The sequence below is a fragment of the Amyelois transitella genome, chromosome W (assembly GCF_032362555.1).
Source record: "Amyelois transitella isolate CPQ chromosome W, ilAmyTran1.1, whole genome shotgun sequence".
Classification (NCBI taxonomy): Eukaryota; Metazoa; Arthropoda; class Insecta; order Lepidoptera; family Pyralidae; genus Amyelois; species Amyelois transitella.
Genome location: NC_083536.1, coordinates 6,269,669 through 6,341,757, shown reverse-complemented (window position 1 = coordinate 6,341,757; position 72,089 = coordinate 6,269,669). Strand labels below are relative to the sequence as shown.

Here is a 72,089-nt window from a genome sequence, read left to right as displayed (position 1 = left end):
ACCGTCGCCGATGCGGGGCGCGTCAAACCCTACCTACATAAAAAAAAATTCTTCTCAAAGATGTGGTGAAACAGTAAGTGCTGGCGAAACTAAATCAATGAATAAAAGAAGTTTTAATTATATAATTAATTAAAAATTTTGCCAGCGGCTACAATTGTGTTATTTCTTAAATTCTCATGAGGCGCCATCTCGTATCGGGTGGGCAAAAAAAAAATATCTAAACCACGGGAACTAAATAAATAAACAAAGCATAATTAATTTAATCAATAAAATGCTATTTTTTCAATCATAATAAATATGATAATTAATTATTTATAGATTTTTATATCGATTCAAAAATGACGAAGTTCCAAACAAACTTGCACCCCCTATTTCATCCCCTTGGTATAGAATTTCAGGATAAAAAGTAGCCTATATTCTAATCCAGGTTACTAACTATATCTGTGCCGAATTTCGTTCAGATCCGTTCGGTAGATTTTGCGTGATGCGCGTACAAACATACAGACAGACAGACGGACAGACAGACAGACAGACAGACAGACAGACAGACAAAAATTAAAAAAAAAAAATGTTTTGGCTTCTATTGACCCTAAAAAGACCCCTTACAATATTTTTTCTTAAATATCTTCAATGTACAGACAATGTTCAGTTACAGTTTTATTATATGTATGGATATGATAATTAATTATTTATAGATTTTTATATCGATTCAAAAATGACGAAGTTCCAAACAAACTTGCACCCCCTATTTCATCCCCTTGGTATAGAATTTCAGGATAAAAAGTAGCCTATATTCTAATCCAGGTTACTAACTAGGTATATCTGTGCCGAATTTCGTTCAGATCCATTCGGTAGATTTTGCGTGATGCGCGTACAAACATACAGACAGACAGACGGACAGACAGACAGACAGACAGACAGACAGACAAAAATTAAAAAAAAAATGTTTTGGCTTCTATTGACCCTAAAAAGACCCCTTACAATATTTTTTCTTAAATATCTTCAATGTACAGACAATGTTCAGTTACAGTTTTATTATATGTATGGATATGATAATTAATTATTTATAGATTTTTATATCGATTCAAAAATGACGAAGTTCCAAACAAACTTGCACCCCCTATTTCATCCCCTTGGTATAGAATTTCAGGATAAAAAGTAGCCTATATTCTAATCCAGGTTACTAACTATATCTGTGCCGAATTTCGTTCAGATCCGTTCGGTAGATTTTGCGTGATGCGCGTACAAACATACAGACAGACAGACGGACAGACAGACAGACAGACAGACAGACAGACAAAAATTAAAAAAAAAAATGTTTTGGCTTCTATTGACCCTAAAAAGACCCCTTACAATATTTTTTCTTAAATATCTTCAATGTACAGACAATGTTCAGTTACAGTTTTATTATATGTATCTCGAATATGACAATGGTCGAACTCTGCCATCGACATTGTTGCATTACTTTTACGGTTTGTTTTTAAAGCAATAATAACAAATCTTGGTTTCTCCAACTGTGATGAAGTTTTAATGGACCAAGTATGTTTCCTGGTTTTGGGTAACAATGGGTACTCATACAAATCCCAGTTACGAAACGCTAAGGTTATCGCTCGATCTTTTTCTAAATGTTTAAGTAAATTGATTCTTTCACGGTCCGACACTCGAACATGAGGAACTCGCCAAATTATTATATTTATAATTATATCTTCGACAATTTCTCCAGAACTTAGTAATAAGGAATTGAGATTTGTATTACTTCTCAATAGTACTAATTCATGTTTACAGTTCATTATGATTTTTTCATAATCTTCTGCAAAACCTTATATTTTATTTAACGGTATATACACAGAAAATCCTCCATCAGAGGTAATGCCTGAAGGAGACCAACCCCAAACTTTTGCGCTTTTGGATTGATTTTCGTTCAATGATAGATAAGATTTAATTGTTGTGATAATACCTGCATTTTTAATCTTATCTATTTCTATCTCATTTAGTTCATATCTTATATCTTGAAATAGAAATAGTACAGGGTTGTTTACGAAATGCACACTCGGCACTTTTTCTTTGCCAGCGTTATTTTGTTTATACACATTTATACACTCTGCCCTCAATATACAAACAGCTGAGTGCAGGCAACACATACAAGTCTTGTTAATTAATCGGTATCCGTATTTCATCATTTTTGTTAAAACTTGATACATAAGGCTTATACGAATGATATTCATATATTTAAAATGTTCATATTAACAAACCTAGTAGCCTTAAAAAGTCTTTATTTTTTTTTTGTTAGTTTTTTTTTAATTCGCAGCGATGTTTCTTTGTGAGGTGATCCTTTAGGACTGAGTCTTTTAATAGGAGTGAAGGTGTTTTTATGAAAATTTAACATTTTGGTTTAAAGTGCAAATACAACTGTACTTCTTCACAGCGTAAGTTAATTTGCTTGTTTTCTGCGTCTAACAACCTTATATTGAGTGAATTTATTGAGCTCTGATTGACAGGAAAGTAAATTAAATTCTTAGGTATTTCAATAATTCTGTAACCAGGGGGTACGTTAGGCACAAATTCATAAATAATATGGCTTGCTTTTCCGTTTACAAATGATCCGCTGATAACATCACATTCGATGCATACGATAGTTGTTGCTAAAATGCTGACAGGATGCTGAGATTCAGTACTTATATTAGCTTTGATTGATTCTCTATTAAATCCTAATATTTTTCCGATTAAATTATTTTTATTAAAGTGTACATCTTTGAAACAAAAAATTCTTGTTGAATGCGCGGTATAAAAACAATTTCACCCGCTGCACAACCAGTAAGAATTTTAGCTTCTACTATAATGTTATGAAGCGACACCACTTTAAGGCAGTCCCATTACAAAATGGAATGTCTACTTTTAGAGCAATTGTATGCGCGGGCAGTCCAGATGCCGAAAGTGAATTAAGGAACTATACCGAATAAGTACCGATGCTGCAAGCATCGGTACTATCTAATTTTGCCAGCGGCTACAATCACGTTATTTCTTAAATTCTCGTGGCGCCATCTCGTATCGGATGGTCAAAAAATAAATATCTAAACCACGGGAACTAAATCAATGGTGAAATGGTAAGTACTGGCGTTACTACATGTGTGTTATTCCTGCTAATCTTGAGGAGCATGGCAACCGTCGCCGATGCGGGGCGCGTCAAACCCTACCTACATAAAAAAAAATTCTTCTCAAAGATGTGGTGAAACAGTAAGTGCTGGCGAAACTAAATCAATGAATAAAAGAAGTTTTAATTATATAATTAATTAAAAATTTTGCCAGCGGCTACAATTGTGTTATTTCTTAAATTCTCATGAGGCGCCATCTCGTATCGGGTGGGCAAAAAAAAAATATCTAAACCACGGGAACTAAATAAATAAACAAAGCATAATTAATTTAATCAATAAAATGCTATTTTTTCAATCATAATAAATATGATAATTAATTATTTATAGATTTTTATATCGATTCAAAAATGACGAAGTTCCAAACAAACTTGCACCCCCTATTTCATCCCCTTGGTATAGAATTTCAGGATAAAAAGTAGCCTATATTCTAATCCAGGTTACTAACTATATCTGTGCCGAATTTCGTTCAGATCCGTTCGGTAGATTTTGCGTGATGCGCGTACAAACATACAGACAGACAGACGGACAGACAGACAGACAGACAGACAGACAGACAGACAAAAATTAAAAAAAAAAATGTTTTGGCTTCTATTGACCCTAAAAAGACCCCTTACAATATTTTTTCTTAAATATCTTCAATGTACAGACAATGTTCAGTTACAGTTTTATTATATGTATGGATATGATAATTAATTATTTATAGATTTTTATATCGATTCAAAAATGACGAAGTTCCAAACAAACTTGCACCCCCTATTTCATCCCCTTGGTATAGAATTTCAGGATAAAAAGTAGCCTATATTCTAATCCAGGTTACTAACTAGGTATATCTGTGCCGAATTTCGTTCAGATCCATTCGGTAGATTTTGCGTGATGCGCGTACAAACATACAGACAGACAGACGGACAGACAAACAGACAGACAGACAGACAAAAATTAAAAAAAAAATGTTTTGGCTTCTATTGACCCTAAAAAGACCCCTTACAATATTTTTTCTTAAATATCTTCAATGTACAGACAATGTTCAGTTACAGTTTTATTATATGTATGGATATGATAATTAATTATTTATAGATTTTTATATCGATTCAAAAATGACGAAGTTCCAAACAAACTTGCACCCCCTATTTCATCCCCTTGGTATAGAATTTCAGGATAAAAAGTAGCCTATATTCTAATCCAGGTTACTAACTATATCTGTGCCGAATTTCGTTCAGATCCGTTCGGTAGATTTTGCGTGATGCGCGTACAAACATACAGACAGACAGACGGACAGACAGACAGACAGACAGACAGACAGACAAAAATTAAAAAAAAAAATGTTTTGGCTTCTATTGACCCTAAAAAGACCCCTTACAATATTTTTTCTTAAATATCTTCAATGTACAGACAATGTTCAGTTACAGTTTTATTATATGTATGGACTAGCTGTGCCCGCGACTTCGTCCGCGTGGAATTGTTATTTTGAGCATCATTGAAGCCCACAAGGATGAATAATTTTCCCCGTTTTTTTTCACATAGTCCATTTTTTGTTTTCTCGTTAAAGTTGCAGCGTGATGTTATATAGCCTAAAGCCTTCCTCGATAAATGGTATATTCAACGCAAAAATAATTTTTCATTTCGAATCAGTAGTTCCTAAGATTAGCGCGTTCAAACAAACAAACTCTTCAGCTTTATAATGTTAGTATAGATTATGCAAAAAAATTGATGAACCTACGTGAGTGCTTGTTTGAGGATGCTATTCAATCACGCAAATTCTATTGGATGGATTTTGATGAAACTTACGTACACGGGAAGAATAATGCCTGGAATAGAACATAGTTTATTTTTCTTACAAAAGCAAAGCTCGGAAGCGCAGCTGTTAAAAAACGAATAAATTCTAAAGACAAAAAAAGGAAATTATAATAATGGAAAGTTAAAGTACCTATCTCTTTGTTTACAACATTTGCTGTCTTGCCCATTGGAGACATCACAAATTAACTGTCACAGCTGGTGACCCGCGAGCAAGCGACGTAGAGCTGTCCGTGTGAGAAGCAAATCGTCCTGAGGTCGACTCCGGCTGCTCCAAGTGTTTGACCTTGCGATTTGTTAATTGTCATCGCGAAACATATAGCCATTGGAAACTGTACACGCTTAATTTGAAATGGAAAATTGTTGGGAATGAGCGGAATGCGCGGTATAAAAACAATTTCACCCGCTGCACAACCAGTAAGAATTTTAGCTTCTACTATAATGTTATGAAGCGACACCACTTTAAGGCAGTCCCATTACAAAATGGAATGTCTACTTTTAGAGCAATTGTATGCGCGGGCAGTCCAGATGCCGAAAGTGAATTAAGGAACTATACCGAATAAGTACCGATGCTGCAAGCATCGGTACTATCTAATTTTGCCAGCGGCTACAATCACGTTATTTCTTAAATTCTCGTGGCGCCATCTCGTATCGGATGGTCAAAAAATAAATATCTAAACCACGGGAACTAAATCAATGGTGAAATGGTAAGTACTGGCGTTACTACATGTGTGTTATTCCTGCTAATCTTGAGGAGCATGGCAACCGTCGCCGATGCGGGGCGCGTCAAACCCTACCTACATAAAAAAAAATTCTTCTCAAAGATGTGGTGAAACAGTAAGTGCTGGCGAAACTAAATCAATGAATAAAAGAAGTTTTAATTATATAATTAATTAAAAATTTTGCCAGCGGCTACAATTGTGTTATTTCTTAAATTCACATGAGGCGCCATCTCGTATCGGGTGGGCAAAAAAAAAATATCTAAACCACGGGAACTAAATAAATAAACAAAGCATAATTAATTTAATCATTGAACATTTAAGTCACCTTCGTTTTGCGGACGACATCGTTCTACTTTCCGAGACAGCTGAAGATCTAAAACAGATGCTCAACGATTTAAGCCAGGCGTCAAGGAAAGTGGGCCTAAAGATGAATCTGGAGAAAACGAAGTGGATGGGCCCCACGGAAACGCAGATTCTAATTAACGGCATAACGGTGGAGAAAGTTAAAGAGTATGTGTATCTGGGGCAAAAGATCGGGTTAGGGAAGGACACGATGGAAAAGGAAATCGACAGACGCATACAACTGGGCTGGGCGGCCTTTGGAAAGTTGACAGATGTCTTCAAGTCAAAAATACCCCAAAGTTTGAAGACTCGAGTATATGACCAATGTGTTCTCCCAGTTATGACCTACGGTTGCGAGACGTGGACTCTTACTGTCGGGACCGTTCACCGCCTAAAAGTGGCTCAGAGGGCCATGGAACGCTCAATGCTTGGAGTCTCTCTGCGGGACAAGATCAGAAACGACATTATACGCCAGCGCACAAAAGTCACTGATATAAGTGTGCGAATAGCGCGTCCGAAGTGGCAATGGGCAGGACATATCTGCCGCAGAGAAGATGACAGATGGAGTAAAAAGGTTCTATTCTGGCGACCCCGTACAGGAAAACGAAGTGTGGGTAAACCAGCTGCCAGATGGTCGGACGATATCAAAAAGACGGCAGGGCCGACCTGGACCAGGATCGCCGCATTAAGATCAAAGTGGAAATCCATTGAAGAGGCATACGTTCAGCAGTGGACAAAAATATGCTGAGAAGAAGAAGAAGAAGAAGAATTAATTTAATCAATAAAATGCTATTTTTTCAATCATAATAAATATGATAATTAATTATTTATAGATTTTTATATCGATTCAAAAATGACGAAGTTCCAAACAAACTTGCACCCCCTATTTCATCCCCTTGGTATAGAATTTCAGGATAAAAAGTAGCCTATATTCTAATCCAGGTTACTAACTATATCTGTGCCGAATTTCGTTCAGATCCGTTCGGTAGATTTTGCGTGATGCGCGTACAAACATACAGACAGACAGACGGACAGACAGACAGACAGACAGACAGACAGACAGACAGACAGACAGACAAAAATTAAAAAAAAAATGTTTTGGCTTCTATTGACCCTAAAAAGACCCCTTACAATATTTTTTCTTAAATATCTTCAATGTACAGACAATGTTCAGTTACAGTTTTATTATATGTATGGATATGATAATTAATTATTTATAGATTTTTATATCGATTCAAAAATGACGAAGTTCCAAACAAACTTGCACCCCCTATTTCATCCCCTTGGTATAGAATTTCAGGATAAAAAGTAGCCTATATTCTAATCCAGGTTACTAACTATATCTGTGCCGAATTTCGTTCAGATCCGTTCGGTAGATTTTGCGTGATGCGCGTACAAACATACAGACAGACAGACGGACAGACAGACAGACAAAAATTAAAAAAAAAAATGTTTTGGCTTCTATTGACCCTAAAAAGACCCCTTACAATATTTTTTCTTAAATATCTTCAATGTACAGACAATGTTCAGTTACAGTTTTATTATATGTATGGACTAGCTGTGCCCGCGACTTCGTCCGCGTGGAATTGTTATTTTGAGCATCATTGAAGCCCACAAGGATGAATAATTTTCCCCGTTTTTTTTCACATAGTCCATTTTTTGTTTTCTCGTTAAAGTTGCAGCGTGATGTTATATAGCCTAAAGCCTTCCTCGATAAATGGTATATTCAACGCAAAAATAATTTTTCATTTCGAATCAGTAGTTCCTAAGATTAGCGCGTTCAAACAAACAAACTCTTCAGCTTTATAATGTTAGTATAGATTATGCAAAAAAATTGATGAACCTACGTGAGTGCTTGTTTGAGGATGCTATTCAATCACGCAAATTCTATTGGATGGATTTTGATGAAACTTACGTACACGGGAAGAATAATGCCTGGAATAGAACATAGTTTATTTTTCTTACAAAAGCAAAGCTCGGAAGCGCAGCTGTTAAAAAACGAATAAATTCTAAAGACAAAAAAAGGAAATTATAATAATGGAAAGTTAAAGTACCTATCTCTTTGTTTACAACATTTGCTGTCTTGCCCATTGGAGACATCACAAATTAACTGTCACAGCTGGTGACCCGCGAGCAAGCGACGTAGAGCTGTCCGTGTGAGAAGCAAATCGTCCTGAGGTCGACTCCGGCTGCTCCAAGTGTTTGACCTTGCGATTTGTTAATTGTCATCGCGAAACATATAGCCATTGGAAACTGTACACGCTTAATTTGAAATGGAAAATTGTTGGGAATGAGCGGAATGCGCGGTATAAAAACAATTTCACCCGCTGCACAACCAGTAAGAATTTTAGCTTCTACTATAATGTTATGAAGCGACACCACTTTAAGGCAGTCCCATTACAAAATGGAATGTCTACTTTTAGAGCAATTGTATGCGCGGGCAGTCCAGATGCCGAAAGTGAATTAAGGAACTATACCGAATAAGTACCGATGCTGCAAGCATCGGTACTATCTAATTTTGCCAGCGGCTACAATCACGTTATTTCTTAAATTCTCGTGGCGCCATCTCGTATCGGATGGTCAAAAAATAAATATCTAAACCACGGGAACTAAATCAATGGTGAAATGGTAAGTACTGGCGTTACTACATGTGTGTTATTCCTGCTAATCTTGAGGAGCATGGCAACCGTCGCCGATGCGGGGCGCGTCAAACCCTACCTACATAAAAAAAAATTCTTCTCAAAGATGTGGTGAAACAGTAAGTGCTGGCGAAACTAAATCAATGAATAAAAGAAGTTTTAATTATATAATTAATTAAAAATTTTGCCAGCGGCTACAATTGTGTTATTTCTTAAATTCACATGAGGCGCCATCTCGTATCGGGTGGGCAAAAAAAAAATATCTAAACCACGGGAACTAAATAAATAAACAAAGCATAATTAATTTAATCATTGAACATTTAAGTCACCTTCGTTTTGCGGACGACATCGTTCTACTTTCCGAGACAGCTGAAGATCTAAAACAGATGCTCAACGATTTAAGCCAGGCGTCAAGGAAAGTGGGCCTAAAGATGAATCTGGAGAAAACGAAGTGGATGGGCCCCACGGAAACGCAGATTCTAATTAACGGCATAACGGTGGAGAAAGTTAAAGAGTATGTGTATCTGGGGCAAAAGATCGGGTTAGGGAAGGACACGATGGAAAAGGAAATCGACAGACGCATACAACTGGGCTGGGCGGCCTTTGGAAAGTTGACAGATGTCTTCAAGTCAAAAATACCCCAAAGTTTGAAGACTCGAGTATATGACCAATGTGTTCTCCCAGTTATGACCTACGGTTGCGAGACGTGGACTCTTACTGTCGGGACCGTTCACCGCCTAAAAGTGGCTCAGAGGGCCATGGAACGCTCAATGCTTGGAGTCTCTCTGCGGGACAAGATCAGAAACGACATTATACGCCAGCGCACAAAAGTCACTGATATAAGTGTGCGAATAGCGCGTCCGAAGTGGCAATGGGCGGGACATATCTGCCGCAGAGAAGATGACAGATGGAGTAAAAAGGTTCTATTCTGGCGACCCCGTACAGGAAAACGAAGTGTGGGTAAACCAGCTGCCAGATGGTCGGACGATATCAAAAAGACGGCAGGGCCGACCTGGACCAGGATCGCCGCATTAAGATCAAAGTGGAAATCCATTGAAGAGGCATACGTTCAGCAGTGGACAAAAATATGCTGAGAAGAAGAAGAAGAAGAAGAATTAATTTAATCAATAAAATGCTATTTTTTCAATCATAATAAATATGATAATTAATTATTTATAGATTTTTATATCGATTCAAAAATGACGAAGTTCCAAACAAACTTGCACCCCCTATTTCATCCCCTTGGTATAGAATTTCAGGATAAAAAGTAGCCTATATTCTAATCCAGGTTACTAACTATATCTGTGCCGAATTTCGTTCAGATCCGTTCGGTAGATTTTGCGTGATGCGCGTACAAACATACAGACAGACAGACGGACAGACAGACAGACAGACAGACAGACAAAAATTAAAAAAAAAATGTTTTGGCTTCTATTGACCCTAAAAAGACCCCTTACAATATTTTTTCTTAAATATCTTCAATGTACAGACAATGTTCAGTTACAGTTTTATTATATGTATGGATATGATAATTAATTATTTATAGATTTTTATATCGATTCAAAAATGACGAAGTTCCAAACAAACTTGCACCCCCTATTTCATCCCCTTGGTATAGAATGTCAGGATAAAAAGTAGCCTATATTCTAATCCAGGTTACTAACTATATCTGTGCCGAATTTCGTTCAGATCCGTTCGGTAGATTTTGCGTGATGCGCGTACAAACATACAGACAGACAGACGGACAGACAGACAGACAGACAGACAGACAGACAAAAATTAAAAAAAAAAATGTTTTGGCTTCTATTGACCCTAAAAAGACCCCTTACAATATTTTTTCTTAAATATCTTCAATGTACAGACAATGTTCAGTTACAGTTTTATTATATGTATGGATTTATACAAATGATGTTTCCAAAATTCTTTTAAAAACTTTAAACAAAGGTGTCCACAGTTTATAGTACCATAAGATTGATATTGCAAATAATTATAATTTATAGTTAAAGGACTTAAATAATTTACTAGTTCCAATGGTGGTTTTAAATCACCAAAACTATCAAAATATTCATAGTAATTAATATATTTAACGTAGGCTACCCAATGTGTTCCAGGATTGTCAGAACTATCTAAATTTAATACAGCACACTCAATTTTTTTTGGTTTCCGAGGAAGAGTATCTCTCATATACACTCCGCGAAAGTAAGGAATATCAATAGCATGTTCCATTATATCTAAATTGGTTAGTGCTTGTCTGGGTACCCGCTTTTTCAGTTTTTTGAAGGACTTAGATATAATCCTGCTCCCTTTTTATATGGTTTTATATACAAGGCCTTTCCTAAAGCAACAGATTCCATCATCTTGTTATGTCGTTTAGACTCTTCAAAGTTTTTCTGAGCTACTTTGTAATCATTAACAGCCTTTGCTATACCTGCCGCGCCACCAGCAAGTGAACCTAAAGCTGACAGACCGGCAAAGATGGGAATGAGCGGTAAAAAGCCTCCGCATTTAGGAATGGGTATACATCGTGGTAAACGTGTACGTGATCCGTTATTTAAAAAAAAAAGTCTTTTTGTGGTTGCATATGCAAAGTTTATAGTTGAACGCTTGTCCTTTGATTTAATATTTTTAAGCTTAGATTGTATAATTTTCACTACTTTCATAAATGAACGAACTCCAGCGCCAGCTTTGAGTTTTGCTTTCATTGCATTTTTTACAATCCATGAAGCCAATTTTTCTCCTTTTGCAGCACTCTTCGATTTTATTCTTTTCTTAGCCATATTCAAAAGGTCTAAATCTGCTTTATGTCGAATGTTTAAATCCTTATTATTGTATGCAATATCGTGGTACATACAAGCTTCATCCAATTTATTTATACCTCGCTCACCTCTTAATAATCGTTTTTGAAGTTTAGTACCTGGTCCACAAAACTGATATCCAGGAATATGTAGTTCGAAAGGTAAATTATTGATGACGTTATTTAAAATACCTCTTCCCTTCTTCATAGATATTCTTAAAATGAAGATATTTATTATGACGCTCACTTTATATTACAATAGTAATGCATTCTTGTTCACCCAACTATATTCTTTTTCACTTAAACCTAACCACTTTACATAAAGTTTATGACCTTTACGTTTAATAACTCTTTCAATAAGATAAAGTTCTGGAAATTTCGTTTTTTGTAATTCATATTCATAAAAAGCTCCCAAAATTTCCTGTTTATGTTTGTCTTCTAATAGGTATGTTGGTGGATTCGTATCATTTACCTTGACAATAACGAATATTTCTGTCGACCAGTTGGGAGTGTATCCTTTATATAAATCACCTTTGAATTTACTTATCCGAACACTATCACCAACGTGGAACTTAGGCTTGCGATATAAAACTCGCTTTTGTGCACGCAATATGTTACATCTAACATGTATCTGGTTTACTTTATTTACGTCAACTGGTTTAAATTTAGTAGTACGGTGAGTAGTATTGTTATATTTTTCTACAACGGAATTTAAATTTGGTCCTAACCATTTATAACAACCATACAAACTAAACATTTTGTAAAGATTACATTTTATTGTACGAATAACTCTTTCCACAATAGAAGCTTTTTTGGTGGAGTAGGTGGAATAATGATTAATGTCATATTTCTTACACAATTTATTAAAAGCATCATTATAAAATTCTTTGCCTAAATCAGTTTGTAAATTTATAGGTTTTCGTTTTGAACGAGATAAAATTTCAAACATTGCTTTTTTAACACATTTTTTGTTTTTTGATTTTATAGGATATGTCCACACATATTTTGTAAAAGTATCTATTACAACTAAAACATATTTATATCCTTTGTTAAAATAAGAATATTTCTAAAAATCCATAAGATCAGCTTGCCATAAGTCGTCTATTCCTTTTATAATTGTAAATCGACGAGGAAAATTTCTTCTTGCTGCTTTATGAATTTCACCCACTATGTTTTTTTTGCTCATTGTGTTGGTTCAATTTAAGTTCAATCAAATTATCTATTTCTTGTTTTGTATAAAACGATTTTGACAAACGGTCTGATGTAGCTTTTTCCAATTTTTTTAAATATACTTGTATATTATCATTAACCACTCTTATTTCTTTTCTTAACTCTTGTAGTATATTATCGACGTATGCTTTGTTCACTGCTTCATCAGCTTCATTTGGAGATGAAAGACCTTTTAATTTAGATGATTTCAAACCATAGTGTCCAGCATCAGTTTTCACCAATGTATCGTTTAAAGTGTCGATAAATTCCAATAATCGCAAACGTTTATGGACGTGATGAACGATTTTCTGTGGCGATAGCTGTTTATGTTCTAAATTTATAATTCCAGCTTCTCGTAATTCTTCTATGACTGCAATAATTTCATTATCTACACCACTATTGCCAGCCGCTCGTGATCCTAACAACAATTTTAATCGTTCTACCAGTTCGTTGGGATCATCCCAATAAACATAATCAGTATATTGTTTTACTTTTTTCAGAAGTGGAATACCTTTTCCTTGAGGGAGACTTGAAGTACACACACTTGAAGTCATATTTTTTGAAAATTTAAATAAAGGCTTAATAACATTAATGTATTTAAAACCTTTGTTACTGTTTATAGGTTTAGATGATTCATAATTACGTCGATGTGCATTAGTATCAATTAGTAACAATTTATAATTTTGCAAGTCCTCCTCTCTGACTTTTTCTAGATCTGGTTTCCTTTTAAATAGTAACTCTCTTAAACTATCTGTCTTCTTGAAAATTCGAGTTCCTATTTTCAGAATGTTATCATTATCAAAAACACGAATATTGCCAAGCATTAGTTTTCCCCGCTCATGTCTTACTCCAAAAGGTATAGCATCCATTACTTCTGATGATGTAGACCACGACAAAGTTTGACGATTATCTGGAGAAGACGCAATAGATTTGAACGAACCTTCACTGACATTATGATCTTCAGAAGGTGTGGAAATTAAAGTTTTGTTGTAATTATTAGGAAAGTCGCTTTCAAAAACAGTGTCATTCGATTCTTCATTGGATGAATAAGACGATGTACTTTCATTTTTAAATTTTTTCCCAACAGAGGGAATGTCATTATTTTCATGCTCAACCCACTTTTCATTATTTTTATTGGCTATCAAATTAAGGGGATCAACAATAGGTTTGAAAATTTTCTCCAGTGCCATATTATTTACGTTTTTTGTATCGTTAATCATCCCCACTTTTCTTTTAACAGCTGCTGCTGACTTAACTATTTGTTTTTTAAATGTTTTTTCCATTTTACTGCTTGATATTGTGTTCAGTCGCAGATCACACTTTAAAGTGACCTTTCATTATCACTACATTGTATTAAGTATGTTAATCTAGAACTATAAAAGTGTCAAATGCTGACCTATAACATCCTTTGTTTTTATCACAATCCTTATTAATAACAAGATAATTAAAAGGCTTTTTCCAAACTTTTGAACACATTTCACGAAATTGATTCCATGACATATCAGACCAAACGTGCTCATCATAAACATGTTTCAAATTAATGTCATCTTGTTTAAATAATACAATCAAATTGGAATTGTCTCTCACTAGTTGTTTAGGTATCTTTGTATATGTTTGATTAATATAAAAACAATCAATTTTCTTATGTCGACCCATAGCAACATAATCTCTAATGCTGTTCTGATTTTCGCAAGCTACATCATCAAATATTATAATTGAACTTGCTTTTGCCCGCGGCTTCGCCTGCGTTAATTTCGCTTCCATAAAAAGATTGCTTAGATAAAGAGCCTTGCATTGACATAAACTAATATAATGCAAAAAAAATAGATGTACCTACGTGAGTGCGTGTTTGAGGATGCTATTCAATCATGCAAATTCTACTGGATGGATTTTGATGAAACTTACGTACCCGGGAAGAATAATGCCTGGAATAGAACATAGTTTATTTTTCCTACAAAAGCAAAGTCCCGGGGAGGAGGTGCTAATAAATTCTAAAGACAAAAAAAGGAAATTATAATAATAGAGAGTTAATGTATCTCTTTGTATACAACATTTGCTGTCTTGTCCATTGGAGACATCACAAATAAACTGTCACAGCTAGTGACCCGCGAGCAAGCGACGTAGAGCTGTCCGTGTGAGAAGCAATTCGTCCTGAGGTCGACTCCGGCTGCTCCAAGCGTTTGACCTTGCGATTTGTTAATTGTCATCGCGAAACATATAACCACTGGAAACTGTACACGCTTAAATTGAAATGGAAAGTTGTTGGGAATGAGGGGATTGCGCAGTATAAAAACAATTTCACCAGGTGCACAACCAGTAAGTATTTCAGCTTCTATAATATTGTTCTGAAGCGACATCACTTTAAGACGAATCCCATTACAAAGTTTCGGCGGGGTTAAGTTGCGTAGCAACATAATTGGAATGCCTACTTTTAGTGCAATTGTATGCGCGGGCAGTCCAGCTTCCGAAAGTGAATTAAGGAACTCTACCGGATAAGTTGTAGCATCGGTACTATCTAAAACTGTATTTATAGATTGATATACCACCTCGCTCCCATCAATTTTTTTCAAAATACTTAAATTAATAGCTGCTGCTTGCTCATTTTTGGGTGTTAGGATTGCTCGCTCGCATATCCAAGAATCCTCGTGATGAATTATTTGAGATAGGTTTGAGATATAAACGAAATGAATAAGTTCCTCCACCGAAGTAACTACTTGACAGAGGTTCTCTGGCAGAGTCACCAATCCGTTCGATTCAGGCAACGTACCATAACCGATTTTTAATAACACATCTGAGAATTCTTGCGCTCGAGGATTACCACCCATATTCTCCCATATTACGTGTTAGACTTAATTTCCTAACCGGAGGCCAGAGTATGGAACGTTTGAGACATGCGTTTACTTCATCAGCTCTAGTACCTCGGCTTATGACGGGTAGAGTCTGGTGGAAATCACCACAAAATAATACAGTGGTACCTCCCATAATGTGATTGTTTCGCCGGATATTTTTAAGCGTACGGTCGACTGCTTCCACTGCTTTTTTATGAGCCATGGTGCATTCGTCCCAAACGATTAGGCTACATTCTGCTAGTATTTTTGCTTTGTCGCTGTTCCGCGACACTGCACTGCACAAACTGGAGTCTCATTTAAATCCAGGTCCAAAGGGATCTTGAACATAGTGTGCGCTGTTTTCCCTCTAGGTAATAAGGTGGCAGCTATCCCCGAAGACGCAACAGCTAACGCTATCTTTCCTTGCCTTCTGACCTCAGCCAGTAATAAGCGAGTCAAAAAGGTTTTGCCTGTACCACCGGGCGCGTCAAGGAAAAATGTTTCACCCTGTTCTTCGTTAACACTTCTCAATACGTTGTCAAACACAGACTTTTGCTCATCGGAAATCATCCCAATACCATTATTTACGATCTCAGCCATTGCAACAGCGTCATAACTTGTATCTGCTGAATATTTGCGACTCACTTGTGGATCGTCAGAGGTTTCCTGTGGTTCCGGAAGACCGTAGTGACTCAAAGAATGGCCATCAATTGATAAGACATCTTGAAGCGAACAAAGGCAATGATTGATAACTCTTTCATCAGATACAGTTACATTATCTCCATAAGAATTTTTAATTAATTAAAAAATTTGCCAGCGGCTACAATCGTGTTATTTCTTAAATTCTCATGAGGCGCCATCTCGTATCGGGTGGTCAAAAAATAAATATCTAAACCACGGGAACTAAATAAACAAAGCAAATTGAATTAAATAAATAAAATGCTATTTTTTTATAATTTTTTTTAATCATTATCCATACATATAATAATTAATTATTTATAGCTTTTTATATCGATTCAAAAATGACGAAGTTCCATACAAACTTGCACCCCCTATTTCATCCCCTTGGGATAGAATTTCAGGATAAAAAGTAGCCTATATTCTAATCCAGGTTACTAACTATATCTGTGCCGAATTTCGTTCAGATACGTTCGGTAGATTTTGCGTGATGCGCGTACAAACATACAGACAGACAGACGGACAGACAGACAGATAGACAGACAAAAATTCTAAAAAAATTGTTTTGGCTTCTACTGACCCTAAAAAGACCCCTTATAAATTTTTTTCTTAAATATCTTCAATGTACAGACAAAGTTCAGTTACAGTTTTATTATATGTATTATTATTATTATTATATATTATATATTATATTATTATATATTATATATATTATATTATATTATATTATATTATATTATATTATATAAAATTTGTTTTATTTTCTCGACTTCTGAGTCGGTTTCTTGTCGAATTCCCGTCCTGAAGTCTTCAGGAAGAGGGAGATTCGACGTCCCCTTCAATAAACATAGTGTTCCCTAAAACTTTACTCAACAAAGCGACTGTGTGTAGTGCTGCTTGTTTCTGCATTATGGTGATGTCTATGTTGGAGTCTAAGCTGTCACAGTACTGTCGCAGGTTCTTTGCTATTACTCCTGTTGATCCGATTACTATGGGTGTTATTACTGTTTTGGTGTTCCATAATCTAGTTATCTCTGTTTTGAGTAGGTGATATTTGCTGAGTTTTTCTATTTCTTTTGCTCCTATATTATAGTCTGACGGTACTGTGATGTCTATAAGATGTGTAGTCTTGTTGTGTTTGTCTATGTATATTATGTCCGGTCTATTGTGTGTTACTGTCCTATCTGTTTGTACTGGTATCTCCCACATTAGCTTCGCCTCTTCATTTTCTATGACTCGTGGTTGTTTTAATTCCTCTTTCCACCAGAATTGAGAAACTTGGAAATTGTGTTTCTTTGCTAATGTCCAGAAAACATACTGAACTATGTTGTTGTGTCTTTTAACGTAATAGCTACCAGCCAGTTTTTCACAACCTGATATAAGATGTTGGGCGGTTTCATCTTTTTCCGAACATAAACGACATTAGCCGTCTACGGGTTTTTTCATTATGTCTCTTTCGTGCTGTCTGGTAGCAACAGCTTGATCCTGTATGGCGAATATTGACGAAACTAATGTAGAGGATACTTGTTGCTTCTTTATCCATGCAAATGAGAGTTCCCGATCAATATTTGGTTTTTCGAGTATCGCTTTGTAGAACTGTCCATGGAGCGGCTTTGATTTCCAGGTATTGAGTCGTGTCTTCAGTGTAGCTGCTTTGAGTTCAGTGTCAATGTAAGTATTATTTTCGTGTAACCCTATTTCATGTAAGTTATTCTTAGCTTCTTTATGTATTGAGTAGTTAGATCTTTTTCTATCATGCTGTACTATTGCAGTTATAAGATAATCGCTTTCCTTCTCTAAATATTGTTTATATTTTATTATTTGTGTTTTATATAATGTTTCTATATTGATTAGACCTCTCCCTCCCTCATCCATAGGTATATAAAGTCTTTCTACTTCTGCTTTCTGTTGATGTATTTTGTTAAGTGCTAATAATTTTCTTGTTTTAACATCTATTTTTTTTAGGTCATTATTTTTGTAATTAACTATTCCGAATGAGTATAATAGTACTGGAACTGCGTATGTGTTTATTGCACGAGTTAAATTTTTAGCGTTAAGGTGTGTGTGTGTAAGTCTTTTAACTCGCTTAAAATATTCTTTTTGTATTTGTTCTCTAAGTTTTTGATGGTCTACGCTTCCTCCTTCATTCATACCTAAATATTTGTATTTTTCACTGTCTTTTAGATGTTCAAAGACTTCTCCGCTTAACAATACATGGCCTTCTCCTTGACATCCTGTCCTTCGTCCGCCTTGTAAATGTAACACGTTGCATTTATTTAAACCGAAATTCATGCCTATGTCCTTTGTGAAAATTTCGGTACTATCTATTAAGATTCTCAGGTTACTTTGGTTATTTGCATATAGTTTAAGATCGTCCATGTATATTATATTATATTATATTATATTATATTATATTATATTATATTATATTATATTATATTATATTATATTATATTATATTATATTATATTATATTATATTATATTATATTATTATTATTATATTATTATATGTATGGATCAGGTAGCGCTTCGTGAGGACTCAAAATTTCACAATTGTGATTGTATTTATGAAAGGTTGTACCAGAAACCATGTTCATAACTTTCTCTAAAAATAAGTATTTTGCTTGATATAAAGATTTTGAATAAACATATAAGTTACAAAATCGTGGACCATCTGTATGTAACAATAAACTTATTACTAAGTTGGTTTTTCCACAATTTGATGGACCACAAACGATACAACGTATTGTGTTCGGCAGAAGGTTTCCGTGTCGTTTTGGTTCTTGTGATGAAGCAGGACAAATACAATCTAATTTTAGTGACTCTTTTTGTTTCACAAATTTCATTTTCAAATTATTAGCATGTGCTTAAACTCGTCTGCAGTACTCAACGAATTTGAGCGAAATGAATTTAGGTTTAACGAATAAACACGTTTTATAATTTAACATGTAAAATCTTGTTGGTAGAACAGGAATCAGAAAAGTACAACAAAATAATGTTTGATGGTTAGAATGAATCATGTGTAAAAAGTGTGTTCGGTGTGTGATCTTTCCACGAGCTCGCGGGACTCGCGGGTGATTCTTATCAATTTTATAATGGAGTCAGGTAAGTGCATTCGACTAATGTTTTGTGGTTAGAATGAATCGAATTTTCTTTATTGGGAATTCTGGGACACTTTTGTGTACAATACAACAATAAACATCTACTGATGCGTACGACAGTTGTTGCTAAAATGCTGAGAGGATGCTGAGATTTTGTACTTATATTAGCTTTGATTGATTCTCTATTAAATCCTCATATTTTTCCGATTGAATTATTTTTATTCAAGTGCACAACTTTGGAACAAAAAATTCTTGTTTTTAACGTATTATCATTACAACCCAATTTCAACGCTGCATTCTTTATGTTACTTTTCAGATAATCACAAATATCTTGAAACTCATACGATCCTTCAGGAATTTCAATAACTTCATCTTTTCCATAGTAAAATTTGTTATTTTTTGCGTCTATGTTAGGTATAGAATTAAATGTAGAAAAATACAAAAGCCCACATTCGTACTCTCCATTCAGTTGTAATGTAGGGGAATAGTTAGTTGTTATAAATTCTCCTGTGCCTGTTATTGACACACATTATTATAATGATACAAATATATTTTTATTATATTATTTCTATAAATGATGTTTCCAAAATTCTTTCAATAACTTTAAACAGTTTATAGTAGGTACCATAAGATTGATATTGCAAATAATTATAATTTATAGATAAAGGACTTAAATAATTTACTAGTTCTAATGGTGGTTTTCAATAACCAAAACTATCAAAATATTCACTGTAATTAATATATATAACGTAGGCTACCCAATGTGTTCCGGGATTGTCAGAACTATCTAAATTTAATATAGCACACTCAATTTTTTTTGGTTTCCGAGGAAGAGTCTCATATGCACTCCGCGAAAGTAAGGAATATCAATAGTATGTTCCATTATATCTAAATTGGTTAGTGCTCGTCTGGGTAGCCGCTTTTTCAGTTTTTTGAAGGACTTAGATATAATCCTGCTCCCTTTTTATATGGTTTTATGTACAAGGCCTTTCCTAAAGCAACAGATTCCATCATCTTGTTATGTCATTTAGACTGTTCAAAGTTTTTTTGAGCTACTTTGTAATCATTAGATCATCGATAGCCTATACCTGCCGCGCCACCAGCAAGTGAACCTAAAGCTGACAGACTGGCAAAGATGGGAATGAGCGGTAAAAAGCCTCCGCATTTAGGAATGGGTATACATCGTGGTAAACGTGTACGTGATCCGTTATTTTTAGAAAATAGTCTTTTTGCGGTTGCATATGCATAGTTTATAGTTGAACGCTTGTCCTTTGATTTAATATTTTTGAGCTTAGATTGTATATTTTTCACTTCTTTCATAAACTGATGTGAGTAGTCATATCAAGGTATGCCACCGCTTAGGAAATGCTAAGCCGGATCGTGCAAGACCAGTTCTTGTCCGATTCAATTCACTAGATGCAAGAACCACTGTAGGAGCATAGACTCCTCTTGATAGCTTGATGATCTTGATAAATAAAACTTGATAAGATATAGAACAATATTTTGTTTATTAATAAAAGAACAAAGTGACGTGTGCACACTTGAATTAGTAATCGTGAACTAAATAAAATAAAATTAAGCAGAAAATTCGATATCGTCAATCGCGGTAAATTGTACTTGGTACATATTCCCGAGGGTGGGATGAGGATGCTGTGGGCACAAGTCAAATGATAAAATATTACATGTTACATGAAAATTAAAATAAAAGGAAACATTATAAAAATCAATAGAAAAATATTTATGCATCTTGAGTTTAATTCAGCTCCATGTGTTCTCTTGCTGGGGTTGTTCCGAAACCTCGCTCACGCGGCAGGGGCGGCGTATACGAGAGTTTTAATGGTCCTGATTCTTGTGGTACTTGCCACCAGCAATGAACTTTTCGAATAACAATAATCAAGCCAGCTATTCCGATCAGTCCCAAGATGACGTATGTCATCACATAATGGTGTATATCGTGGTGTGTTATACCATCTGCTTCTTCTATGACTTGCTCTTCTTCCAGATTATTTATTATTTTTCCAAATTGATCTGATTCTTGATAAAGATTTCCTAGTGATTGGTTGGAGTGTGACTTGTATGGGTAGATAGTCAGCTTGTCTGACTTCAACAAACAACCATGTCCAATTTTTATAAGACCAGACCCTTGTAGCTGGTGCCCTGTCATCTCTTCCATGCATATGGCACGTACGTTACAGATGTTGCAGCAAAAATACATGTAAGTATTTATATCATTACATTCAATCCACAGATCTTTGCATGGTTCAATGACCGTCTTACATTCTGTGTTGTCAAGCTGACATAGATTTTCTCCGTATCTCATATGATATTCTGGCTTGCGGCTGTTACAAAAATAAGTTGCTGACTGTACTAGACATTCTTTTATATCACTTTCTGTCAATGAAATATAGGTATCTTTTCTCATATTAATAGAAATGTAATCCGGTACTGGAACCAGTCTGATACTTTTTCCTTTTTGATATTTAGGTATCGGGATGAGCTTGAAAATCTCGAAGGTATCCCTGTTGATAAGTGGCAGCCTGATCTCAAATATTAGATAGTCCTGCAGCATCCTTGTTCGCACTCGTAGATTGTAAATCTTGCGTAAATCTTGATGAACGTTATCTATCGGCAATGTGACTTTGATCTTTAGGCAATTGACTTGATATCATACCTAGTTCTCTGCGACATATGTCGGTTCTTGTATCGAGCAATGTACTTTGCATCGTCTTTGAAGTGTTCAACATGTTATTCGCTATTATAGCTCCAATTGCAAAGCGATTGAGAACGATACTTTCTTGGATTGATTCTATCATGTTACTAGTAGCCTTTTCTATAGCTATTAAATGTTGATTTAATAATGTTTGTTATTTTTTCATAGTAAGTTCGGTTCTCTTTAGAATATTATTTTCAGCCTCTATTAAAGATGTCTGTTTTTTTCATAACATAGCCATGTGTTTCTGATTTGCCTTTATTAGACTGATATCTGTCTCGTACTGTTTAGCGAATCTTTCATCCAGTACGCCAAAGAGGTCACCTGCTATGTTTCCAATAGCGTTGAGACGCGTGAATCTGGGTTTTGTGGTATCTCGGGCGTGCCGCGGTACTCCAATTGCCAAGTTGATGAATGGTATGTCATTAAACGATGCAATTATGACAGGCATGCTGCGACACGTGCGAGAAAACCGAAAAACAAGACTTGGCTCACATAATCATAATGTACAGGTGGCTCCGCATCAGAAAATAGTTAGTATTTTCTGACACGTAGACACGCAAAGTGCAATTGTATGTAGAATAAGATAATTATATATAAGGCATTTTATTTGGGTGATATAGTAGTTAAGTAGATATAAGTACAAACATGTTTTAAAGATTTTGACTCGATAATTGTTTATCCAAATAAAAAGAAAATTAATGACGGTAGAATTTAAACAAAATGACGGTTGTAAAATAAAAATGTTTCGATAAAGTACCCTATAGGTATTAAATCAGTGACTAAAAATAGCAAATTAAGCTCATTAATAAATAAGGCATTAAGATTAGGATTAATTATAAAATTTTATAGTTAAAGGAATGAAAATTTTTATAGATGATCACGAAAGTTGTGATAATATTTTATCGTATTAATTAAGCTTGACAAAATATCAAATGAGAATCGTCATATTAGCAAATCATGCCCATTGACAAAAAGTAGAAGGTTTTGATTGTAATCATGTAGTTGCCAGTATATATTAAGTACAAAAAAAGTAGACGGAGTTAAGTTGATACAACATACATACATACATACATAAAATCACGCCTCTTTCCCGGAGGGGTAGGCAGAGACTACCTCTTTCCACTTGCCACGATCTCTGCATACTTCTTTCGCTTCGTCCACATTCATAACTCTCTTCATACAAGCTCGGCGGTTTCGGGTACTTTTGACCTGACCCTTTACCAGGACGTCCTTAATTTGATCAAGATACGTTCGTCTAGGTCTTCCCACTCCGACCTTTCCCTCCACACTCTCCTTGTATATCTGCTTAGTCAACCTGCTTTCATTCATCCTCTCCACATGACCGAACCATCTTAACATACCCTTTTCTATTCCTGTAACTACATCTTCTTTCACATCACAACATTCCCTTATCACGCTGTTCCTTATCCTGTCACTCAATTTCACACCCATCATACTCCTTAACGCTCTCATTTCCACTGCATTTATTCTGCTTTCATGCTTCTTTTGCCATACCCAACTTTCACTCCCATACATTAATGTCGGGACCAACACGCCCCTGTGCACAGCCAGTCGAGCCTTTTTGGATAGTTTCTGACTGCTCATAAAGGCATGCAAAGCTCCATTCACCATGTTCCCCGCGTTCACTCTCCTTTCAATATCACTATCATACTTGCCATCTGATGTAAACTTTGATCCTAGATATACAAACTCTTTCACTTGCTCCACTTTTTCTCCTCCAATCAAAATATTACATGCTGTCATTTCTTTCTCCATTTCAAAAACCAGTGTTTTAGTTTTACTTACGTTCACTTTCATTCCTTTCTCTTTTAAAGCTTCATGCATACAGTTTACCATCTCCTGTAACTCCTCCGCTGATGACGCCAGTATAACCTGATCGTCGGCATAGAGCAGACATTTGACGAGTAACTCATTCATCCTTAATCCACTTTTAGACTCTTGCAAATCTGTCAAACAGCTATCCATAAATAGGTTGAACAGCCACGGTGACGCAACACATCCTTGCCTAACGCCTTTCTCAATCTTAAACCACTCAGTGTGCGCTCCGTTTATCCTGACACAAGCACTCGAATCCTCATATAAGGATTTCAGTGCTCGTATTAAGAGACTGCTCACCCCATGCATAGAAAGTGCTGACCACAATTCATTCCTCTCAACTCTGTCATAGGCCTTTTCCAGATCTACGAATGTGCAATAGACTTTTTGACTCTTGGCCAAAAACTTTTCGGCTATGCACCGCAAGGAAAAGACCTGATCAGTACATCCCATTCCCTTTCGAAATCCCGCTTGAGCATCCCATATTTTGTCATCAGTTTCATTCCTGACTCTATTAATCAATACCTTAGCATACAATTTGCCGACGACACTAAGCAGGCTTATACCACGATAATTTTTGCAGTCCAGCTGTGACCCTTTTCCTTTGTAAAGTGGCACGATAACAGCCTTACACCAATCTTTTGGTACTCGGCCGCTTCTCCAACACAAATTGAAAAGGCAGTACAACTGACTAGCTACTACGCCTTTTCCTGCTTTAAGCATCTCGACCGACACTCTATCACACCCAGCAGCCTTTCCCGCTTTCATACTCTTAAGTGCTTCCACAATTTCGAACATTTCAATTTCGCCTTCCATCTCATTCTCTTTTTCTTCGCTATAGCAGAAATCTTTCTTATTTCCTTCCTTTTTTTCAAATAAACTTTCAAAATAGTCCTTCCATATCTTTAGTACACATTCTTCTCCTTTCACAACGCTACCATCCTGGCATCTGATCCTAGTCAGCTCTCTGGTTATAGTATTTCCTCGGGCTGACCTTACGGATTTCCAGAATACTTTCAGATTTGACTGAAAGTCTTCTGATAGCCTTTTATCAAAATCCTCTTTATACTCTTCTTTCTTTCTAATCACAGCTTTCTTAACCAAATCTTTCATTTTCTTATATTCCTTACGTGCTTCATTCACATCTTCATCTATAACCTCTTGCATTCTTAAGTTAGCTTTTGCTGCTAACAAATCCAGCCATGCTTTCTTCTTTAATCGCACAAGTTCTTGCACATCTTTACTCATCCACGCATTTTTGTGATTTTTTCCTTTCCTTCTTCTACTTACACCACACACTTCAACAGCTACTTTCACAATTCTTTCTTTAAATTCCTTCCATCCATCTTCAATATCGCTCATTTCCTCTAAATCTTCAAATTCATCCTTCAGTCTATTAATATACTTCTTACCTACATCCATATCTTGCAAATTTTCTACTTTTACTCTTTCCAAAGCGCTGGTTTGCTCCCTTACCCTGTGCCGCCAGCGATTGAAGATACCCCTTATCCGGGATATCACCAGTAAATGGTCCGAGTCAATGCCAGCACCGCGATATGCACGGGTATCCAGCACTTTGTTCTTCAATCTTTCATCTACAATCACAAAGTCTATCATACTTTTTAAAATACCTTCCACTCTTGTGTAGGTGTGGATCTCTTTATGTTGAAACATTGAGTTCGACACAAAAAGATCCCACTCTAGACAAATTTCTAATACACTTCTTCCATTATCATTCACCTTTTCGTCACCAAACGCACCAAGCACCTTTTCATATCCATCACGCTTTACACCCACCCATCCATTAAAATCACCTAACATAATAATCTTCTCATTTGGCTTGGTAACTTTCAATACTTCTCTTACACTATTCCAGAACTCCTCGTTTTCGCTTTTTGCTGATGTTGTACCCCTCGAACCCACATCCCAAGGTGCATAAACACCTAGAACGAAGATCCGAGTGATTCCAACTTTCAGCCTAATCCATAGAAGACGAGGGCTGACACACTCATACTCATTCACGCACTCAGCCATTCGTGCAGAAAGAATTAGACCGACCCCTTGACAGCCTCGGCTGGTACTGGAAATTCCAGACCAATACGCCGTGTAAGGGCCGTGCTGCGTCGCGTCGCATCCTTTCCGCTTCGTTTCATTCACGCACAACACATCCAAACGTCTTTCATCCATCATCTGGCATACTTCCTCAATCTTATCCTTCATTCCTCCTCTTACATTCATCGTCGCAAAGCGGCTTTCAGCAGACCGCATACCGCTCCCGCCGGGAACGAGACGTGATGGGGTGCGGACACCATCGCCGCTAAAAGTCGCCGCTATAAGTTGATACAAATATAAATAATAATAATAAAAGCAAAGCGACAGGAAAACTGAATTAATCTAGAAACAAAATGTATGATCTAAGGCTAAGTAAAGTTATGACACTGTACTATAAGAACTGTAAGATATCCTATAACTGAATTAAATATTATAAAATATATTAAATAGATAAATATAAGCAGACTATATATAAGTACAAAGTCATGTAATAGTTTTTCACATAACATGTAAATAACTCTGTTCGAAAATGTCTCTGTACCTTGCAGAGAGATTCTGGCAATAAACTCCCCCTGGGTGTGGTGTAACACCCAGGGGAAATTAAAAAAAAAAAAAAAAAAAAAAAAAAAATAGCGTTGAGAAGGCCTCTGCGCGTACGCCGGCCGGGCGCACTTTCCTGGTATTGATTAGTCACGAACAGCTGATCATATGTCACCACTGTCATAATTAGTAATGTCACTTATGTGACTTTTTCTCATTGGCACTGATATCGTGCTCATACAGCCATATGAAATAACTCTTCCTTTTTAATTATAATTCTTTTTTTTTTTTTTTATATCTCGTCTTGTGTTTTAAACTTTTTCATGTTAAAACCGGCAGGTTATGCAGAGTATGTAGATGGCATAATATTATTATATATTTGGGTTTAATATTGTATAGTTCGTAATTAGCAAGTATATATATTATTCTTATTCTTATTATTATTATATAATTATTTATTTGAATATATATATATATATTTTTTTTTTTATGCAGCAACTTAACGACTTAAGTTTTAATGACTCGTTTTTCTCTGCTAGTGACTCACTTCATTCTAGCTTTGCATCCTGTGACTCCTCTGATACTCTGGGTACATTCGTTTGTAACGCATTTCAGCCTTTCCCTAAAAATTTTAATATTTGTCACGTTAATGCTCTTAGATATAGTCAAGTCAGTCAACGTCTCGATTCTCCCGTCTGGGCCTACCCACTTCACAGAACATGGTCCCATTACACTAGACTTGATTATCACTTCCGCAGTTAATTTAGTTGCCAGCCACGGACAGACTCCAGCACCAGGATTTTCACACCACGACCTAATTTACGTTTCATATAAAATTCGAATACCAAAAATTAAGCCTACGATTCTTCATCTCCGTTGCTTCTCCAAAATGAATACGGATAACCTAAAAACTGACGCCTCTATTATTGATTGGTCTTCTGTCATAATGGCGAGTACAGTTGATGAGAAAATCTCTCTGTTTAACAATAAAATTCTATCTCTGTACGATGTACATGCTCCAGTTAGAGTCATCAAAGTAAGACGACCACCAGCTCCCTGGATTACTAACGGAGTTCGTATGGCTATGAGGCGTCGTAACTGTGCTTTTCGTAGATTTAAACGTAAGCGCACCGATGAAAATTGGTGTATGTATAAGGCTGCAAGAAATCGTTGCAATCAAATGTGTAGAAACGCTAAACGTCAATATTTCACTGTCAACATTGAAAATGTCTCTTCAGCTAACCTTTGGAAGTTTCTTAATACACAAGGCATAGGCAAAGTGCAGAAACCATGCTCTATTCTCAATTTCACTTTAAATGATATTAATAATCATTTTAGTTCTGTACCTTTATTAGATATTAACGTTAAAAATTCTACTATTTCTTCTATTCTTGCTCTGCCTGTCTCTGACTGCGATGTCTTTCAATTTTCGGCTGTCTCCGAGGACGACGTCTATAAAACTATCCATGCCATTTCTTCTAATGCCGTTGGGCCTGATCGTATTAGCCGCGTGATGATAATCCATATACTACAAGCGGTACTCCCTATCATCACGCACATTATGAATTCCAGTCTTACGGAAAGTTGTTTTCCTTCCTCGTGGCTTACTGCCTTTGTCCGTCCTATCCCTAAAATTCCTGACCCTACCCGCTTGAATGACATCCGTCCCATTTCTATCCTCTCCTTTCTCTCTAAAATCCTAGAAGCTTCAGCCTTCAACCAGCTTTCTAATCATTTGCTCGCTAACAGCTTGTTTGATGATTATCAATCTGGTTTTAGGCCAGGCCATAGCACTACCTCTGCAATGCTGCATGTCACTGAGGATATTAGATAGATAGATAGATAGATAGATAGATAGATAGATAGATAGTAACTGTAACGTATCGGCCTCGGTGATCGCCTGGTTCTCTAGTTATCTTCATGGTCGTCGGCAGCAAGTTTGCAACGGGGCGGATTCATCCGACTGGTGTGATCTGAAGGCTGGCGTTCCTCAAGGCGGCATTTTATCTCCTATCTTATTCTCTATTTTCATTAATCTTCTCTCATCTCATTTGTCTTGCTCTTACCATTTTTATGCAGATGACTTGCAGCTTTATACTCAGGTGAACGTAGATAATTTATCTCAATCAATTTCTTTATTAAACGATAACTTAAATCGTATCTTGGAGTGGTCAAATAATTTCGGAGTGCGTGTTAATCCTGTGAAATGCCAAGCGGTAATTGTAGGAAGTACATATCAGCTCAACAATATTGATACGAGTAATTTACAAGCGTTGATGTTCGATGGTATCAAGATTCCATTCAGTTCAGTTGTTAAAGATCTTGGTCTATATGTTGATAGTGAACTCAGTTTTAATTCTCATATCGTCGAAGTCAGTCGCAAAGTTTACGGTACTCTACACTACCTGCAACGTTTTAAACACTTCTTGCCGGTTAAAACCAAGGTCATGCTGACTCAGGCATTAGTCCTTCCCCTCATTGATTACGCTGATGTGTGTTATCTGGACATAACCGAGGAACAACTTAACAAACTTGAACGACTTCTCAATAATTGCATTAGGTTCATTTTCTGTCTTCGTAAGTACGACCACGTCTCAGATTATCGTTCTCAGCTTAAATGGCTGCCGATCCGTCAACGCAGGAATTTACATATTGTCTGTTCACTTTATAATATTCTCAATAATCCCCTTGCCCCTAATTATCTCAAGTCTAATTTTAGACTTTTAAGTTCCACTCATGAAAGAATCCTGCGTTCTTCTAGTAAGTTGTCTCTTGCAACACCTTCTCACCGTACTAGTTTTCTCTCCAATTCTTTTGCCGTCACTGCGGTCAGACTTTGGAATGCGCTGCCTGAAAACATCAGAAGAGCCCCAAACCGCGCTAGCTTTAAGTCTCTTGTGTACAAGTTCTACTTGAGTCTTAAGTAAATAATAGTTATATTTGAGTCTCGCTGCTTATATTCCTATATATATATATGTACATGTATATATATATATATTTATATATCTATTAGTACATTGCATTATATTTGTGTATTTATTATTGTATTCATATATATTTATTTATTTTTCGTTTCATATAACATATATAATAATATGTATTATTATAAGTACCAATAGTAAATAATTTATGTTCTGCTTCCCTTTATTTTGCACCCACCTAAAATTCTCTGTTTGACCCAAAGGTTGACTGTTAGATAATGCACTTAGCATTAAGTCCACCCATTGTGCTTTTACAATTGTATTTTGTACAATAAAGGTTAAATAAATAAATAAATATAGTACTCGAGCTCTGTGATTCCGTGACGTAACTGGAGTAATACCGAGTGACATTGTTCTTGCACAGTGTCACATATCTTTTTCAATGAATCAGTATAGGTATTGAGTGCATCTAAGCCTTGTCTGTAAGGTTGCATCTCGTAGTATACGATGATCTTCCATTCACTGGTAATTAGTTGCATGTAAGATATTTTATCAAAATATAACCCCTTGTTTTTCTCTGAAGTTTGTCGTATTAACCATGCAATCTGAGCTTGATATAATCGTCATGAAAAATAATAGGGCAGTACATATAGTACTTAGCTTTGTCTTGTAGGTCTTGTTACTTTCATTTTCTTGTTGTTTTATATGAACTTCATGATTTTGTTTGCATTCAGACTGCTCGTTATCTTCTAGGAGTATAGATAATTTCGTAATTGGACGTCGTATCTGCCCGTTTCTTGTTTTTAGCGTCACAACGCGAACATAGCCATCTTGGCCTGGATGCAGCTTTATAACTCTACCCATATTCCACTTCCCTGGGGGTAGGTTGTCATCATGTATAAGAACTACCTACATCATTGATTTGGTTATTTTTTCTTGGGTATCTCCACTTAGACCTTGATGTCAACTGAGTGAGGTATTCAGCTCGCCAGCGCTTCCAGATGTCTTAATATATCTTTTGAGTCAAGTGCCAGCGTGTTCGCATGTCTCTTTCCGTCTCAATTAATGTGAGTGTTGGACCTCCACTCAAAAAGTGAGCTGGGGTGAGATAGTCGAAATCTTCAGGATCTTCTGAGAGGGCACATAGAGGTCTTGAGTTCATGCATGCCTCTATCAGTGTGAGCAGAGTAGAATAATCCTCAAATGTGAGTCTTTGCTCATCAACGACTCTTTTGAAGTGAAATTTGAAGCTCTTGACGGCTGCCGCAAAAAAACCACCAGCTGATGGCCATGCTGGGGAATTGAAATGCCATGTTATCTTCATGCCCGTGAGAGAACTCACAAATTCATCATTGAAGACTTGCAGAATTTCTTGATACTCTTCTTGTAATATCCGGTTTGCTCCCACGAAATTCGTCCCGTTATCACTGTACAAGTGACTTGGTGTACCCCGTCGCGCGGCCATCCTGCGTAGAGCTGCAATGAATGCTGACGTCTCGACAGGTCCGAGACTAATTCCAGGTGGACGGCTTTCGTCGCCATATAGACAAACACCGCAACGTATCCCTTGCTGGTTTTTATTCCGCGACCCTTATTGGCTTTGACGAGAATATGTCCAGTGTAATCGACACCCGTATGTTGATATGGGCGAGAAGGATTGACCCTTGGACTCGGTAAATCTCCCATTATTTGTTCTTGAAGACGGGGATTATGTTTTTTGCAAGTAACACACTGGCGAATGTGTTTTTTCGTAGCCCTGTTGCCACTTATTAGCCAATATTTTTGTCTAATTAGCGCTAATGTTAGACGTGCCCCGCCATGTAACGTGACTTTATGAGCGTCATCAATTATTAATTGAGTTAATCGACTTGCGTACGGAATAATAATTGGATTTTTCATATCCGCACTAATTTTGGCATTTTTTAATCTTCCACCCACTCTTAGTACTCCTTGCTCATCTAGAAAGGGTGTCAGATTCAATAGTTTACTTCTTGATGTTCATCTCTGACTGTCTTTTAAACTTGTACTTTCTTCACTAAATTCAATCTCTTGTATTCTCTTGATAATTTTGATCTTAGTTTCCCTCAACATCGTGAGCGTAAGATAACTTTCTTGATGACTTCTTCTTAAAAATCGGCGTACCCATGCTAGGACGCGGATAACTTTCGAGAATGAGCTAAACTTGCAGAGCAGCTCTTCTTCAATACTTTTTTCTTGCTTCGCGACGTGATAAACTTTATTAACTTGTTTTTCTTCTTCATTGGTCATATAAAGCATAGGCGATTTATTGGTTTTGTTTTCATATGTTAATAACAACGACGGTGCTTGCCACCATAGGGGGTGGTTGATTAACTGTGTTACCGTTAACCCACGGCTAGCACAGTCAGCTGGGTTGTCGGTAGACTTGATATAATGCCAACATGACGGCGGAATGACGTTTGTTATTTGACGCACTCTGTTAGCTACAAATGTTGTCCACCTATCCGGGTTGCCTTGTAGCCACCCCAATACAGCTGTGGAATACCCAGCCGTAGATCTTCATGTTGTGGCCAGAAAGACATTCTTTTGCCTTTAGCATCAATTTGGACAAAGGATGTGCACCGCACAGCTCCAATCTTGGTAAGGTAGTTTGTTTATTACGAGGTACTAATTTCGACTTTCCAGCAACCAATGAAATTTTAGGCTCTCCCTTTTTAAATATTTTACAATACGCACGCGTATGCCTTTTGCGATGCGTCACAGAAGCCGTGTAATTCAATATCCGAGACGGCCTTTGTACCTAACCATCTAGGTATTTTTATTTTATTTATGTTTGGCATTGGATTTTCAACCATTCAGAGTTAATAGACCTTGGAATCTCGTCATCCCATTTAATGTCTAAGTCCCAGAGACATTGAAATAGAATTTTGAGTTTGGTGGACAACGGCTTGATCCAGCCTAATGGGTCGAATAAGCGTGATATGTCTGACAAAAGTTTTCGTTTTGTATTTCTTGTCTTGGCTTCAAAATTTGGCTCAATTTTCTATTCAAAAATAAATACATCTTGTTTTGGTTTCCAATGCACCCCTAGTGTTTTACTTGACTCAAGTTGGTGGAAAATATAGTTTTCTTGGTTATTAAATTCTGTGTTTTCCTGTAGTAATTCTTTATAATTTGAGTTCGATTTTCTCAGATTTAATCCACCTTTCTTCAATATTTTGATAAGATCTTGTTTCATTTGTTTTGCTGACTGTATTGAATGAGCACCGTGGAGAAGGTCGTCCATGTAGAAACAAGTTTTCACGATGTTGGCAGCTTCAGGAAAAGCTTGTTTTTCGTCCTCAGCCAACTGACGCAAAGTCATCATTGCAAGGAACGGCGCGGCCTTGGTGCCGTACGTTACCGTAGTAAGTTGATACTCTTGTAATATGTCTGACGCATCATCGCGCCACATGATTTTTTGATAACATTGATCTTCTGGTTGGACCCATATCTGCCTGAAAATCTTCTCGATATCTGCAGTAAATGCAATCTTGTATTGGCGCCATCTCATAATTAATTCCAAAAGGTCTTTTTGTAAGTTCGGTCCTTTATACATGTAATAATCATTTAGGCTTGTTCCGTTGGAGTGCTTTTGAGAGGCATTAAAAACCACTCGAAGTTTTGTGGTTGTTGAGTCCTCGCAGTGATGAGGCATAAAATATTCTAAATTCTGCGTTGAACAGTCTGCCGGTGTCATATGACCTAGTTCCGAGTACTCTTTGATAAACAATTTGTATTGTTCGGCTACTTTCGCGTTTTGTTTAAATTTCTTTTCCAATTGAAAAAATTGGGCAATGACTACTGGTCGTAATTTTCCAATTTCAGAAATGTTTGATTTTAGGGGAAGTCTGACTTGATATTTTCCGTCCACTAACCTTGTTGTTGTTTCCTTATAATCTTTAATGCATTCATCTTCAATCTCGTTCGAGGGGGTGTTATTTGTTATATCTTCTACTTGCCAAAATCTATCTATTTCTTCCAAATCGTTAATTACAATATTACACTGCATAGCTTGCGCTTTGCCGCACAATATCCACCCGAGCCTCGTTCGCTGCGCGATAAGGCTAGGGTTGTTAACGTTCGCTCTGCGAATTCCATCTAACATAATACTACCGTAGATATCTGCTCCGAGAAGAATATCAATAGGCCGACAAATATTGTATTCTGGATCGGCCAATTTCATATCACTCAATTGATCCCATGGCAGGCCGGTAAACGAAAAATACGGTAGGTTTCTTGTCAAACTCTTCATGATATACACATCAATAATGAAATCATATTTTTCGGTTAGTGATGCGCATTTTAGGTTTAAAGTCCTTTTGCAAGATGTTGTTTTAGTACCGATCCCAGTTATAGATCCGCTGCACTTATTTCTCGGCAGCCCTAACAGCTGTGCGGCGTTTTCAGTAATCAATGAAATTTGAGAACCTTGATCGACGAGAGCACGTAACATATAATATCTTCCATCAACTCCTTGCACCTTGATGATTGCAGTGGCCAATAATATTTCCGACGTTCCTCCATTATCAGTTGCGTGTACTCCCTTGGACTTATTTTCAGATATATTAGTATTACTTGGGGAACTATTAAATGCGTCATGTAGGATAGAATTGTGGCATCCATTGCATTGGTGACATCTCTTGTTTGATGTGCATGGTTTGCCATTATGACTATATAAACAATTAAAGCAGAAATTAAATTTCGCAATTGTTTGTTTTTTTCTGTATTGCTGTCTGTTCTAAAAATTTATTGCAATAATAAATGTTATGTTCATTACTATTGCATACCGGACAATTTGGTTTTCGGTATTTAGTTTCTTGCTTATAATTAGAGAGAGCCTTGTTGCTTGCGTAATTTTTATATGGGTAAGAATTTTCTTGTTTGTAGGATGTAGATGGAGCATGTGAACTTGATTCCAGGGTGGTGAACTTGTTTTCCAAAAAATCCAGGAATTCACTAAGCACTGGTAACTCTCGAGGGTGCTTCAATGACGTCATGTAATCATTGTGTGTCTCTACATCTAACTTTTGGGACAGTATATGAACGAGAATAGGGTCCCAATTTTTAATGTTTATGCTTAGGTTTTTGATTGCATTCAGACATTCTTTAGTGACGTCATAAAGACGCTTAATAAGATAATAATAAATAAATATATACGGGACAAATTACACTGATAGAGTTAGCCTCGAAGTAAGTTCGAGACTTGTGTTACGAGATACTAACTCAACGATACTATATTTTATAATAAATATGTACTTATATAGATAAACATCCAAGATCCAGGCCAGTCAGAAAAAGTTCTTTTCTCATCATGCCCTGGCCGGGATTCGAACCCGGGACCACCGGTGTCACAGACAAGCGTACTACCGCTGCGCCACAGGGGCCGTCAAAGATGCGACGACGGTTGTTGAATGGTTGTTAGGTTCATGATGGTTTTGATATGTGAGGTGAATATGAGCTTCTTATTATTATATCGGTGATTTAGTATCTCCCAACTGGCGAGAAAATTTTCTGAACTTATTTGTAGATGTTGAACTAGCATTTCCGGCTCACCTCTTAATTTCCCTTTGAGGAACCGCATTTTCTGAGACAGAGAATTGTTATTGTGAATAGCCTCATTAAATAGGTCTTTAAATGAGACCCACTGCTGGTAATTCCCATTAAAAACAGGGATTTCTAACTGTGGTGTTGACTGTTCTCTGTAGGCATATAGACCATAACTTGCTGTTTATGGCTTTTTTGATGTCAATAAATTTCCTTTCATGCCAAAAAATTTTTCTTCATAAGTTATATCTATTACGTGTGTTTCACTGTCAATTTCCCAGTGCAAGGTATCGACGGCCTTCCAACGGGCCTTGATTGTAGTTAAAGCATCTTCATACTCCCATTTCTCACTGAGTTTATCCACGTCGATGCTTGTTAATGCACGTGAAAATGCTTTAAAATGACTTGATTGCTTCCTCATCATCTCCTCCAGCTTGGTCATGCTAACTTGAGACTAAGACGAGTTACTTTCCTTTTCATTGTCACCTACATTTTGCAATTCTTTGACCTTGCTATCGGCGCCGGAGTATGACGTAGAGGCTTCGATTTCCTCTAACGTGTTTCGTAATAATTTACTTGATACGTAGTAAAATTTATTTATTTATGTACACAAAATTATATACAGGAGCATTCAATACAGTTATTATAGTACAAAGGTGCTACTTATTTCAAAAGAAATCTCTTCCAGTAGACCCATGAGAGGAGATATGAATTTTGGAGCGGTATGGCGTGTGCATAAAAAACATTTAACTAAAGATACATGCTAATACTTACATAATTAAACATGAAACAATTAAATAAATGACAGTAATAAACTACATAAACATACTAATATATATATATATATAATATAAGTCTATTTCGAGAGATAATAATCTTTAACTCGTCGTTTGAATGAAGAAAGAGTTTGGGAATCGCGAATATCATGCGGTAAGGAATTCCACAGACGTACAGCATGAGCAGAGAAGGAAAAGGAGTAGAAGGAAGTCTTGTGGGTAGGAATAGTAAGAATGGTACGCAAATGAGACCTGCATGGAGAATTACACTAATAACGGAAAGAGAAACGTTCTTTAAGATAGGAAGGAAAGGCGGGATTAAATAAAATATTAAAAAGAAGACAGAGGATGCGAGTATTTCTACGAAAGCGAATGGGAAGCCATTTCAGCTTAGTACGGTAAATGGAAAAATGATCGTATTGTTGAATTTCTTCAAATTTATTTGATGTGAAATACTCGTGCTCCATGCTAAGGACATTGGTTAGGACGTCGTGAGTTTTCCTGAATTCAGACCAAAGCTTATCGAGGGCATCCATGCGTTTTAACGTGTAATCCAATGTCTTGCGAGATTTCCTATCTTTCTTGAAGTTTTCCATAAGCTTTTTCATTTCTTCCATGATTGTAACTTGTTTTTGTAGGGTCTCCATGTTGAGCTTGAATTCACTTGTAACTTGTCAATTCGATATAGTTTATAGTGCTATCCTGATAAGTTTTCTTGAAAATTTTGTTCTTGATGGGATTTTATACGTGAGTTCCGATTTAAATACTTGATAGGTACGTACCGACTTGATGTTGTACATTCCTTTTTTTTTTTTACTGCCTTGATGACAACTTGATGGAGAAACTGTTATCCTTAGCTTGCTGGTAATGTAGAGTATTCTCATTCACCTATGTCGGAATTATATATGTGCGCCTTCTCAATTAACCGGGGATTCTCGCTAGCGAGAGGCCGGAAAACCGATTCGCTATATCACTCTAACGTATAGGCAAAGAATGAGACACATTACACTTTTACGGAACACTTGCGAGTTCTAAACGATGATGTTACTTGATAGCTCGAAGGACCACTAATGTAGGAGCAGAGACTCCTCTTGATAGCTTGATGATCTTGATAAATAAAATTTGATAAGATATAGAACAATATTTTGTTTATATATAAAGGAACAAAGTGACGTGTGCACACTTGAATTGGTAATCTTGAACTAAATAAAATGAAATTAAGCAGAAAATTCGATATCGTCAATTGCGGTAAATTGTACTTTGTACAACCACTGTGTGGAATAAGAAAACTGTTTTGAAAGGATCCCCAATAAGTGTCTCGGAGTTCCTCACTCGTACCAGGCAGGAGGTGTTCATGGCTGCTCGATTGCACTTTGGTATGGGGCGGTGTTGGACTGTGGATGGCGTTATTTGTGTAAGAACTCCGGCGGGTGACCGTGTGAAGTTCACCACAGTTGCTGAGTTGGATGTTTTGACGAAGAGGATCCCTGCTGTAGATGCTGGTAACAAAAGAGTGTCACTACTGGAAAACAAGCAGCGTCCCGATGGACCGCGGAGCACCTCGTCGCAAACGTAGCCTTCCAAAAAGACTGCCACCATTACTAAAAATATGACTCGTCGTCAGATGCAAGCAGGCAAGTTCAAGTGAAGATGTATTTGCGTCTCATTATATACTATTTAGTATCGAGTGCTTTGCAGGCTATTTTTAATTGTAAACCGTAGGTATTATATGCAGAACTTTTTTTATGCTTAGTTTATTTTATTCACTAACGGGTAGACAGTTTTACAATTTGAAAATAATTTGTTTTGTAATAGCACTTTGCAAGCAGGCTAATTAAGTGTTTTGTTTTGTTTGCATTCAGTTCATTCTGTGAATGTCAGTGTCAATCAACTTTATTCTACGTCAAGATTTTACTGTCAATTTCATTTAATTGTAGGCTTGGTTGTTTATTGCATACAGCCTTGGTGTTTTTGCTTCGGATTGTGATATGTTGTGTTTTAACTTAATTTTTTTTGTTCTTCTTCGGTTGTAAGGTCCAGCTGGCGGGTTTGACGAGAACTTTTACTTTTATTTGTCAAACTAAATACACTCATTTATTAGTAGTTAGTTTGTAAGAACCATACATATATATTGTGTTTATTAATTATGTAGCAACAGCATACATACATACATAAAATCACGCCTCTTTTCCGGTGGGGTAGGCAGAGACTACCTCTTTACACTTGCCACAATCTCTGCATATTTCCTTCGCTTTATCCACATTCATAACTCTCTTTATGCAAGCTCGGCGGTTTCGGGTACTTTTGACCTGACCCTTTACCAGGACGTCCTTAATTTGATCAAGATACGTTCGTCTAGGTCTTCCCACTCCGACCTTTCCCTCCACACCCTCCATGTATATCTGCTTAGTTAACCTGTTTTCATTCATCCTCTCCACATGATCGAACCATCTTAACATACCCTTTGCTATTCCTGTAACTACATCTTCTTTCACATCACAACATTCTCTCATCACGCTGTTCCTTATCCGGTCACTCAATTTCACACCCAACATACTCCTTAACGCTCTCATTTCCACTGCATTTATTCTGCTTTCGTGCTTCTTTTGCCATACCCAACTTTCACTCCCATACATTAATGTCGGGACCAACACGCCCCTATGCACAGCCAGTCGAGCCTTTTTGGATAGTTTCTGACTGATCATAAAGGCATGCAAAGCTCCATTCACCATGTTCCCCACGTTCACTCTCCTTTCAATATCACTATCACACTTGCCATCTGATGTAAACTTTGATCCTAGATATACAAACTCTTTCACTTGCTCAACTTTTTCTCCTCCTATCAAAATATTACATGCTGTCATTTCTTTCTCCATTTCAAAAACCAGTGTTTTAGTTTTACTTACGTTCACTTTCATTCCTTTCTCTTTTAAAGCTCCATGCATATAGTTTACCATCTCCTGTAACTCCTCCGCTGATGACGCCAGTATAACCTGATCGTCGGCATAGAGCAGACATTTGACGAGTAACTCATTCATCCTTAATCCACTTTCAGACTCTTTCAAATCTGTCAAACAACTATCCATAAATAGGTTGAACAGCCACGGTGACGCAACACATCCTTGCCTAACGCCTTTCTCAATCTTAAACCACTCAGTGTGCGCTCCGTTTATCCTGACACAAGCACTCGAATCCCCATATAAGGATTTCAGTGCTCGTATTGGTTAGAATCAGCCGTGTGGTTCCCGGCACCAATACAAAAAGAATAGGACCACTCAATCTCTTTCCCATGGATGTCGTAAAAGCCGACTAAGGGATAGACTTGGGATTCCTCTTTTAATGCCTGCCAATCTAAGGTCTGCCGCGCCGAAGGATGCATGGCTAGGGGCGAGCCTAGTCTCAAGCGTGCCGCTTCCGCCATGGGGTTGAGCGACCCCCAGGTAATGGCTAGCCTTACCCTGGCATGCGGGGCTCTGCTGGGGCGGACAAAATTTTTCCCTTGCGCATGATGAACCATAAAAAGCACCTAAATGGCGGCGATGGTGTCCGCACCCCATCACGTCTCGTTCCCGGCGGGAGCGGTATGCGGTCTGCTGAAAGCCGCTTTGCGACGATGAATGTAAGAGGAGGAATGAAGGATAAGATAGAGGAAGTATGCCAGATGATGGATGAAAGACGTTTGGATGTGTTGTGCGTGAATGAAACGAAGCGGAAAGGATGCGACGCGACGCAGCACGGCCCTTACACGGCTTATTGGTCTGGAATTTCCAGTACCAGCCGGGGCTGTCAAGGGGTCGGTCTAATTCTTTCTGCACGAATGGCTGAGTGTGTGAATGAGTATGAGTGTGTCAGCCCTCGTCTTCTATGGATTAGGCTGAAAGTTGGAATCACTCGGATCTTCGTTCTAGGTGTTTATGCACCGTGGGATGTGGGTTCGAGGGGTACAACAACAGCAAAAAGCGAAAACGAGGAGTTCTGGAATAGTGTAAGAGAAGTATTGAAAGTTACCAAGCCAAATGAGAAGATTATTATGTTAGGTGATTTTAATGGATGGGTGGGTGTAAAGCGTGATGGATATGAAAAGGTGCTTGGTGCGTTTGGTGACGAAAAGGTGAATGATAATGGAAGAAGTGTATTAGAAATTTGTCTAGAGTGGAATCTTTTTGTGTCGAACTCAATGTTTCAACATAAAGAGATCCACACCTACACAAGAGTGGAAGGTATTTTAAAAAGTATGATAGACTTTGTGATTGTAGATGAAAGATTGAAGAACAAAGTGCTGGATACCCGTGCATATCGCGGTGCTGGCATTGACTCGGACCATTTACTGGTGATATCCCGGATAAGGGGTATCTTCAATTGCTGGCGGCACAGGGTAAGGGAGCAAACCAGCGCTTTGGAAAGAGTGAAAGTAGATAATTTGCAAGATATGGATGTAGTTAAGAAGTATATTAATAGACTGAAGGACGAATTTGAAGATTTAGTTGAGAGGAGCAATATTGAAGATGGATGGAAGGAATTTAAAGAAAGAATTGTGAAAGTAGCTGTTGAAGTGTGTGGTGTAAGTAGAAGAAAGAAAGGGAAAAATCACAAAAATGCGTGGATGAGTAAAGATGTGCAAGAACTTGTGCGATGAAAGAAGAAAGCATGGCTGGATTTGTTAGCAGCAAAAGCTAACTTAAGAATGCAAGAGGTTATAGATGAAGATGTGAATGAAGCACGTAAGGAATATAAAAAAATAAAAGATTTGGTTAAGAAAGCTGTGATTAGAAAGAAAGAAGAGTATAAAGAGGATTTTGATAAAAGGCTATCAGAAGACTTTCAGTCAAATCTGAAAGTATTCTGGAAATCCGTAAGGTCAGCCCGAGGAAAAAATATAATCAGAGAGCTGACTAGGATCAGATGCCAGGATGGTAGCGTTGTGAAAGGAATAGAATGTGTGCTAAAGATACGGAAGGACTATTTTGAGAGTTTATTTGAAAAAAAGGAAGAAAATGGGAAAGAGTTCTGCTATAGCGAAGAAAAAGAGAATGAGATGGAATGCGAAATTGAAATGTTTGAAATTGTGGAAGCACTTAAGAGTATGAAAGCGGGTAAGGCTGCTGGGTATGATAGAGTGTCGGTCGAGATGCTAAAAGCAGGAAAAGGCGTCGTAGCTAGACAGTTGTACCTACTGCCTTTTCAATTTGTGTTGGAGAAGCGGCCGAGTACCAAAAGATTGGTGTAAGACTGTTATCGTGCCACTTTACAAAGGAAAAGGGTCACAACTGGACTGCAAAAATTATCGTGGTATAAGCCTGCTTAGCGTCGTCGGAAAATTGTATGCTAAGGTATTGATTAATAGAGTCAGGAATGAAACTGATGACAAAATATGGGATGCTCAAGCGGGATTTCGAAAGGGAATGGGATGTACTGATCAGGTCTTTTCTTTGCGGTGCATAGCCGAAAAGTTTTTGGCCAAGAGTCAAAAAGTCTATTGCACATTCGTGGATTTGGAAAAGGCCTATGACAGAGTAGAGAGGAATGAATTGTGGTCAGCACTTTCTATGCATGGGGTGAGCAGTCTCTTAATACATACATACATACATAAAATCACGCCTCTTTCCCGGAGGGGTAGGCAGAGACTACCTCTTTCCACTTGCCACAATCCCTGCATACTTCTTTTGCTTCATCCACATTCATAACTCTCTCCATGCAAGCTCGGCGGTTTCGAGTACTTTTGACCTGACCCTTTACCAGGACGTCCTTAATTTGATCAAGATATGTTCGTCTAGGTCTTCTTACCCCGACCTTTCCCTCCACACTCTCCATGTATATCTGCTTAGTCAACCTGTTTTCATTCATCCTCTCCACATGACCGAACCATCTCAACATACCCTTTTCTATTCCTGTAACTACATCTTCTGGGATAGCCGGAGGTATCAATAAATGGCGATAATTTTCGAAGCGAAGCTACGTGTTTATTATTCTTTAATAACTGTAATTCAGATTCATAATATGCACTCTGAACTAAACGAATTAACCTGTCCAGTGCTTCATTTAATTCAACTGTCGATAAATGTGTGGATATTTTATCCTTATTTTTTAATCTTAAAATCCAAGCACACGATCTTTGTAATTTAGTGAAAGATGAAAACAGACTACATTCAGTTCAATCGAGTGTTCGTTCGTGGCAGGACGCTTATCTCATTGCTTTGTGACTCAATTACCGGTCTTAAAGTAGTGCGTGCTAATTTGAATGGTGCATCAGTGCAATCAAGGTGCAATTTACATAAACATTGTCGGCTAACTTTTTTTATTGCTACCTGCTTTATGACAAAGCGGAATACGTGCCTCGCTCGTTTCAATCTAATAATAATAATCTAATATTTTATCGTGTTTTGTGCTTACAACAATAATTAACTATGAGCACACGCAAAACTCCATCGCCAAAACATGAAGCCAACCGGTCCAAAAGGAAAACACCGGATTGTCACTGCAATATTCTAGAAATTATGAGTGACTTTCAAAAGAAAATGACCATTTCTTTCAATGAATCACTGGCAACTCAATCTGAACAGACAAATTGTGCACTAAATCTGTTGCGAGATGATGTGAACTCATTTACAGGACAAATTAATGAATTAAATGCCACAATGCACAAAATTATTGAGGATCAATCAACGTTAAAAGAGGAGATCACAGATTTAAGATCATCAAATGATAAAACAAATAAAAAAATGGTCAATATTGAATGTGATGTTAATAGCCTTGCGTCTAAAGTTAGTGAACTCACAGACCAATAAGATTCAAAAAATTCAAAAAATTCAAAATTGTTTATTTCTTCAAGCAAAGTATACAAAAAGGATGTGATTGGAGTCTCCTTTTAAGCGTGCAAGCCTGTACCAGGAGACCCCGCTCTGTAATAATAGCATACAATGAAGCATTTAACAGTTAAAAATAACTTAGTAACTTAGTAAAAATATGTTATACAATTATAATAATGTGCAAAAGTGTTAGGTTTATTAAACTGTAGTTTATACTGATAATATACATTCAACTTAATAAAGTCTCAGTCTGATCATATCCTTTAGTTTTAAGCCAACCAATTATCGCAGCTTTACATTCTTTGTACAACTTACTGTATATATAATTCTCTTTATTTATTTTATTATATAAACGTGCTGAAATAACATAAAACTGTCTATGTGCAAAAAATGTCTTGGTCTGTGGTACTATTGCTATATGATTTCTTCTCCTTCTCTCTACTTCAGGATCATAGTCTATAACTTTATGCTTATTTAAAACACAATGCAAAATATATAGCTGTCTAACTGTAAGCAGATTACACTCTTTATATAATAATTCCGTTGGATAATGTTTTTTCTTAAAATACATAATTTTAATAAGAAACCTCTGGGCTCTTTCCAATCCTAAGAAGTGGGTCTTAGCAGCACTTCCCCACACCGAAATACAATAAATTAGAATAGACTGCACGAGGGAAACATAAATACGATTTAACAGATTATTAGATGAACACTGCCCATTCGAACCTCCAGGAGTTACGTAACGTAAAGATCTGAATATCCAGGACAATTTTCTCACTCTATTTATTACATGATCTAGATGGGAATACCATGACAATCGTTGATCAACCATAACCCCCAGATATTTTACCTTATCCACTCTATCAATAATAGGACAGGTACAGTTGGGGCTGATAGTATTTTGGCCACAAGAATGAATTTTTATATGGTAGTCTAAATTAGGTTGATTTCGTGAGTCAATACCAAAGCAGATGTAATTTGTTTTTGTAGCGTTGAGTGTGAGTAAGTTACTTCTCAGCCAGCGTGCTACCTGAGCCAACCCCGTCTCAATGTTTGTTCGAGTATCATCCCATGTTGTTCCGTTAAAAACGATGGCGGTGTCATCTGCATAGGAAAATATTTTAGCATTTGAAATTCTCATTTCACAAAGATCATTTATGTACATTAGAAACAGAGTAGGGCCCAGGACACTCCCCTGAGGAACTCCATATGTAACGTTCTTAACTCCACTTACCCAATTATCAATTTTTACAGTTTGCTGTCTATCACTCAGGTAATCCGTCAGCAAGGCAAGTGCCATATCCCGGATTCCTATTCGCTCCAATTTCTGTATTAGAATAGGTATAGAAACGGTGTCAAAAGCACTTTTTAGGTCTAGGAAAACGGTAGCACATTTTATACCATTATCTAAATTCTGTGCAACTAATGTGCTTAGTTCAATTACCGCATCCTCAGCCGATTTTCCTCGTCTAAAGCCAAATTGTTTTGATGAAAGTATGTTATACTTTTCCAAAAAAATTATTAGTCTGTTATTTATCAGTTTTTCGAGGATTTTCGATATAGCAGGTAAAACAGATATCGGTCGATAGTTACCGATTTCGTCTCTATTACCCTTCTTATATATAGGAGTGATAACTGATTTTTTTAGTGACGATGGAAAAATTCCCTTTAGAAAACAAAGATTCACTAGGTGAGTTATAATTGGAATTACAGTATTTTTAGCTAGTTTTAAGAAATGAGTGGATATATTGTCCCAACCAGGAGCACTATCCGATTTGAGACTCATCAAAACGTTGTTTACTTCATCACAGTCTGTTGGTAACAAAACAAAAGTATTGGAGTGTTGTGGAATATTATGCAACATGGTATTAAGTTCAGTGTCAAAGCTTGCATGAATTTGCAAAGCCAATTGATTTCCAACATTTGCATATACTTTATTAATATAATCTACAGATTCTCTGTTTGAGGGTTTAATAAGTAACAATTCAGAATTTTGACTTTTATTTTTGTTAGTGTAAGTTATATTTCTAATATTTTTCCAAAGTAGTTTATTATTTGTTAAAGATTTTGTTAATAGGTCTTTCTCATAGTTCCGTTTTAATTTCTTGATTAAGTTATTGCAATAGTTTCTATATCTTATATAAATTACTTTAGTTATTTTATTTCCCGGATCATTTTTGTAATCTTTCTGTAGTTTATTTCGGTTTTTTATACAACGCAAAATGCCTGGGGTAATCCATGGCTTAATAATTCTTTTAGATTTCGGTACATTAGTCGTAGTAGTATGTTTTTCTAGGCTATCCTTTATCAGTCTAGTCAATCCGTCAATCACGAGGGTGGGGTCCTCACAAAACAGTAAATCATTGACATGGCTACTTTTCAATGTATCTAGAGCATTATCCAAGTCAATCTTAATTTTAGATTTTAACAGTTGTGGGTGACGCGATACTCTAGAAATGGAAAGATAAACTGCTTTGTGATCCGTTACACTAGTTTCTAGAACAACTATATGTGCAGAATGTTTTGTTTTGTTTAATTTAAGCATTATGTGGTCTATGCAATTTTTGTCATTAGTTTTAAATGTGTGTCCAGCTAGTATCCCATAGCTAGATAACATATTCTGGTATGATATTCTGTTCTGGCGTTCATACGATTTTTCTTCAGATTTAAGTTTTATATTTATATTTATGTCACCAGCTATTACGATATTTTTGCTAGAAATTAAATTAGTTAAATGAGACTCCAGAGAATTAATGAACAGTTTGGCATCTCGTTGTGATGGAGATCGATATATTCCTAAAATGACTGTATCTAGGACATTCACCTGGACACAAGAGGCATGGGTAAGTATGATTTCTTTCACATCATGTTTTAGTATATTTTTAATATAGATAACAACACCATCATTCTGGTTTTGGTGACAGGTACTGTGATACAAGCTGTAGCCCATCATTTGTGGTATAATTTTATCATCATTTATTCTGCATTCTGTAAGTATTATAACGTCTATGTCTGTTTTTAGAGTAGATAAAGTAAGGGTAAAGTCATCGAAATTGTGATCTATGCTTCTTATATTTTGTGTTATTACAGTAAGGTCCCTTCTACTAACCTGTATTGACGAATTAAATTCACCAGGGCTACATACAACGGAAGAAGCTATCTCCATTTCATCTATATCATTTATAGTTGTTAATCTATTATTCATATAAATAATTATGTGAAACACTAGTCGAAATAAACAAAGAGTGATTTATTTTCTTTATTAAGATTTTTCGATGTTTGTACAGTAATATTGAAATTTTTATATCATTATCTATTTGTTGTTTAACCGACTGTACATACTCGTATTTTTTTGAGAAAAAGTTCCTTATAACATAAGCAACAAAACAGACTTCGTTAATGTGTATGATGTTCATATTCTTTCCATCACAAAAAATAAATACAAGTATTTTTTTTAGTAATTTGATTATTTTATTTAATTTGGTTTTATTATTATAGTTAGACTTTATATATAAAAATGTGAAATAGGAGCGGTGACAAGTATAATAATTGAATTTGAAGTTATTTATTTCCAATCTATGACGAGTGAAAAATCCTAAACAAATCATAAGTTCATTTTGGTGTCTAATCCCAGTTTTATGTACATTACTATGTTCGAAATACAGTCTATCATACATTGCATGTGTATCAAATATTAACAGTAAACGAGTATAATACCGAGTTAAGTTTACCGGTAATATATTTTTGATCCTCAAAAGTGAAAATAAGACGTAACACATAGGTAATTCCTCAGCCAAATTACAGATTTTTTTAAATTTCCTTTCGTTATAGACATTCGAGTATACCCGTAAAAATAGTTGTAGGATATATTTGTAATGTGTAAGTGATCTCTTAGTAAAAGTAAGTAAAATCGAAAATACAAATAATGTTAGAAAGCTTAAACGCAAACAAAAAGACATTTCAGTTTTGTATATACTATTGATAAACTGCGAGGGTAGTCACTTCTCTTGGAACAAAAGTTGGATTTGCTCTTCTGTCTTGATGTTTATCACTGGAGAATGTTCATCTTTTCTAACGAACACCCTGCCATATGATGTCCAACAAAATTTATAGCCCTTTGATTTGGTGAGGTCCCGGGCCAGGAAGTGAAGGCGTGTTCCTTTTGCTGTGAGGTGTTCTGATACAAATATTGCTGTTTCGTCTTGAGTTTTGAGCCCTAAATGTTTAGCACATAATTTGTTATATATATACATATATAGGAATGATATGTCGGTTCTTTTCAGTTTGACATTTTCTTTTTCTGGATGATGATCCCTCAGATTCAGACATCTGAAAAAATATCATTAATATTATAGCATTTTTACCGTTGTTACGACTGCAAGACGTTAAGGCAAAAATTCATAAACACCGCGCAGACGTCATTCAGACGTTAAGAAAAAATAACATTAATACCGACCTTGCGTCCGTGAGACGTCGAGTGCAGCGTGGCGGGAAACGTGTGCACCTTACGCGCTCTGGCGCCACACGGCGGGACAGCGTACAGGGAGGGGGGAAGGTACTGTGAGGGACGAGGGTGTATCCAGCCTACCGGCCAAAATATGAATGCGAAAAGGTATGGCAACGTCTGTGAGACGTCACTACGGTAGTTAAAGGTTAATTAGAAAAATATTGTTAAATGTGTTTATTGCAGTCCAAATAAATGAATCGCACTTTGAAACAATGTTTTTTATTTGAGTACATTTTTCTCCTGAAAATATAAGTAAATCATAATTTTTTTGTTTTCTTTTTTTGTATCATATCTGTTGCAACTAGTTATACATTTAGTTCTGCAAAAATATTTAGAAAAAAAATCTGCTATATGTTCAGTTCAGAGTGTATTTGAATACATGCTGTTTGTTCTTTGTGTTGATAGAATTCTCACATACATTACAAATATTTCTTTAATATAAAGAATAACCACGCGGGCGAAGCCGCGGGGCAACAACTAGTACCACTTATATATACTACAAATAAATGCAAACTGCAATGGTACGATCGCCTTCATATCTGCAGTCATAGTTTCTTACGGGTTAAAATAGCGTGCACTGTGGTTCCACTAGATACACACACATGTATATTTAAAAAGAATAAATATTCCATCAAATGAATACGGTCTTTAATACCAATGATTACTAAGTAAAACAGTTTATTATTCTATGACATATAACATAACAAAACAAAAAGAGACGGTAATCAACGATGGCCGAACTGAGCCCGATAATTGTCGATCGAGATATCGTCGTCTCTCATTATTTGCATAAGATTTGCCTATAGAGGGAAGCCTGCGACTGCCAGACTTATGTCATTTCAATAAGGTTGAAAGTTTGTCTGCACACGACCCTAACATAGATAGTGGTTACTTTGAAAGTTATTGGGTAGCAATTTTATTACTTCGTGTGAGCAAGTGAGATCTAAAATATATTAGATAATCTCGCTTGCTCACACTCGCTTGTTCTAGTTACTAGCGTTACTTGGATTCCGAAGTTATTCAAGGAATTTTTTTTTTCTATTTTAGTGTTACTGATAATTTTTAATGTTTCGAGGTGCCATTTGAACTAAGTAACTGACTGACTAACTAACTAACTGATATCTAAGAATTACAATACCCGTGTCTTCAAACACGGAAATCAGCAAGAAATATTAAACAAGAGGGAGCAAAATAAAACATTCCATAATTAAAATTAGTAAATATTGAAACAATTTACCTATAGTTTTATTTACATATTGATGAATATATAAAGCTATACATATAGTATATTACACTAATTATATCATCCACTTATCTCCAGTTATTAAGGACAGCAGCTTAATTATTCGTTTTCTTAAAGAAAAGATATTGAAGCTGTCCTTTAAATACTATCTAAGCAATTAGTACTTTTAATATAAACTGGCAGAACCTTTCACGCACTATATGGACTCGATGCACAGGGCAGTTGTCTTGCACAAATGATATTGTTGTCATAATAATATCATCAATCGGATAAATACACCGCACAGTTGGTAACATGGTTTCTTCCAGCACTTGCACATAATGAGCAGCTGTAGCGTGTCCTGCTATTGACACCTGTTCCCCAGGTCCAACAGCACTCATCCAGCCCCACATATTTACAGATATGCGTCCAGACTCCATATTTGGCACAATATTTTTTCTTCATACCGTGTTGCATTTCTTCGCCATAAATGAAGCCATACCGTGTTGAGATGATGTAAACGAACTTTTCGTCCGTAAATATCGCTTTTTCTAGGCAAAATCCAAATACTGCCGAGCAAATTCTAAACGTTTTTGCTTATTTATTTCGGATAAATACGGCTTTTTTGCTGGCTGTCTGTGGTGTAGTCCCTCACGGTGCAAACTCGACGAACAGTAACCACTGATGCGTCGAACTGTTCCGCAAATGTTCAGGTCAGTGAAGCCATTATTTTCGTACTGATCCATCATGGATCTCCACTGTGTGGCGTGTCGCTGTGTTGATAAGCGGACGACGGCCGCTGCGCGGTCGACTTTTTACACTACCCTCTTCTTGATGGCGCGTTACCCAACGCTTCACCGCCGCACAATTAAAAATTGTGTTGTTTGTGTGAATGTGTGAGTGATAGCAGCGGTGCAAGCTATAAAGTTTTGCGAACTATGACTGCAATTATGAACGTGAACGTACGTTGATTCATGTTCGCACCAGACTAGTTAAGTGATGTGTATGCGACAGTAAAAACTCCTGAATAAAAACTTATACCAAAAGCATTTTATAAGAAGTTTGCTGATTAATTGAGCCAGTAGATGAGGAATTTTTAAGATTGTTTAACATTTGATAAATTCCTGAAACTTTTTTCATACAAAATATGAATATACAGTGATTCAAGATTATATAAGAATAGTATTTTTGTGTATACTACTCTGTCAAGAAAGTAGCAGGAAAAGATCAATAATACACAAAATATGCTCCTTTAGAAACGATACACTTACGCCAACGAATAATCCAATCATCAAAACATTTTTTAAATGCTGTTTCCGGAATTGAGGTCAGTTCTCGCCGCGAATTCTCTTTTATGTCTTCTACCGATTGAAAACGGGTGCCACGAAGTGGTAATTTGAGTTTAGGAAAAAGAAAAAAGTCGGCTGGAGCCATATCTGGTGAATATGGTGGTGCTCGATGGTATTTGTTGAGTGTTTGGTTAAAAATTCGTTCACAATGATGGCCTTGTGCGAAGGTGCATTATCATGGTGCAAAATCCAAGAATTTTCTTTCCACAAATCTGGCCTTTTTCGTCGGATTTGCTCTCTTAAACGCCGCATAACACTCAAATAATATTCCTTATTTACCGTTTGACCTTCCGGCAAGAATTCCGAGTGCACAACACCGCGATAGTCAAAGAAAACAGTCAACATGACTTTGACTTTTGAACGACTTTGGCGTGGTTTTTTCGGTTTCGGTTCAGTTGGAAGGCGCCACTCCGAAGCTTGTTGACTAGTTTGCATGTCAAACTCGTAAACCCACGTCTCGTCACCAGTAACAATGCGTTTCATAAATGTTGGGTCGGAATTGACTCGTTCTAGCATGTCCTCAGCGACTCTCATGCGATTGAGTTTTTGAAAAAAATTCAGGTCTTTTGGGACTAGCCGAGCGGCAACATGTTTCATACCCAAATTATTAGTTAAAATGGTACGGATCGACTCGTGAGATACAGAAAGTTTGGTAGCTATCTCTCTCAAAGTTGAATGAGGATTTTCAGTCACTATTTCCTTCACTTTTGCGATGTTAACTTCAGTTGCAGACGTTGATGGCCTACCAGAGCGAGGCGTCGATTCACCGTAAGCCTTCTGTAACATTTTCAGTGACTCCGAACACGATATTCCATTGGCAATGCAAAATTTAAGACAAACTCTTTGTTCGATATTTTTATCCATTATGAAATTAGCAATACACACTAGATATGATATAACTAAAAATAGCACTGTATTTAATGTAAACAACAGATGCAACTCAAACTCCGCGCCAAAATGGAAAACAGTTGTGCCAATCTAACAACAACAAAAAAAACAAAAATTTTAATTTGGAACCATAAATAAATAATCCATTCCCGATACTTTTCTGACTGAATGTACATTACGGGGCAGTCGTCCATACTTCAATTGGGCCATCTCCTTTACATAGTATATTAGCAGAGCAAATCACCGAAATTATTAAAGGCAATTCTCCTTTTTCAACTTTCATATCTAAAGGAAAAACATATCTTCTACCTTAATCAAATGATGCACAAGATCCGTCCCAGTTTCGGTCAATTACATGCTTACCAACGTTGTATAAAATAATTACTTCTTGTATAGCAAATAGAATTAATTGAAATAATAATTGAAATTAATCATATATCATTGAAAATAATCATATATTAGCTGAAGAGCAAAAGGGATGCAGAAGGTTTCATATGGGGTACAAGGAACAATTAACTATAGACTCTATTATACTTAAGCACGTCCATACCGGTAAAAAAGATTTATATGCGGCCTGTAGGGAACCTATTTCTATTTATCATTATTTATATAATAATTACTTATATATTAATATAATTTATAGTATTTAATAATATTTTCTAATTACATATTATTTACAACTTATTTATTAATTTATATTTACACATTTACAAAATATAATCGACACGCAAAGCCGGGCGGCAAACTAATGCAAGGATAACGCATCATAGCTGTATAGCTACGAATACCTACGATGCGCCGGACACGGCCGGCCGGCCGATACCTTACTAGTTATGATTCACCTATGCACCGCAGACCTCACGTCGCTTGCCATTGTATCGCGTCTTACGTGAATCGCTAATTTGCTTGTTTTGTGTTTGAGAACTTTCTATCCCTGCTTCTTGTGTTTCGCTTGGACTATCTTTCTTTTCTCTGTGCTCCTTCTTTATTTCTATAAACTGTACGTGTGTCCATTAAAGTGTATTTGCGTGGATATAGACGTTTTTATTCCGGCATACCCACAGACCACTACAACTGGTGACCCCTAAGGACACGGAATTTGGAGAAAATGTCGGATTCGGACAGCGACAACGTGACTGTACGTACCAATGCTAAGAAGCAAGATAGGATGGCGGCGTCGAAATTTGAGGACGCAGCAAGCACAGCGGCACCTGTATTTCTACCCTCAGCGCCTGGCCATATGAAAATTCCTTCGTTTTGGCCCGAGAAACCTGCCATATGGTTCGCTCAAGTGGAAGGACAGTTTGCCATTATGAGGATAACTGACGACCGAACCAAATTCTACCACGTCCTTGCAACGCTGGATAGACAGTATGCAGCCGAAGTAGAGGATATTCTCACCGGTCCAGCTGACTACGCGCGCCTGAAGTCCGAGCTGATTAAGCGTTTGTCTGTGTCGCGCGAAAATAAGGTGAAGCAGCTACTGATGCACGAGCAGCTTGGCACACGCAAGCCGTCGCAGTTTCTCCGGCACCTGCAACATCTCGCTGGACCAGCCATACCTGACGATTTTTTGAAGACGATCTGGACTAGCAGGTTACCCACGGGATTGCAGCCGATCATCGCTTCGCAACTCTCGCTCTCTTTGGACGCTCTCGCGGAACTAGCCGATCGTGTGCACGACATAGCGACTCCGACACAGCAAGTAGCCGCCACGTCGTCGTCAGCACCGTCATCATCGATCGATATCCTAACACAGCAAGTGGCGCAGTTAACAAAACAGGTCAGCGCGCTCCAGATGCAAATCAGCCGACAGCCGCGTCAACGGGAGCTTCAGGAGGGAGATCCAATCATCAAAACATTTTTTAAATGCTGTTTCCGGAATTGAGGTCAGTTCTCGCCGCGAATTCTCTTTTATGTCTTCTACCGATTGAAAACGGGTGCCACGAAGTGGTAATTTGAGTTTAGGAAAAAGAAAAAAGTCGGCTGGAGCCATATCTGGTGAATATGGTGGTGCTCGATGGTATTTGTTGAGTGTTTGGTTAAAAATTCGTTCACAATGATGGCCTTGTGCGAAGGTGCATTATCATGGTGCAAAATCCAAGAATTTTCTTTCCACAAATCTGGCCTTTTTCGTCGGATTTGCTCTCTTAAACGCCGCATAACACTCAAATAATATTCCTTATTTACCGTTTGACCTTCCGGCAAGAATTCCGAGTGCACAACACCGCGATAGTCAAAGAAAACAGTCAACATGACTTTGACTTTTGAACGACTTTGGCGTGGTTTTTTCGGTTTCGGTTCAGTTGGAAGGCGCCACTCCGAAGCTTGTTGACTAGTTTGCATGTCAAACTCGTAAACTCACGTCTCGTCACCAGTAACAATGCGTTTCATAAATGTTGGGTCGGAATTGACTCGTTCTAGCATGTCCTCAGCGACTCTCATGCGATTGAGTTTTTGAAAAAAATTCAGGTCTTTTGGGACTAGCCGAGCGGCAACATGTTTCATACCCAAATTATTAGTTAAAATGGTACGGATCGACTCGTGAGATACAGAAAGTTTGGTAGCTATCTCTCTCAAAGTTGAATGAGGATTTTCAGTCACTATTTCCTTCACTTTTGCGATGTTAACTTCAGTTGCAGACGTTGATGGCCTACCAGAGCGAGGCGTCGATTCACCGTAAGCCTTCTGTAACATTTTCAGTGACTCCGAACACGATATTCCATTGGCAATGCAAAATTTAAGACAAACTCTTTGTTCGATATTTTTATCCATTATGAAATTAGCAATACACACTAGATATGATATAACTAAAAATAGCACTGTATTTAATGTAAACAACAGATGCAACTCAAACTCCGCGCCAAAATGGAAAACAGTTGTGCCAATCTAACAACAACAAAAAAAACAAAAATTTTAATTTGGAACCATAAATAAATAATCCATTCCCGATACTTTTCTGACTGAATGTACATTACGGGGCAGTCGTCCATACTTCAATTGGGCCATCTCCTTTACATAGTATATTAGCAGAGCAAATCACCGAAATTATTAAAGGCAATTCTCCTTTTTCAACTTTCATATCTAAAGGAAAAACATATCTTCTACCTTAATCAAATGATGCACAAGATCCGTCCCAGTTTCGGTCAATTACATGCTTACCAACGTTGTATAAAATAATTACTTCTTGTATAGCAAATAGAATTAATTGAAATAATAATTGAAATTAATCATATATCATTGAAAATAATCATATATTAGCTGAAGAGCAAAAGGGATGCAGAAGGTTTCATATGGGGTACAAGGAACAATTAACTACCCAAGTAACAATTAGGCGCTAAAGTAAGATTTATAATAAGTCTATAAAAGCGCTAACTAGATTCTAAAGTGGTTTATGGGTGTTTCAAATTAGTGTTAGAGCGCGCTCTAACCCTACTTTACCCCCGAATTGGGCACAATTTTATATTACTTAAGGTTGTATAATGACGGTATACAAGAGTTATGGAAATTGGCTAAGAGGTACAATCAATGCTATAAGAAAGTTATGATAGCGGTAACAGGATCTCTTAGCGATACAAGAGTGGTAAATAAGCGAAAATTAACTCTATTAGCGGTAAAATGGCAAAAATGGTTTTATATTACCTCCATGGGTGCTAAGCGGGCTACAGGTAGGCGTCAACTGACTCCTTAAGCGGTACAGTAGAGATACAAAGGCGTTAATTATATTTTCAAGCGCTAAAAGGGAAGTAAATAGGTGTTTTGTAACGGTCTGAACGCTATTCAAGATCCACAAAGGGGATAAAGTTCTTTCTCGCACGAGGTTTTGATACCCGGAAAATATTGTTTCTAATTTTGCGATCTAATAATATACATATAATACTATTTTCAATGGCTAAAATAATCCTAATGATGTTTATATTAAACAAGAAAAAGTGAAATTGTTTTATGGTGCAAAAGGAAGCGTATTTTTGCTGCGAAGGTAAGTACACTGTGAATATGTTACATATTTATTGGCAAATAATTCGAGCGCCCGATGTATGTTGTCTATTTACTGAAAACAAATGTTTTGTCTAATATGGAGTGACACATTTTTCTTGTAAAAAAGTTCTAAAATATTGCCTTATTGATCTTATAATACTGTACTAGTAATATAAATACATACTAGAGCAAAATACTTCATGGAAACCTTGTAAATATTTGTTTTTATAACCATAATCTAATATTTCATTATCTCAACATGGCGAGCAAACGAATTTAGGGATCCGTAGTGCTCAAAACTTTAAACCATGTACTGATGTTATTTATACATACATACATACATACATATGGTCACGTCTATATCCCTTGCGGGGTAGACAGAGCCAACAGTCTTGAAAAGACTGAATGGCCACGTTCAGCTATTTGGCTTAATGATAGAACCGACATTCAAATAGTGACAGGTTGCTAGCCCATCGCCTAAAAGAGGAATCCTAAGTTTATAAGCCTATCCCTTAGTCGCCTTTTACGACATCCATGGGAAAGAGATGGAGTGGTCCTATTCTTTTTTGTAATAGTGCCGGGAACCACACGGCACATGTTATTTATTATTCACCTGTTAACTGTTTTGGACGAGTAGAATACAAAGAAGTAGCTAGATATAAATTATTATATTGTTTTAACAATTAATATAATATTATGATTTAAATACAATATTAGGTTTATAAACCTGACTATAAGACTATTAAATATCGTGTTTGTTTACAGATAAGACGAAAGCGTATAAAACTTACAAAAAACAGTTGAACAGAGAGTAGAAAATAACAATATTGAAAATGAGGCAAGTTCCAGCGCAGACCAACAGCATTTCGGAAGTGCTGAACACGATCAACTAGAACAGCACTGTCTTCAACTAAATACATATTTAGATACGATGACTTCATGGGAAGCACAAAAATATCGAGCTTGTTCTTCATTTTATAGCCATGAATATGAATAATATTAAATGGTGACAATGACTAAATTTTGTTTTATTTCTACAATATCATTATCTGTCGTGAGACATTATTTATCTTTTGATTGAGTCGATGCGCGATGCGATCTTGCGCTTCACTGCTTTCCATAGGAATCTTCATTATCACTTGTAGTAATAGCACAATCATCATTTTGAAAAGCATGTACGGAACCTTCAAGCTCACAGGAAACTCGCGCTTCACTGCTTTCCATAAGAATAGAGGACGTATTTTCAATAGGAATAAAGGAGTTCAAAATGCGATAATATTCTCTGATCAATTTCTGCGTATTTCCACCAGTCCTACATTCATTTTTCCAAGTATTTACAACAATTTTAGTTTTTTTCTTTGGTTGCGACGCCATTGTCAAAAACAAGTAGTCAATATAAGAAATACAGTAGTGACCTTAAGCGCTATTACTTTACCTTTAGTCACAAAAAAGTAACAATAGTCGCTAGAGGATCTGTTATAGCGAAAAATTATACTCCTATTTGACTTAAAGTAATGCAAGAGAGTTTTGTATAACTTCAAGCATTTGGTTCTATATAAGATTAAATAAACACCATTGTATGGCTGGTAGCGCTTATTAACGCTATTGTGCAACTTTAGGTTCTTGTAAAGAGTTTAATATCACCTGCATAGCACTTTTGGAGGTAGTAACTAATTCTTATTCTTATTTAGATCTTAGAGTTCTAAGATTCACTTAAAGCTATAACACAAAATGCTGTGCATGTACAACAGTGTTAAGATTTGCCATAATACATCCATAACCTTTAAGCTCGCCTAATTGTCGCGCTTGTAACTCTGTATTATAAGTAGAAGTGATATACGTTACTTGCTTACACCACTTTATCGCCAAAAGTCATAAGTGCTGCTACTGTAATGCCTTTCTAGCTCACTAAGTAACAAAATAAGCTCTAATCGTCGCCTAAATGTTTGTTGGGTATAGACTCTATTATACTTAAGCACGTCCATACCGGTAAAAAAGATTTATATGCGGCCTGTAGGGAACCTATTTCTATTTATCATTATTTATATAATAATTACTTATATATTAATATAATTTATAGTATTTAATAATATTTTCTAATTACATATTATTTACAACTTATTTATTAATTTATATTTACACATTTACAAAATATAATCGACACGCAAAGCCGGGCGGCAAACTAATGCAAGGATAACGCATCATAGCTGTATAGCTACGAATACCTACGATGCGCCGGACACGGCCGGCCGGCCGATACCTTACTAGTTATGATTCACCTATGCACCGCAGACCTCACGTCGCTTGCCATTGTATCGCGTCTTACGTGAATCGCTAATTTGCTTGTTTTGTGTTTGAGAACTTTCTATCCCTGCTTCTTGTGTTTCGCTTGGACTATCTTTCTTTTCTCTGTGCTCCTTCTTTATTTCTATAAACTGTACGTGTGTCCATTAAAGTGTATTTGCGTGGATATAGACGTTTTTATTCCGGCATACCCACAGACCACTACAACTGGTGACCCCTAAGGACACGGAATTTGGAGAAAATGTCGGATTCGGACAGCGACAACGTGACTGTACGTACCAATGCTAAGAAGCAAGATAGGATGGCGGCGTCGAAATTTGAGGACGCAGCAAGCACAGCGGCACCTGTATTTCTACCCTCAGCGCCTGGCCATATGAAAATTCCTTCGTTTTGGCCCGAGAAACCTGCCATATGGTTCGCTCAAGTGGAAGGACAGTTTGCCATTATGAGGATAACTGACGACCGAACCAAATTCTACCACGTCCTTGCAACGCTGGATAGACAGTATGCAGCCGAAGTAGAGGATATTCTCACCGGTCCAGCTGACTACGCGCGCCTGAAGTCCGAGCTGATTAAGCGTTTGTCTGTGTCGCGCGAAAATAAGGTGAAGCAGCTACTGATGCACGAGCAGCTTGGCACACGCAAGCCGTCGCAGTTTCTCCGGCACCTGCAACATCTCGCTGGACCAGCCATACCTGACGATTTTTTGAAGACGATCTGGACTAGCAGGTTACCCACGGGATTGCAGCCGATCATCGCTTCGCAACTCTCGCTCTCTTTGGACGCTCTCGCGGAACTAGCCGATCGTGTGCACGACATAGCGACTCCGACACAGCAAGTAGCCGCCACGTCGTCGTCAGCACCGTCATCATCGATCGATATCCTAACACAGCAAGTGGCGCAGTTAACAAAACAGGTCAGCGCGCTCCAGATGCAAATCAGCCGACAGCCGCGTCAACGGGAGCGAGGCCATCGACCCAGGTCACGCAGCGGATCGTCATCGCGTACTCAAAGGTCCCAATCCAACTATCGGCGCTTTCCAGTCTGTTGGTATCATCATAAACACGGATCCAACGCGAAATACTGTGTGAAACCGTGCGACTTCCGTTTCGAATCGGGAAACCTTCCCGGCAGTCAGTGATGGCGACGGACAACTGCCAGATTCACACCGGTCGCCTTTTCGTTAAGGATCGCTCGAGCAACATAGACTATTTAATAGACACTGGTAGTGATATATGTGTGTACCCTATTTTTGCACTTAGAGAGCACCGTACCCGTGCTAAGTCCGACTATCAATTGAGTGCTGCCAATGGTTCGGCTATCGACACTTATGGCTATATACAGCTAAACTTAAATTTAGGTTTACGCCGGTATTTTCCATGGCGCTTCGTGGTTACTGACGTTACAAAACCTATCATTGGCGTAGATTTTTTATCATTTTACCAACTTACCGTTGATATCAGGAACCAAAAGTTAATCGATAGCCTAACCAATGTCAGCACTGTTACTAGAGTAGCCACCCGTAGCACCCTGGTGTCCAGCGTAAAAATCTCAACTGGTGGTAACAGTAGGTATCATGCCATTTTATCCGAATTTCCGGAAATAACACGACCCGCTGGTATTCCGGATATCGTCAAGCATAACACTACACACCATATAAGAACCACTCCTGGACCCCCAGTCTCATGCTCACCCCGCCGATTAGCACCAGACAAACTGAAAATAGCAAAGACTGAGTTCGATGCTATGGTTGCTAACGGTATCGCGCGCCCGTCCGATAGCCAATGGGCATCACCCCTACACCTCGTTCCTAAAAAGGATAACGGGTGGCGCCCCTGTGGCGATTATAGGCTACTGAACGCCAGAACTATACCGGACAAATACCCTATCCGTCATATACATGATTTTTCCCACTCCCTCGCCGGATGTAAGTTCTTTTCTGTTGTCGACCTAGTAAAAGCCTATCATTTTATCCCAGTCGCTCAAGCCGATATTTCTAAAACCGCGATTTCCACACCGTTCGGACTCTTCGAGATTCCCTATATGACCTTCGGGTTGCGTAATGCCGGGCAAACTTTTCAACGGTTTGTTGATGAAATGACCCGCGGCCTGGACTTTTGCTACCCTTATTTGGATGATTTCCTCATATTCAGCAAAACCCAGGCCGAACACGAAGGTCACCTACGCCAATTCTTCACCCGGATGAAGGACTATGGTGTACTTATCAATACTAATAAGTGCATTTTCGGTGCATCTGAAGTAACATTCCTCGGATACACCATATCTGAAAGCGGCACTAAACCACTTGACAGCAAAGTGAAGGCCCTAGCTGATTTCCCAGTGCCTAGGACAGCCAGAGAACTCAGGCGATTCCTGGGCATGATAAATTTTTACAGGCGATTTTTGCCCAACGCTGCCCAGATTCAAGCTCCTCTGAATGCCTTACTCACTGGGTCGATCAAAGCTTCTCACCCTGTTGCCATAACAGGTACCGCATTGGATGCCTTTGAAGCGTGCAAAAGGAGCCTTTGTGACGCTGCCCTTTTGGCCCATCCTGATTCCCAAGCTAGACTGGGACTCGTCACTGACGCCTCAGATACAGCGATAGGTGGAGTCCTGCAGCAGCTAAAGGATGGTGACTGGCAGCCACTGGCGTTTTTCTCACGCAAGTTGAGCCCGTCACAAGTCAAATACTCTCCATATGATCGTGAGCTCCTTGCAATATACGAGAGTATCAAATACTTTCGACATATGCTGGAGGCCACTGACTTCACAGTCTATACTGATCATAAGCCATTATGTTACGCTTTCCACGAGCGGAAAAGTAACTGTTCGCCACGTCAGTATAGACATCTCGATTTCATTTCGCAGTTCACAACGGATGTGCGTCACATCTCTGGGAAGGACAACGTCGTTGCCGACACGCTTTCCCGCATTTGTGAACTGCATATACCCGTAGATCTCGAATTCATGGCCAAACTCCAAGCCACAGACCCCGAGCTATCAGAACACCTTCAAGGCATAACGTCTTTACGCCTCCAGAAAATGAACGTACCTGGGAGTCGTACTGAACTGTACTGCGACGTCAGTACACCGGCCCCCAGGCCCTTTGTTCCCAAGGCACTGCGTCGACAAGTTTTCGACTGCCTTCATTCGCTTTCACATCCCGGGGCTAATGCCACAGCCAAGCTCGTTGCACAACGATTTGTCTGGCATTGATGCGGAAAAACTGCCGAGAGTGGACAAAGGCATGTTTGGCATGCCAGCGCTCAAAGGTAAACAGGCACGTCGCGTCACCTATAGGTACGCACGATTTACCTTCAGCGCGATTCAAACATGTCCATTTGGACCTCGTCGGCCCACTACCCCCTGACGGTGAATATCGGTATTGTCTCACACTCGTCGATCGCTTTACGCGATGGCCTGAAGCTGTGCCGCTTACCGATATCACCGCCGAAACAGTGGCCAAAGCGTTTGTAACTTGTTGGGTATCCCGATACGGCTGTCCCACCGAGATCGTTACCGACCGCGGACGACAGTTCCTCTCAGCGCTATTCCAGCAGCTGTCGAAATCCATTGGTTTCGATCATCGGAAGACCACGGCATATCACCCACAATGCAACGGCTTGGTTGAACGCTTTCACCGGCAGCTGAAGGCAGCCATCACATGTCACGCAAGTCTCAACTGGACGGAGACCCTACCATTTGTTCTCCTCGGCATCAGGAGCGCCTTTAAGGAAGACCTCCAAAGCTCATCAGCTGAGTTGGTGTATGGCGAACCACTTCGCCTCCCTGGTGAATTTTTCGGTCACAACGTCCCTGGTTACACAACCGACATCACCGACTTCTCAGCTCGCATGAAGTCTTTCGCCGAGAATGTACGTCCCGTTCCCCCTCAGCACCACTCATCTCACAGAACTTTCGTTTTCAAAGACCTCGCCACTTGCAGCCATGTATTTCTTCGGGAAGACATGTTGCGTGGCTCACTTCAGCCTGCTTATACAGGGCCACACGAAGTTCTGAAGAGAAGTGCCAAATTTTTTAGGATTAGGTTAAAAGGGAAAGAGACGACAGTAAGCGTAGACCGCCTGAAACCAGCCTACATACTGTCCGACGACTCAACCCAAGATTTACCATCCCCCGCTCCTTCAGATCCTGAAGTCCGGGAAATTCCCGACATTCCCGTTATTCCCGACACCCCTGTCTCACGAACAACGCGTTCGGGGAGGAAAGTACACTTCCCAGATTATTATCGCCCGTAGACACGGTCTCTGGAGGGGAGTGATGTAGGGAACCTATTTCTATTTATCATTATTTATATAATAATTACTTATATATTAATATAATTTATAGTATTTAATAATATTTTCTAATTACATATTATTTACAACTTATTTATTAATTTATATTTACACATTTACAAAATATAATCGACACGCAAAGCCGGGCGGCAAACTAATGCAAGGATAACGCATCATAGCTGTATAGCTACGAATACCTACGATGCGCCGGACACGGCCGGCCGGCCGATACCTTACTAGTTATGATTCACCTATGCACCGCAGACCTCACGTCGCTTGCCATTGTATCGCGTCTTACGTGAATCGCTAATTTGCTTGTTTTGTGTTTGAGAACTTTCTATCCCTGCTTCTTGTGTTTCGCTTGGACTATCTTTCTTTTCTCTGTGCTCCTTCTTTATTTCTATAAACTGTACGTGTGTCCATTAAAGTGTATTTGCGTGGATATAGACGTTTTTATTCCGGCATACCCACAGACCACTACACGGCCTATATCGATTATAAAAAGGCATTTGATAGTATTCCTCATTCCTGGTTCATAAAACTATTCGGTTCGGCGAAGCGATTCGAGGTGACGCATTTGTACTACGCTGTGTAAATAAATTAAGGTAATCATTATAAAGTTAAAAGTATTCGTTGCAAAGTTTATACGAAAAAGAGCTTATTAAAAAACCTGTTTACTGGTACAAGTAGTTACTGTGTATATACTAATATTCGTGTTCAGTGACGAAAACAATTTAAAGCGAAGGATTGATTTCTAACCCACCATCATTACATTATATCGACCACTGTACTTAGATCGATTGCGCCGTCACATTGCGCATTCGCTGGAGCGATTAAAGCCGCAACTTTATGAGTGCGAGCGAGACGCAACAAAGCTTACGTTTACATATATATTGGTTAACTGCATATTGTCGGTGGTAAACAAAATTAACTTTGGATTGGACATAGGTGTTTTTTGGATATAAACAATATCAATTTGTTATTATGGATTGCACAGCATGTCTACAACCTGTAGCAAAAGACAGGCTACATATATGTAGTATAATGTAGTAGTATAATGATACAACATGCAAGCGGTTCTATCATTATGCTTGTTGAAATATGAGCAGCAACTTTTATCGTCTCAACAAAGAAGAGTTTTCCGTCTCATGGCAGTGCCCATCCTGTAATAATGTTACTTCACGACGGCACAAAGGAGACGAAACACCTGTACGATTACTCCACGAGACTAACATGTCATGTGATGGGTCTGCCCTGGATGAGAGCAGTACCTCGCTGAGCACATCTATGTTACAATCTGATCCTATAATGAACAAATTGCCATCATAATCAATGTCTTTCTCTCTGGACCAATTGGCGACACTGCTGGACAGCAAACTCAACGGCTATAACACTCAGATTTTGGCAAAGTTAGAACAAAACAAAACTGAGATTTTGAGTCTTGTCAAAATGGAACTTCACAAATCAATCGAGATGGTAAAATCTGAATTCACTGCAACTACTGATTTTTTGTCTGACCAAATTAATCACTTGAATGGTAGCATCGATGAGATCGCCAAGAAGGTAAAAAATCTTTAACAGGAGAATGTAAGCCTAGTTTTTCAACTAGGCAAGATGGGTAAGTAATATTACATATAAACACAAAAAAAATATATTTTAAGATAAATATCAACGAAACATATAATTTCGGTCAGTATAATTATCAAATAAGATAAAAATCGAAAGAAATAAGTTTAATAAAACTAAAATCTTTTATTAGAACAATTATTTAACATATCAAACCTTTAATATACCGTTTTATTATTATATAATTTAACAAATCGATTAGTTTTTATATATAATAAACGTTATATATACATATTATTATGAATAATCATCATTGGTTATACGATTAAATTGGTAGAAGATTCTCAATACATACCTAATAAATTATCTTATTTCTTTTTAAAGAACGCCTAGCAAAAAATGTATAGCAATCCGACGAAAGTAATATTATACTTATTTTACTTAAAGTAGTTATAATGTAAGTAGTAGGTAGGTTGAAAATATATTATTGTGTATCAATCAAATTTTGTACTCTTCACGTACGTATATTCATAAACAGACAATTTAGTTCATGATAACTTTTAAAGTAAAAGAAAATTATCAAAAATGAACATTTATAAGTGCGAAACGTATACAAGTGCAAAAGGAGGTGTTAAGTTATTTGTGAATGGTTATTCTTACAATAAAAATAGACAAAATAATAATAAGTTCTACTGGTTGTGTGAGTTAAATAAGCGTGAAAGTTGCTGTTCTCGAGCTATCACTATATTAAATAGTGAAACAAATTTACACAATATTACAAAAATCGACGAAATCCATAATCATGATCCAGATCCTTCTAGATTGGATACGGCGGCTATCATACAAAATATCAAAACAGAGTCATTAGAAAATTATGATCGCAAAACCTGTCGTATTTTGCAGAATAGTAAAAGGAATTTCGATGTAATGACCCTTTCTCAGCTACCTTCGACGTCGGCACTACGGCAAGTCGCTTATAGGCAAAAATTGAAGGGAAAACCAAAATATTCGGAACCAAATGACATTTATTTTACTATTCATAACGAAAACTTACAAATAAATAACAATGATTTTGTAATCTATGACGAATTATTCAATGACAACAAACGTCTCATAATCATGTCCTCCAGTGAATTGATGCGAAATTTAGGAAGATCAAAATTGTGGATTATGGATGGGACATTTGCAGTAGCTGGCATATTTCAGCAACTTTATGTTATTCACGGTAACATCTTTGAGGATAATAGACTGACGTTTCCTCTTGTTTTTGCACTATGCAGTCATAAAGATAAGTCTATTTATAATAAAATGTTCGATGCTATTATTGAATACAGTCGTAAATATGATTTTGACTTAGAAGTAACAAACGTCATAATGGATTTTGAAATGGCGGCTATTTCAAGTGTACGACAGAATTTCGAAAATGTTACCATAAACGGCTGTTTCTTTCACTTGGGACAGATAATCTATAGACGGATTCAAAAAGCTGGCCTTACTGTGTTATACAATACCAACATAAATTTCAATGCCGAAATGAAATGCCTTCTGGCTCTAGCATTCTTACTTCCGGAAGAAATCCCAGAATATTATAAAAAATTGAAGGAAGAAAGTTCACCAGATGCCATCAGCATAATAACGAGCTTTGGAGATGATTATGTATTAGGTCAAAACAACAAACCGCCCAGATTTCCTCCATCCATTTGGAGCATTATAAAATTGCATGCAAATGATTTACCTCGTACTCAAAATAGTGCCGAGTCATGGCATCACCGTTTCAATATGATCATTGATAAGGTGAAACCTGGATTTTATCACTTGGCAAGTGAAATTTTGCACGAGTCAAACAAAATATGTGCGGATATCGCGTGCTTGAAAAATGGGGAGACACCTTATAAACGAAAAAAAATATTAATAAAACAAGAAGAAAGACTAAACAATATATTAAAACGAAAATCGGAATATTCCGAGTGTGAATTTCTTCGAGCTATAGCCTCCAATATAAGTTTAAAAAAATTAAAATAAGATAAAGATATTTTGAAAAAAAACTTGTGATACATACAAAATGCGCGCGCATTTTGTATGTATCACAAGTTTTTTTTCAAAATAAGGTAAAAATAGGGTTCTCTGCCTTTTCGGCGAAAATCGTTTGGCAGATCATCACTTGCCAATCAACGTTTCGCAGAATTTTATTTCGCGGAATAATCATTTGCCAACTATATCACTTAATTTTGTTTCATTTCCCAACTTAACTATTGCCAACTGTACGTTTGGTCTGGCTTTTATAATGACACTTTTCACAAGGCCAACTTTCAAGTAGCGAACGTTTCAGTTAGAGTAATATTCATTTAATTTTATGTATTGTTTACCAAATAATATATTAAGGAAATAACATAAGGAAAAAACAAATAATATAATTATTTTTCTACTGTAGCTAATATTCAAGTGCCCTGTGTAGTGAAACAAAAGCGATTCGGTTCTGGCACTTCGCCGGCCGCTGCCGCGGCACGCTCGCTTCGCTCGCTCGGCTCGTGCGTTGATGGTCGCAGTTCTAACCTAACCTAACCGATTTCTTTCGATTTCACCTCAACTACGTTCCACCCCCGGTGTCACAGACAAGCGTACTACCGCTGCGCCACAGAGGCCGTCAAATATAAATGTACGAAAAGGGTACTGTTATACAGACGAAACGTTATTCGTCTAAAAGTTGTCTGGCCTAGTGAAGGATTTGATAAATGATTAATGCCCGAAACGTGTTCTGTCATTATAATAATGAGCTTAACAATAATTCTACCAAATGAAACGTTATCATACAAAAATTTGACAATCGTTAGTTGTCAAAGTGAAAATCAGGCGAACCGTTGGTTGGCAAGTGATAATCCGCTAAACAATTTTCGGCGAGAAGGCAGGATACCTAAAAATAGGTATATAAATAAACAAAATGTGATACCTACATACATTTTTTTTTCAAAACTTTTCACTTATAAATGTACATAAGTAAAAAATATTTTGAAAAAATATAATTTAAATATAAAAAAATGTGATACGCGAAAATACGCGCGCAGACATACAAAATGCGCGCGTATTTTGTATGTCACATTTTTTTTATTTATTTCATACTTTGTCTTAATATTTACATACAAAGTTCTTTTGTTTGTTGTAGTTTTTTAAAATCCTATGAGGTTAATTAATTTTTGTTTTACTTTCCGTTTTCTTTACTAATAAAACTCGATTACCTACATCTTTGTTTGAATGATGCACCTTTTCCTAGCTACTCTGCATTTTTTACAAGAAATTGAAAGTTTATAAGCTTGCGCCAATTCGAATTAGTTATGTATTTTTAATAGTTATACATTTTGATTTCTATACATTTTGATTGATATAGATTTTGATTGATATTTATTTTAAATAGTATACTTTTTGAATGGCATACATTTTGGCATGTATACTGCACAAGTTGTATAACAGGTGATATTTATTGTTCATAAACGTTATAAAAAATTGATTTATGCTTTTTGAATTGAAAATTTTATGAATATTATAGCTTTTAAGAATATAATCAATAATGATTATGTCAAGTTAATATTATATCTTTTGAACTTTATTGAAATGAAAATATATAATTTGTTACTATATCAAACAATACGCGCCCAGGCAAGATAGGGAATAACTAGGCAAGTTGGGAACCATACCCGAAGTAAATGAAACTATTAAAAAATTGCGAAACGAGTTCAATGAACGTGAGCGTGAATATTATTGAACGACGTCGAGTTAACATGCATACCCGAGTTTCAGGGAGAATCCTGTGTGCATATTGTCGTAACTGTTGCCTCTAAATTGGGAATTGATATCACTGAAAAGGATATCGTAGTCGCAGCAAGAGCGGGGTTGCGCGGACATCCTCAGGATAAGAAGCAGTCGTATGCGGGAGATGACGTGGGGGGTGACGTGCGGCCGCAGCTCGTGCTGGTGCGATTTACCCGTCGCGCTATCCGTGATGAACTGCTGCGGCAGTCTCGCGTCCGTAGAAATGCAAGTACGAGTGATTTTGGCCATCCTCATCATACACCAAGAAGGTTCTATATGAGTCAATGGTTACTTGAATAAATAAATTTATTATTATTATTTTGTTTCTCCTCTTGGATTTCACGGGTCTATACACCCCGGATTTTTGAGAGGCTTGCGTGGGGATATAAATCCAACACGTAGAAGAGAAGTTGATGTTATGTTGTTCTCCTGCCAAAACCCGTTCCCGGGCATATCAATAGACGATATGTCCATGAACAGATCTCGGCAGGAGGTGGAGCTATTACAAAATAAGGAAAAGAATGATGGGTTATGGAGTTGAAGTTTGGATGGATTTAAACTGGGCTATTGCTGGAGAAGTTCGGACACCTGCCATAATCATGAATACGTGACTATTATGTGGCAGGTGGTGACTCGCCACTCACTAAATGGGCCCTTCAAATTAGTCACCATGATTAGCAACAAAGGGGCAACATAGGTGTGGGTGGCTAAGGATGTCGAGAGGTGAGACTGCGGGGCGTGAAATCGTGGTGATCCAGTCAGGCACCCTCGGCGTTATGACATTTTACACTTCCATCCTTCGAGCGTATAGCTCTCGCGACTCCACTCTGACCGGCCGGTTAAGGCAAGCCAGAGGTAGGGGTCCTATCCCTCATCGGTTTCCACTCCGACCTTGGCGAAGGAAGATCGGAGACGAGGAACAGGGCACTCCCCTGGGAGCACTCAGGTCCGTGGGGTCGCTACTCCCCAACAGCTCGCCAGAAGCTGCCCTGCGGAGTTATTATTATTATTATTATATTAATGAGAGACTGACCAAACTCAACAGAATCAGATTTGCTAAAACACATCAGGCATCCCGTAGTGCTAAGTCTGATAGTTGAAAATTTGTTTGGACAAAGGGAGGAAAGGTGTTTGCTAGGCGCACGGCTTCTTCATCTGTATATAAAATAATTAGCCTCGGTGATATAGAAAGAGTTTTCGGCCTTGCCTCAGCTGTCTCTGATGCCAACGATAAATCAAGCCAGCGATTGTTATGACTTTATCGGTTTATATTGCAAGGGATAGATCTGGTTTTCCCTGTTATAATAATAATGCTATTAAGTATTGTGTCAAGTGCTTGCTGTTGTTGTGGGGATGTAGACATAATCACCGGTACTTTTTTATCTGTTTCTCACTTTTAAGGTGCTATTATGCATCGATACTATATTTTTCTTTCGAGTTTTTCTCATATCCTTTATTTAGTGCTTTGTTTACATTAAATGTACGGCGGATGTATAAAATGTATAATTTGTATTTTTTTATATGTATTTGTTCGCGAGAATGATGGTGACTACTTGTAAACATTTATACGCCTTGTTGAAACAAAGAAACATATATTTTATTGCTTTTGATATATTTTAATACATATAAGGTTCGTATAACTTGGCTTTCCTTACATACACTATTAAAACTATGCGGAAGTTATTTTTATACTAGCTATAATACCCGGCTTCGCCCGGGAGATGATATAAGATTACACGGTAAGTGAAATAAAAAAATAAACTTTGACGCGATAATAAAAAAAATTATTGAAAACATTCGCTCATTGTTTACACTATTTGCTTATAAACAACATTTTTCATTTTATTGTCTGGAGTATATATGTTACAGTTAAAACTAGTTTTTAGATAGAACGCGTTTTCCCTAGTTAGAACTAGTTTTTACTAAATGCCTTTGTTAAAACTAGAATAAACTAATGCTCAAAATTAAATATCAGTTAAAACTAGTTCTTACTAGACAACACGCGTTTTTCCAAAGAGAGCCAGTTAAAACTGTTCCAGTTAAAATTATATTGCAGGTATGTAACTATGTATTACTTAATTGTTTTAACATATAATTATATCGCGATTAGATAGGTAAAAGATGACTATTTTAATTTGATTTTCAGGTCAGAATTCATCAAGTGTAAAGAAAAATTTTTGCTTGAAGTAGATGTTATGAATACAAATTTACCTTTGAGAACTGTTGCTAAGGAAACAGCCATAGGAACAGGCCAAGGATTTATGCGCTTCGTATGCAAGAAAGGATGATGTCAAAAAGGTGTCTCTGCAAGAAAAATGGTTGCCTTTGTAACTCAAAGTGTCACGATAGTTTGTCTTGTAATAACAAGTAGATCCTCACCTTTTTTATAAATTTAAGTTTATTTAATTTTCATATTGTATGCTAACCAAAGTTATTTAAAAAAATTCCTTTTTAAAATTTATGTTTGTGTAATAGAACACACAAAACTTGTTTGATTATGATGACATATATTATTTAATTTTAAATAGTATTATCCTTGGCAACTACTTCATGTCGATGTGCCCTAAAATGTTCCTTTAGTGTAAGACAAGTATAATTGAGAGGAATGAATTGTAGTCAGCATTTTCTATGCATGGGGTGAGCAGTCTCTTAATACGAGCACTGAAATCCTTATATGAGGATTCGAGTGCTTGTGTCAGGATAAACCTTTCTCAATCTTAAACTACTCAGTGTGCGCTCGCACACTGAGTGGTTTAAGACAATCATTCCTCTCAACTCTGTCATACAATATAAAAATTAAACAATCTTAAATTTATAAAAAGGATGAGGATCTACTTGTTATTACAAGACAAACTATCGTGGCAATTTGTGTTACAAAGGCAATCATTTTTCTTGCAGAGACACCTTTTTTGACCTTGGTCGGAACAGTTTTAACTGGCTCTCTTCGGAAAAACGCGTGTTGTCTAGTAAGAACTAGTTTTAACTGATATTTAATTTTGAGCATTAGTTAATTCTAGTTTTAACAAAGGCATTTAGTAAAAACTAGTTCTAACTAGGGAAAACGCGTTCTATCTAAAACCTAGTTTTAACTGTAACATATATATATAGATTTTTCGGATTTCCTACCCTTGAGCTACATATAGCTGACCGTGAGAGAAGCAGGGTTCTTTGAGGTTAATGCCACAATATTTTAAAGTTTGTCCTTGCGCTTTGTAAATTGTAAAACTAAAAGCTAATTTAATTGGAAATTGCAGTCTTTTAAATTGAAATGGCAATTCAGAAGAGATCAGTGGTATTCTAGGTATAAATACTGTTTGTCCTTTGTTCTTTCCAGAAATAAGTTCAGCTTCAATAATATTATTCGATAGCTGTTTTACGATCATTCTCGTTCCATTACATAGTTTTGGAGAGCTGAGATTTCTAAGTAGTATGACTGGAGATCCAATTTTGAGACGAAGGCAGTGTAATGGCATTCCTGGTACTTGTAAAGAGTTCAGAAATTCTGTAGGGAAGTTGACACTTTCCTCACTGGATACCATCGTGTCCATCGATTTATATATTCTCTCTTCACCAGGTATTTTATTTAGAATATTGAAATTGATATCGTCAACAACATTATTTTTTTTTTTTTTTTTTTTTTTTTTTTTTTTTTTTTTTTATTATCCATAAGAAATACATACACAGTAGTGTCTTAAGCTATGACGCCTAAAAACCATGATGGTTTGTCTGGGCGCTGCACATTCGCATTTACAACTAAACATTATCAAATACAAAAGGAAATCTGTAAAAGTTAACACTCGCCTGTGACGTCACGGCATCTGTGCAAAATAGACCGCATAATAAATGCGCACGATTGATGCCTACGACGACTACAGCGAGCGAGGACCCAACCGGTTTTGCGACTTATAATCTACAGCATGTTCCATAACACCATTACAACGTGGGGTAACAAAACAAACAATACTTATGTTTACGACTAATTATACTGGGTGATTATACAATATTCAGTGAGAGAAAATAACTGTAGGTTTTTTGGCAACAATTATACAACACACACATATTATATATTATATATATAAAAATCGTTATTTTTAAATGTTGATTTTAAATAAATTAATTTTAAGGTTCTTTATTATACGCTGCGTAGAAGTATTTTTTAACAATAAATTTTGCATTTTTTTTGTCTAGATCATTAGTTACATCAGTGGGTATTTTATTAAGTATATTTGGTAACATGTTACATGTTTTTCTATTTCCATAAAAGTTATTGTGCTTTCCCGATAAAAACTTTTTACGGTTCACTTGCCTAGTTTGTTTTAGAAATTTATATACTGGAAGCATATTTATATTATTCAAATTTTCTTTTACTAAGTAGTAGTGTACTAAATCGTGAACTGGTAAAATGTTACAGTGCTTGAATAAATTGCTGTAGTTGTCCTTATATTTTTCCTTTATTTTTTTACCGACTATTACTTTAAGAAATCGTAACTGTAAGTTATATATTTTATCTAAATATGTTTTAAACGTTCTGCCATAACTTGTGATACCATAAGTGTACATAGGTTCGACAAGAGCCTTGAACAGTAACAACAGGACTGGAAACTTTATTTTATAAGAAATAATTTTAAATTTTGCAAGCAGAATACGCAATTTGCTACGCAATTTGCTAATTTTTAGTGGCCAAAATTGCTCTTTGAAATAACCACTCTACGTTTGTATAGTTTTGAACAATATTTGGATAAATTTTGTCGATTAGATCGTTTTCAGTAGTGGCTATTTACAGAAATCACTATTGAGTTCAATGAGGCCGGTCGTTTGGTTAGTAGGATATGTATCTTCACCTATTTGTAAAAGTATTTTAGCAAAATGTGCAGTTGTTTCATCTTTTGATAATTCAACTCTCATGTTTTTTGTTAATTGCAGTATTTGTACTTGTGACCAGAGATGTGACTTTTTTAAGCATGCATTGATTTGGTCTGCTGGTGTTGACTTGGGAATAACTGGAAGTGTTTGTCGAAAATCTCCCGACAGTATGAGTAGAGCTCCTCCCATTATTTCAGAGTTTTTTCGCAATTCTTGTAATGTTCTGTCCATTGCTTCAAGTGATTTTCTATGGGCCATGGTGCATTAATCCCATAAGATAACTTTAGCTTGTTTTAGACATTGACCCCGTCCAGATTTTCCTGAGATTTTACATACCGGGAATTGTTGTTCCGCTATATTCAACGGTAGTGGTAAAGCAGAATGGGCAGTTCGTCCTCCTTCCATAAGTGTGGCTGCAATGCCGGATGATGCTAGTGCCAGTGCGATGTGTTTTTTAACACGTATTTCTGCCAGTATTAGATTTAGTAGAAACGTTTTACCGGTGCCTCCTGGTGCGTCCAAATAAATAATTCCACCAGTGTTGTTAATTATCCGGTCCATTATAACGTCGTAAACTTTTTTTTGATTGTCATTGAGGAGTGGTTTGTTGTGAGCAATGTATTCAAGCAGTTCATTGATGTTGTAGCTTTTTTCCTTTGTAATTTCATAGTTTAACACACTGAAAGCATTTCTTTGTGGTGCTGGCATTCCAAGTTCTACTAAAGCTTGGTTATTTATTGCTAAACATTTATCTTCTAAGCGAGTGGTGTTTCATTGAAGATGTCATCATTGAATTCTATAGTCAGTTCTGGATTAGTTTGTCGGATTTGGTACAATATA

The 72,089-nt window shown here is 37.1% G+C and overlaps 2 protein-coding genes across 2 annotated transcripts; one reads left to right on the top strand and one right to left on the bottom strand.

Annotated features, from left to right (window-relative positions):
* Positions 1 to 34,727: 34,727 nt before the first annotated feature.
* On the bottom strand, positions 34,728 to 35,327 carry LOC132904113 (uncharacterized). The gene is made up of 2 exons (XM_060954037.1): positions 35,142 to 35,327; positions 34,728 to 34,925 (listed from the first exon to the last, which is right to left on the bottom strand). Exons 1-2 carry the CDS (start codon positions 35,325 to 35,327, stop codon positions 34,728 to 34,730), a joined length of 384 nt encoding a protein of 127 aa, XP_060810020.1.
* A 16,214-nt stretch (positions 35,328 to 51,541) lies between these two features.
* Positions 51,542 to 53,748, top strand: LOC132904112 (uncharacterized). Its single transcript, XM_060954036.1, has 2 exons — positions 51,542 to 52,216; positions 53,695 to 53,748. The coding sequence occupies exons 1-2, from the start codon at positions 51,542 to 51,544 to the stop codon at positions 53,746 to 53,748; spliced, it is 729 nt and encodes a 242-aa protein (XP_060810019.1).
* Positions 53,749 to 72,089: the final 18,341 nt, after the last annotated feature.

Coding starts and splice junctions, on each gene's coding strand:
- LOC132904113 (XM_060954037.1), bottom strand. CDS start 35,327: ATGACCAAGCTGGAGGAGATGATGAGGAAGCAATCAAGTCATTTTAAA. Junction 34,926..35,141: donor AAATTGACAGTGAAACACAC/GTAATAGATATA, acceptor TCTCTGTCTCAG/AAAATGCGGTTCCTCAAAGG.
- LOC132904112 (XM_060954036.1), top strand. CDS start 51,542: ATGTCGGATTCGGACAGCGACAACGTGACTGTACGTACCAATGCTAAG. Junction 52,217..53,694: donor TGGCGCAGTTAACAAAACAG/GTCAGCGCGCTC, acceptor ATCATATATTAG/CTGAAGAGCAAAAGGGATGC.